General features: G+C 47.0%; 1 protein-coding gene across 1 annotated transcript; it reads right to left on the bottom strand.

Moving 5' to 3' along the window:
- Window positions 1-35,604: 35,604 nt before the first annotated feature.
- On the bottom strand, window positions 35,605-67,762 carry LOC139232748 (dentin sialophosphoprotein-like). Its single transcript, XM_070863253.1, has 5 exons — window positions 67,751-67,762; window positions 51,224-53,005; window positions 50,814-51,142; window positions 47,402-47,514; window positions 35,605-35,795 (listed from the first exon to the last, which is right to left on the bottom strand). Exons 1-5 carry the CDS (start codon window positions 67,760-67,762, stop codon window positions 35,605-35,607), a joined length of 2,427 nt encoding a protein of 808 aa, XP_070719354.1.
- Between the last annotated feature and the right edge of the window lie 4,327 nt (window positions 67,763-72,089).

Raw genomic sequence — 72,089 nt, 5'->3', positions numbered from 1 at the left:
GGGTCTTTCTTTCTTTATTTCTCTCTTTCTCTCTTTATTTCTTTCTTTCTCTCTTTCTTTCTTTCTTTCTTTCTTTCTTTCTCTCTTTCTTTCTTTCTCTCTTTCTTTCCTTTCTTTTCTTTCTTTTTCTTTCATTCTTCTCTTTAATTCTTATTGAATAGACCCAGTCCAGCCAATGCACAGGATGCAGAGTGTCCTTCTCTTTCTTCCTCACTCTGTCATTGTTTGTCTTTTCCTTGCCCACTTCTCTCTGTCGATTCCTTTAACTATGTCTTCTCTGTCTGTAGATGTAATGACATGTTACTCTGTGAAGGGTATATCTGCAGGCCTGAAGAAGCTATTGCAGGAATCTAATCAATTGGAGCATCCATGATGTGAGAAGATTGTCAGGCAGCTAGAGAGGGTCATGTCACAAAAGTAAAGTCATCCTTTCCAAAATGCCCATTGGAGGAGGCCTAGATAATGAAGTAGTCCAATCAGTTTCTCAACACAGGGTCACGGTGTCACAATACTAGGCGGAGAATTCTGTCTTGTTTAAATTATGTACTTCTATTACGTGGAGAAACTAGAGAAACTGAGATTGTTCTCCTTAGATAAAGTAGATAGAGAGAAACTGTTTCCACTGGCAAGAGGGTCGGTAACCAGAGGACAGATTTAAGGTCATTGACAACAGAACCAGGGAGAAATGTGGATGAATTGTTTTATGCAGCGAGCTGTTATGTTCTGGAATGCACGGCCTGAAAGGGTGATGGAAGCAGATTGAACAGTAACTTTCAAAAGGGAACTGGATAAATACTTGAAAGAGAGAAATTTGCCGGGCTACGGGGAAAGTGCTGGGGAGTGAGACTAATTGGACAGCTCTTTCAAAGAACTGGCACTCACATGATGGGCTGAATGGCCTCCTTCTGAGCTGTATCATTCCATGATTAACTTTTCTATAAATTTCTTAATTAGTAAAATTGGTGTTTATCATTCAGACATTTTGACGATTATCCGTTCTCCTTGAACCTGTGATTGTCTGGCATTGTGAGAGTATTTTGATCACAAGTACTGACGCAGTTCGAATTTTATTGACAACAAAAAAATACTCTTTTATCCAGTGAATATATCTTCAGTATTATGTTACACTAAATGTCATCTTTTAATAGTTATTTGCCATTTGCAAAGGCAGCTACGTTGTCACAATACGGGAGAGAAATCTTAATTGTCTGCTATATATATATAACAAAATATGCAGTGTTAGCGAAGTGTCAGTTATCCCAAAATAACAGTGCTGTAGCCAAGCTGGTTGGACAAGTCACGCGCGCTAGTAAAATGCTGCATTCAGAGATTGCAGAAAGCATGAGAAACATTCATTACCAGTTGACACCAATTAATTTGAAATTGTGGTTTGATGAATTGTGCGGGAATTTTCCTGGTTAGTCCTGGGTAGGGGTCCAGAGCCATAAACAGCATTTGGGATTATTTTATTGATTATGGGCGCCAATCGTCTCCATAGTTAATGGTGGTCATTGTCCTCAAGTTCAAGTGCGGCCGCCATTTTGGTGATGGTGGGAGCCATTTTGTGATCAAACCACCTCACAGTCCCTATGTGGGCTTTTTGACTTCTTACATGTGGGAGCATTATACTGAGATTAAATAATAGCTGGCAATGTATTGCAGAATTCAGTATATGATGAGTATTCTACAGAGGATAATATCCCCTCAGGAAGCCCATAATTCTATCTCTCTCTCTCTCTCTCTCTCCCTCCCTCTCTACAGCCCAATCCCCTTCTTTCTCCTGTTTTAATATGAATTCAAAGACGTCCCCTTCTGGCAAGATCCTCTTTTAAAATGCTCCTTCAACCCTACCTCTTTGACCAAGCTTTTGATCAGCTGTCCTAACAGCTTAGCTCAGTGTCAAACTTTGTTTTGATTATGCTCCTGTGAAGCGCCTTGGGACTACGTTAAAGGCGCTATATAAATGCAAGCTGTTGTTTCAGAATAAAACACATAAAACTCTGAAGCTATATCAGAAATGCACCAAATGAAACCAACTTTTTAGTGACACTCTCCTCTGATCCTGCTAATTTCTCTGCACAGTTACAAGCTGCCTTCAAGTTAATGCCTGTGTTAAACATTTTTTGCCCAGCATTAAACTGCAGAGACAGCGTCGACATGATGTGTCGATTCACGTTTGTCCTCTTTTGGTTCTTCACCCGAAGGTAAGTCATTCCAGGGGAAGAAATATAGTACAATGAACACACTGATTGGCAGAAATCCCCAATTGATGAGTGGAATCATTATTGGCAATTCATAATCTGTAAGAGTTTCTAGAATGTTGTCTTTATGTGTTGGAAGCACCATTAAATAGTTACAATCTCAAATTAAGCCTGGATCACTTATGCTGAATTTGGCAGTAGGGTGTATGATTGTATAACTTACGACACCAATGGGGGTTCCTTAATCTGTCTAAGAGGATACATTGAGCAGTAAGTGGAGAGGGACACAGTAAGGAGCTGGAGTCTAGCCATCACACAGATGCCGTGCTTGGGTATAATCATCTTTTATGCTAGCTCATTCAGCAATGGCAGAAAGAAAATCAAAGTCACAAGTAAATCACTTCAGACTTCATTTGTTATTAAACATTTTGTTAATGTTTCAGCTGCTTTGACTCCGAATTATTCCAAAGGCTCTTATATTTCTTGTGTTGTTTCTTTTAAACTTTTATTTTTCGGTGAAAGATGTTAATTCTAAGGAATGGAACACTTTCCATGTCAGGTACTCATTGTCAGCATCAAGCAATACCAGCTAATTCTTCAACAATGAGCCTTGGACCCAATGTCAAAAAAGAATTTCCTACTGCACCAATGGGACATTCCCCCCATGTTTCCAGTAAAGTGGACAAAGGAGAACCAGTTGATGTGGTATATTTCAGAAGGCTTTCGACATGGTCCCACACAAGAGATTAATGTGCAAAGTTAAAGCACATGGGATTGGGGGTAGTGTGCTGACGTGGATTGAGAACTGGTTGTCAGACAGGAAGCAAAGAGTAGGAGTAAATGGGTACTTTTCAGAATGGCAGGCAGTGACTAGTGGGGTACCGCAAGGTTCTGTGCTGGGGCCCCAGCTGTTTACATTGTACATTAATGATTTAGACGAGGGGATTAAATGTAGTATCTCCAAATTTGCGGATGACACTAAGTTGGGTGGCAGTGTGAGCTGCGAGGAGGATGCTATGAGGCTGCAGAGCGACTTGGATAGGTTAGGTGAGTGGGCAAATGCATGGCAGATGAAGTATAATGTGGATAAATGTGAGGTTATCCAATTTGGTGGTAAAAACAGAGAGACAGACTATTATCTGAATTGTGACAGATTAGGAAAAGGGAAGGTGCAACGAGACCTGGGTGTCATGGTACATCAGTCATTGAAGGTTGGCATGCAGGTACAGCAGGCGGTTAAGAAAGCAAATGGCATGTTGGCCTTCATAGCGAGGGGATTTGAGTACAGGGGCAGGGAGGTGTTGCTACAGTTGTACAGGGCCTTGGTGAGGCCACACCTGGAGTATTGTGTACAATTTTGGTCTCCTAACTTGAGGAAGGACATTCTTGCTATTGAGGGAGTGCAGCGAAGATTCACCAGACTGATTCCTGGGATGGTGGGACTGACCTATCAAGAAAGACTGGATCAACTGGGCTTGTATTCACTGGAGTTCAGAAGAATGAGAGGGGACCTCATAGAAACGTTTAAAATTCTGACGGGTTTAGACAGGTTAGATGCAGGAAGAATGTTCCCAATGTTGGGGAAGTCCAGAACCAGGGGTCACAGTCTAAGGATAAGGGGTAAGCCATTTAGAACCGAGATGAGGAGAGACTTCTTCACCCAGAGAGTGGTGAACCTGTGGAATTCTCTGCCACAGAAAGTGGTTGGGGCTAATTCACTAAATATATTCAAAAGGGAGTTAGATGAAGTCCTTACTACTCGGGATCAAGGGGTATGGCGAGAAAGCAGGAAGGGGGTACTGAAGTTTCATGTTTAGCCATGAACTCATTGAATGGCGGTGCAGGCTAGTAGGGCTGAATGGCCTGCTCCTGCACCTATTTTCTATGTTTCTATGTTTCGATGTTTCTATGTAAGAGTTTACACATTTTGTGATCAGGGCACAGCAAGAGGCCACAGACTGAAATGGTTTAAAACAAAAACCTGTGGGACTGTTGAGAGGGAGAAAGAGCACAAGCCTGGGGCAGGTGGTGATTCATAACTGATTCATGCAATTTCTGCAGTCAGGAGCGAGGCCCGATTAACATCGAGACAAAGGGTTTTAATACACTCAAGCAGAGAAGCCCATGGATTAATTGGCCGGAGGAGAAAAACCAGTTCCCTATGGAGACTACAAGCCTGTGAAAATCCAAGACCACAAAGGATCCCACAAGGCGTGCACTTTTGAATAGCAAGGCATAAAAGATAAGGAGTTATCTTTGGCCCTGCTGATTCCATGCACAGATGAGTGGTGGAAGCAACAGTTAATGAGGTGCGAATTGTGGCCATCCCAATAGATCCAGACTCATCATTGCAGCCATCGAGAATCATCCAGACACATTCATTGGAAGTAGCCCAGCTGGAGGCTTGTATAATCGAATGGATATATATGAAGGAGCTCACAGAAGTAAAACGCCACAGAACAACAGGTCAAAGGAACAATGACCATGAACGAGAACAATGGAAAGAAGAACAAGAAGAGAGAAGACGAGAAGGAAACACAAGCAGGAGGAGAGACAAGCGGAGAAACAAGCAGCTGGGACCCACCATCTTCCCTCGCTCCACGAGCCTACAATCGACAACAGCAGCAACTAGCTGGATGAGTGGTTGTATGTCTTCGATCAATCTCTTTGTGCAATAAACTAACAGTTGGGTTTAAGCCTAAATTTTGCGTTACGTGTAGTCCTTCCTGTAATTCCCAAGGTCTATGAATCAAAGTACAGTGGGAAATGAACACCCTACACCCCCTCCCCAGCCATTCCCGGCTTCTGTAAATTGTTATAACTGATCTGACCTGCCTCTGTCCAAACTGGCATCAAGGCCATCTCTCAGCCAATGGCCTGTTGGGATATAGGCAAGTCCTGTTGGTGTAAACTTTCAGACTGGCTGCTGCATAAACCTCACAGCTCCCAACCATCCACTGGCTGGCCAATCCCTCACCAGCCATGTCTTCTTTTTTTACCAACGGTAACCTCAAATTAAAAGAAAGATAAAGGACATGAAAAACGCAAAATGATACCTTTACGAGTGGGAGTTGCCCATGGATCTAATGCATTCCCTCAGAAAACCTGAATGAAAACTTACTGAACCTGTCTCTCCTACTAGGTTGTCCATTGTTAAATGGGGTGGAGATAGTCATCCTGCTCATCTGAGACGTCAGACTTGACACTAAAACCCAACTCAGGTTGACTACCAATTGGTACAAAAGGGTGAATATTTCCAGTCAGTGAAGAGATGTTCTGAGAAGATTTGCCCCCCAATCTTTGTGCAGTTCCCCTCCTGGAGTCCTGATGCAGGGTTGCACCTAAAGTGGCACGCTGGCTTTCTGTTTCAGATGCTGACTTGCCGGAATGTTTTTATTTTAGATTTTGAGCATTTGCAGTTTTTCTTTCTTCCAAGATTATTGCTTCCCTTAACAACTGAATGGAAGTTAAGAAACAGAGATGACCAATTAGAACTAAATTAATGAGTTTTGGAGGATGTTTTTTTTTATGTAAACGTGGGACAATAGGTGGAGGCCAGTTGCTTCACCACAGGGAAGGAGAGCAATTGTCATCATTGGCTAGTCTTGTCAACCTGGCAACATCTGGCTACAGAGCCGTGCAGTCAGATACCTGAATGTAGTTCTCATTCTTGGCCGAGGAGATTGGGTCTTGAGTGGAAAAGAGCAAAGAAAGCATCTAACCGTCAGTTTCCCCAACAAATAACACAGCTAATATATATAATATAGTGAAATACTTACCTCAAAAAGGATAAAATAAAGAAGGACTCCTGAAAAAAAGATTTTAAACAGCAGTGCCCTGGATAGATGACAATTGGAGGAGGAAAAAGGTCAACTTTTAAACACAGATCTGGGAGATGAAAGTAAACAATCTGTGAGAGATTGCAAGAAAGGGGAGAAGACCAATGAGGATACAACTCCAACACCGACACTGAAGGAATCGCCAAGTGTATCAAATACAGAAAGTATGTATTTTAAACCTTTGTTTTTATTAAAGGTGTATTACTTTTTCTGCTTTATTAAGCCTGTTGGGTGTCCAGTGATGGAAGTGTTTATTACATCATGGCTGGATTTCAGGTGCCTTGTGGCACTAGGATGTCATGGATGAGATCTGGTCAAAATGTCCACCCTAGGTAACCAGTTCATTTGGTTTATAGAATTATTTAAGGCAATCTGTAACCTGTTATACCTATCAGGAAAGGATGAACAGGCTGGTCTCTTTTCTCTTGAAAAGCGAAGGCTGAGGAGTGACCTAATAGAGGTCTTTAAAATTATGAAAGGTTTTGATAGAGTAGACACAGAGAGAATATTTCCACTTGTGGGTAAGACCAAAACGAGAGGCCATCAATATAAGATAGTCACCAAGAAATCAAATAGGGAATTCAGAAGAAACTTCTTCACCCAAAGAGAATGTGGAACTTGCTACCACAGGGAGTAGTATAGATGCGTTTAAGTGCAGGCTAAATAAGCATATGAGAAAGAAGTGAATAGAGGGTTATGCTGATAGAGTTAGATGAGGAAAGACAGGAGGAGGCTCGAGTGGAACATAAACGCCAGCATGAACTGGTTGGACCGAACGGCCTGTTTCTGTGCCGTATATCCTATGTAACCATTGAGCTGAGTTACTCCGTGATTATGTTGGGTTATTGCATGCTGGTGACTGAGTTACTGCAGACTGTTGGACAGCGTTCTGTGCAGTGACTGGCCCTGTGGTTCTTGTGGAATGTGATCTCACATCTGATTGGTCTCTGCTAACCACATTATGTGATTATTTTGGACCAATCAAAAAGCAAGCAGACAAACTACATTGATAGAGACATAAAACTTTTTATTAGTTTACGTCGATACAAGTAGATAAATCATTGCGAGGGATAAATATTGGCCGGGGCACCAAGGAGAGTACACTTGAAATATCTGCTTTGAAATAGTGTCATGGGGATTTTTTTACATCCACCTGAGAGGACAGGTGGGCTTCAGTTTAACATCTCACCTTAAAGACTGCACCTCCACTGTAGTGTTCGGCCTAGATTTTGTGCTTAAGTTGCTGGACTGGGACTTGAACCCACACCCTTCTGACTTAGAGGTTGTAATGCATGCACCTGTGAGTATGCTCACAGCTATTGCCACACTCCTGATCTTTGGACATCTTGTGCAGAGGGCAGCGGACAGGTCGGAAGGCCTCCTTGTAGGACTGCTCCTGGGCATGGCAAAGGGTGCCATCAGCCGGTCCAGGCAGCGGGCGGTCGAGGGGGTCGTTGAGCCCGATTGCCTGCCTCTCTTCCGCGGTTACATCCGAGCCAGGGTGTCCCTGGAGATGGAGCACGCGGTGTCCACCGGTACGCTCGCGGCCTTCCGCGAGAGGTGGGCGCTGGAGGGACTGGAGTGCATCATCACCCCCGGCAACCAAATTTTAATTTGAACCACGGCAAAAGTTTAATTTGTTTAAGTTTGTCGGTTTTAGTGCCTCCCCCCCTTTTAACCAGGGGGCACTTGTATAATTTGTGTTTTTGGTGCCCTCAAAAAAAAAGAAAACAAACAAGGGGGCACTTGAAAAGTTTTTGGAGTGTGCCGCCCTCCTTTAATCAGGGGGCACTTGATTGGTTGCAACAAAATAGTTGTAGAGCTATTGCAAGCCAGGGTGTCCCTAGAGATGGAGCACCCGGTGTCCACCGGTATGCTCGTGGCCTTCCGCGAGAGGTGGGCACCGGAGGGACTGGAGTGCATCATCACCCCTGGCAACCAAATTTTAATTTGATTAAAGGTTTTCGTTATAGTTTTAAATTGTTAATTTTTGGATTCTAATGCCAAAAGGGGGCACTTGATTTAAAGTTTTCTACTAAAATAGTTATAGAGCTATTGCATTGTAAGTGGCTTAGCCAGTCACGTGTTGTTCACAACTCAATAAAACCCCAGTCAGTTGAGTCTAGGTCATCTGCGATGAGGTATGCAGTTGTGAGCCTATTGGATGAACTGGTAACGTGTAGTGTGATTGTTAAACCTTTGCTGATAAACCAACTAGTTCTTAATAGCAATGTGTTGCAATGAATTCTTAAGCAAAGAACCCATGAAGCAAATACATTACAGAGATGACAGTGATGTCACTGAACCACAGCTGATCCCTCTGCCAACACACCCTCTCTCCTCTCTCTCCAGGGCTGGCTAGTTTGGTAGTTTGGAAGTTTGAAATGGCTGTGGATAGGTCTGTGTGAATCAGTATTTATTTCCTAGACGCAGTTAAGGGAAGCTAGATAAGTACTTGAGGGAGAAAGGAATAGCAGGTAATGCTGATAGGGTGAGATCAAGTGTGGGAGGAGACTCCTGTGGAGAATAAACACCAGCATAGATCTCTTAGGCTGAATGGCCTGTTTTTGTGCTGAACGTTCCATGTAACAGCGAGTAAAACCCAATAATGGTTAGCAAGGGGGGCACAGGGGGAGGGTGATGAATCTCCTTGGGGAATCTCCTGCCCCGCCACTGGAACTTTTGGCAGACGTATGGAGTAAGACCCATTGATGCGAATCATGGGCTTTCCGCCCAAGTGAGGGAAGGCCTAAGGAGATGCACCCCCTCATTATTCTAATAATAAAACAGCCCCTCCCAATGGTTCAGAGAATGGCTGATTATTATAGAGCAGGTAGGGCAGTCTGTGCTGGATTAGCTGCTCTCAGCTAGGGGAAGCAGTGACGGTCTCAGTTTGCCCCAGTTTACAGAGAGGTGGGGAGATGAAATCAATTACAATCTTTGCTGCCGATTGCTACCCAAGACACACAGCAGACAGTAGGTGAGGACATGTGCGATCTTGGCTATCATGGCACCAATGGTTGATTGACTCGTCAGACACTCGTTATCAAGGCCCTCATGTGAATAGTGACTACTTGGAGCCCATAACAAGGGCGAAGGACTAAACAGAGTCAATGGCCTAAAAAATAAGCAAAGCAGGCAGAAACATCGGTGGGGAGAATACTAAGGACAAAAAAAGCACAACAGCTTGTGAAGTGAGGTTATCCACTTTGGTGGCAAAAACAGGAAGGCAGAATATTATCTGAATGGTGACAGATTAGGAAAAGGGGAGGTGCAACGAGACCTGGGTGTCATGGTACATCAGTCATTGAAAGTTGGCATGCAGGTACAGCAGGCGGTGAAGAAGGCAAATGGCGTGTTGGCCTTCATGGCGAGAGGATTTGAGTATAGGAGCAGAGAGGTTTTACTGCAGTTGTACAGAGTCTTGGTGAGGCCACACCTGGAATATTGTGTACAGTTTTGGTCTCCTAATCTGAGGAAGGACATTCTTGCTATTGAGGGAGTGCAGCGAAGGTTCACCAGGCTGATTCCCGGGATGGCAGGACTGACATATGAAGAAAGACTGGATCGACTAGGCTTATATTCACTGAAATTTAGAAGATTGAGAGGGGATCTCATAGAAACATATAAAATTCTGACGGGATTGGACAGGTTAGATGCAGGAAGAATGTTCCCGATGCTGGGGAAGTTCAGAACCGGGGTCACAGTCTAATGATAAGGGGTAGGCCATTTAAGACCGAGATGAGGAGAAACTTCTTCACTCAGAGAATTGTGAACCTGTGGAATTCTCTACCACAGAAAGTTGTTGAGGCCAGTTCGTTAGATATATTCAAAACAGAGTTAGATGTGGCCCTTATGGCTAAAGGGATCAAGGGGTATGGAGAGAAAGCAGGAATGGGGTACTGAAGTTGCAAAAATGATCAGCCATGATCATATTGAATGGTGGTGCAGGCTCGAAGAGCTGAATGGCCTACTCCTGCACCTATTTTCTATGTTTCTATGTTTCTAATTACAAAGGATATACAGCACAGAAACAGGCCATTCGGCCCAATCAGTCCATGCTGGCATTTATGCTCCTCTCGAGCCCCTTCCCTTCTTCCCTCAACTAACTATATCAGCATAACCCTCTATTCCCTTCTCCCTCCTATGCATATCTAGCCTCCCCTTAAATGCATCTATACTATTCACACTGCTGGTGTTGGGGCTGATCGTGGTGGGATTCTGAGGCACCAATGTTGATGGAATAGGTGGCAGCTGAAGTTGAGATGACAGAAGCGATCTGTCACTAGTGAGAGAGGTTGTTCCAAGGAGGTGACACTGGATAAAGAGTTCACTGCAAACATTTCAAGCCTCCATAAAGCTGAAAAGTGTATTCCAAATCTTGACGGCTCCAGTTTCTTTGATTGGAAATTAAACGGCTGTGAAATGGTAGCTTTTATACCACTACCGCAGCTGTCAACTAGTCAAACCAATCCAGAGTTGTTGAGAATCTGACACACGTACCTGACGAGATACCTGAGGGATGTGAACCTTGTAAAAAACTTGGAAATATCCTTTAGACCTGGTAAAATGCTGCTTAAATAACTTTGAGCAGCTTCTTAACTATCACAATTGTCTGACACGACGCTTAGTGCCGGGTCTGCAAATCACAGCCAGCGCCGACACTTTGGAAATTCACAAGGAGGCGGGTTCAGAGCGGACTTCTGTCCCGCTGTCAATCACAGCCATTTTGACAGTGGGACTGCCTCCAAACATGCACTCGCAGGGCTGATAAGATTCCGGTCCCTAAAGACCTGAGAAAGCAGACTGGCCTCAGAGTTTTGACTCTGTGTCAAAACCTTTCATAATTTTAAAGACCTCTATTAGGTCACACCTCAAACTTTGCTTTTCAAGAGAAAAGAGACCCAGCCTGTTCATACTTTCCTGATAGCTATAACCTCTCATTTCTGCTTTCATCCTTGTAAATCTTTTTTGCAACCTCTCCAGTGCCTCTATATCCTTTTTTTAATATGGCGACCAGAATTGTACGCAGTATTACAAGTGTGGTCTAACCAAGGTTTGATACAGGTTTAACATAACGTCACTACTTTACAATTCTATCCTAGAAATAAACCCTAGTTCTTGGTTTGCTTTTTTTAATGGCCTTGTTAACCTGTGCCGTTACTTTTAGTGATTTGTGTATTTTTTACTCCGAGATCCCTTTGCTCTTCCACCTTATTTAGATGCTTATTTTTCAAGTAATATGTGACCTCTTTATTTTTCTTACCAAAATGTAATACCTCACGTTTATGTTGAAATTCATTTGTCAATTATAATGATGAAAAAATACTGTTTAATAACATTGGGGAAGACAGCCTAGGATTTTTTTTAAAAACACTTGAACGTGATAGTCACAAGCATCACGGTTAAAGAAGTCCAGTCATTCTCCTGCCACACATCCTGTCACTGTTGTAATGTAGGAAAGGCAGCAGCAAATTTGCGCACAGCAAGCTCCCACAAACAGCAATGTGATAATGACCAGATAACTTGTTTTTTTGTTATGTTGATTGAGGTATAAATATTACCCAGGACATCTCCCCTGCTCTGCTTCAAAATAGTGCCTTGGGATTTTTTATGTCAACTTGAGAAAGCAGATTGGCCTCAGTTTAACGTCTCATCTGAAAGATGGCACCTCTGACAGCACAGCACTCCCTCAGCACTGCACTGGAGTGCCAGCCTAGAGTGGGACTTGAACCCACAACCTTCTGACTCAGAGGCAAGAGTGCTACCCACTGAGGCACAGATGACACTGATGTCATGTGAGAGATTGGCTACTTATTCCAATTTGACCAATGTCCATTGAGCTAATATAATTGTGAGAGATGCAGGTGTGTATTGCCTTTTGTTTCTGTATAACTTCAAAGGGGTTGGGATTGTATAACTGTGTTATCCATCATCATCATCATAGGCAGTCCCTTGAAATCGAGGAAGACTTGCTTCCACTCTAAAAATGAGTTCTCAGGTGACAGTACAGTCCAATACAAGAATTACAGTCTCTGTCACAGGTGGGACAGACAGTCGTTGAAGGAAAGGGTGGATGAGACTAGTTTGCCACACGCTCCTTCCGCTGCCTGCGCTTGGTTTCTGCATGCTCTCGGCGATGAGACTCGAAATGCTCAGTGCCCTCCCGGATGTACTTCATCCACTTAGGGCGGTCTTTGGCCAGGGACTCCCAGGTGTCGGTGGGGATGTTGCATTTTATGAAGGAAACTTTGAGGGCGTCCTTGAAACGTTTCCTCTGCCCACCTTGGGCTCGCTTGCCATGAAGGAGTTCCGAGTAGAGCGCTTGCTTTGGGAGTCTTGTGTCAGGCATGTGAACAATGTGGCCCACCCGGCGGAGCTGGTCGAGTGTGGTCAATGCTTTGATGCTGGGGATGTTGGCCTGGTCGAGGATACTAACGTTGGTGTGTCTGTCCTCCCAGGGGATTTGTAGGATCTTGCGGAGACGTCGTTGGTGGTATTTCTCCAGTGATTTGAAGTGTCTACTGTATATGGTCCACGTCTCTGAGCCATACATGAGGGCGGGTATCACTACAGCCCTATAGACCATGAGCTTGGTGGTAGATTTGAGGGTCTGATCTTCGAACACTCTTTTCCTCAGATGGCCGAAGGCTGCGCTGGCGCACTGGAGGCAGTGTTGAACTTGTCGTCGATGTCTGCACTTGTTGATAATAGGTTCCTGAGGTATGGAAAGTGGTCCATGTTGTCCAGAGCCACGCCGTGGATCTTGATGACTGGGGGGCAGTGCTGTGTGGCGGGGTCAGGTTGGTGGAGGACCTTTGTCTTACGGATGTTTAGTGTAAGGCCCATATTTTCGTACTCCTCAGTGAAGGTGTTGACTATGACCTGGAGTTCAGTCTCTGAATGTGCGCAGGCATGTACTGTAGTTTGATGACAGAGGTTGGGGTGGTCTTGGACCTGGCCTGGAGATGGCGAAGGTTGAACATGTTCCCACTGGTTCTGTAGCTTAGTTCCACTCCAGCGGGGAGCTTGTTGAGTGTCAGGTGGAGCATTGCAGCGAGGAAGATGAAGAAAAGGATTGGGGCCATGATGCAGCCCTGTTTGAACCCCGTCTGGATGTGGATTGGGTCTGTAATGGATCCGTTGGTCAGGATTGCTCCATTGCTCCATATTTTAAGTTCTGTGCTTACTGACAGGCGGGCTGGACTTATTCTCAGAGGCCGTGATTTGTTGTCACAGCCCAAGCAGTGAGTTTATGTTTTAAAGTCGAGGGAGACAAAATTTATCAGCCTCGATCCAGCGATGTAAGAGTGCGGAGCAGGTGCTGGTGGCCTCCATTCCTTATCCCACCATAGCGACCAGGGTTAGATGAAGTCACACCATTACCATATGTAGGGTGGGTGCCCATGTTCCTTCTCCCTGGGAAACAATGTTTGGGACCCAAACCGAGTTCCTGTGTAAATTGGGACGTGGCGGGATTCAGAGTGGATAACCTGGGCTCCTGAGTCCTGCCAAAAGCCTGTCTCCATAGGCCCTCAGGTGCCCTTGTCAGCCCCATGTTTATCAAGGAAGTGAGTGGCATCTTTATTATTCTATGTAATGAGAAAATGAATGTCTGATTCACTATTCATACCACATATTTTTTTTAAATTAAATAAAACCATTCAAAGCCTGAGTCTTGATCTGGTACATTGTATACTTAGTACCTCCTTTCAAAAAGAGAACAGATTGGGGGCCCATTATACATTCCATTGGTAGTGTGCAGTGTAAGATTTCTCTGCTGCGATCCTTGCTGGATACTGGGGCAGGTCAGGGCACACTCCAGATAACAGGGAGATGAGGTCCGCTTATGGGAACGGAGGAAATACCTCGTGCAAAAACATCAAACACATGACAAACTTTAACATTATCCAACTGTTCTTTGAGGGGGTTCTGCTAATATCAGGAAAATTAACAACTGAACTTTGGAAAGGTCCCAAGTGGAATTTTTTTAAACTTTGCGTCACACCGGTTTGCAGTTATACTGTGAAGCTGAGGTGTTGTGAAACCATGTCCTCAAGGTGGACACGCGCCCGTTTACCTGAATGCGATTCAGGTGACTTCATGCCAGAACCACACCAGGAAGTCTGTGTCAATATGAAGCCAAAACGACATCACACTATGATTGGTGTGAGCAGCCTGCGTGTTTCGAGCGGTCCCACTCCAAGGCCATCAGATCTCTTGCCTGATGCATCCCAACTTCACAATGCAGCTTGACTTGCAGGTGGATCCTGGTGCAAAATATTTTGCAAAAAAATAAAGGATAATTTCCGTAGAATTACATAAACCTTACAGCACAGAAACAGGCCATTCGGCTCAACTGGTCTGTGCTGGTGTTTATGCTCCACAAGAGACTCCTCCCACCCCTCTTCATCTCACCCTATCAAGATATCTTTCTATTCTTTTCTCCCTTGAGCTTCCCCTTAAATGCATCTGTACTAGCTGCCTCAACTACTCCATGTGGTAGCGAGTGTCACACTCTAACCACTCTCTGGATAAAGACATTTCTTCTGAATTCCCTATTGGATTTATTAGCCACTGTCTTATATTTATGGCCCTTGTTCTGGTCTCCCCCGTAAGTGGAAACACCTTCTCTGCGTCTACCCTATCAAACCTGTAAGGTCCTTACTCTTCGGCATGAAACCACACAAGGCACGTTCCAGGGACAAGGCCACTCTGTAATCTGCTCTTTATTACAGGACTCCAGAAGTGATGACCCTGCGTGGGACCTCCCTTTATATACCTGTGTGATCAGGTAAGGAGTGTCTTCCACAAGTTCACCCCCTGTGGTCAAGGTGTGCATCTGAGTTGAGTGTATACAGTAATACAGTGGTGTTACATTGTAGTTTCAAACACGACATCACCTTCTCCCCCCCAAAGTCTTACTGAGATCATAGGTTCAGTCTTTCAGGTGGTCTACGCTCCCTTGTGGAGCGCCGCAGTTGGGGCTCTGGTTGTTGAACACTAATGTGAGTGTCTGTCACCTGTGGTGATTCCGGACTGTCTGGGCTGACCTCAGGGACTGTGCATTCTTCTGATTGCTCTTGTTGCATGTTTGCTGGCGGTAGTGTGAGCTCCATCTCATGGTCTTCTTCAGGTTCCTCCATGTCCATGCTGAACTTTTTTTTTACTTGGTCCAGATGCTTGTTGAGTTTTACCACGATGATCCGATTCCCCTCTTTGCCAATTACAGTACCCTCAAGTCACTTGGGCCCCATGGCGTGATTGAGGACGAATATAGGATCATTTATTTCTATACATCTCCCCCTTGAATTATGGTCATGGTACTCATTTTGTGACTTGCGCTTGCCCTCAACTATATCGGTCAGGACTGGGTGAATGAGGGACAACCGAGTTTTGAATGTCCGTTTCACGAGTAGCTGTGCGGGCGGGACCCCTGTGAGCGATTGCGGGCGGGATCTATAGGCCAGCAGGAGGCACGATAGGCGGCATTGTAGGGAGGATCCTTGAATCCTGAGCATACCTTGCTTAATGATTTGGACTGCCCGTTCCGCCTGACCATTGGAGGCCGCCTTGAACGGTGCAGTCCTGACGTGGTTGATGCCATTGCCCGACATAAACTCCCGGAATTCATAACTCTTGAAACACGGGCCATTGTCACTAACCAGGATGTCCGGCAAGCCATGGGTCGCAAAGATCGCATGTAGACTTTCTATGGTGGTGGATGACGTGCATGAATTCAGGATGATGCAATCAATCCATTTCGAGTAAGCATCTACCACAATGAGGAACATCTTCCCCATGAAAGGGCCCGCGTAGTCAACATGAATGCATGACCATGGCTTGGTGGGCCAGAGCCACGGGCTGAGCGGGCCTCCCTGGGGGCATTACCCAGCTGGGCACAGGTCGTGCACCTGCGAACACAGTGTTCCAGGTCTGAATCAATACCAGGCCACCAAACGTGTGACCGGGCAATGGCCTTCACATCACAATGCCTGGGTGCTCACTGTAGAGTTCCCTGATGAATGCCACCCTGCCCTTCTGGGGCATGACTACCCAGCTGCCCCCATAGTAGGCAGTCGGCTTGGATAGAGAGCTCATCCATCCGCCTGTGGAACGGTCTGACCTCCTCAGGGCATGCTCCGTGTGCGGACGCCCAATCCCCAGCCAGGACACATTTCTTAATCAAGGATAGGAGGGGATCTCTGTTTGTCCAGATTTTGATCTGGCGGGCTGTGGTGGGGGAGCCTGCACTGTCAAAGGCATCGACAGCCATGACCATCTCAGCGCTTTGCTCAGCTGCCCCCTTGATGATGGCCAGTGGGAGTCTGCTGAGTGCATCAGCGCAGTTTTCAGTGCCGGGCCGGTGCCGGATAGAGTAGTCATAAGCAGCTAGCGTGAGGGCCCACCGCTGTATGCGAGCTGATGCGTCGGCATTGACAGCCTTGCTGTCTGACAACAGGGATGTGAGTGGCTTGTGGTCTGTCTCTAATTCGAACTTCCTACCGAAGAGGTACTGATGCATTTTTTTTACACCATAGACACATGCAAGCGCTTCCTTCTCGACCATCCCATATCCCCGTTCTGCTTGAGAGAGCGACCTGGAGGCATAAGCCACAGGTTGTAGCTGACCCTCAGCATTACCCTGTTGCAACACGCACCCAACCCCATAGGATGATGCATCACATGTCAGAATTAAACGTTTACGGGGGTCGTACAGGGTTAACAACTTGTTTGAACACAGTAGGTTTTGCGCCCGATCAAAAGCCCGTTCCTGACAGTCCCCCCAAAACCAATCGCAACCCTTACGCAGAAGCACATGTAGTGGCTCCAACAACGTGCTCAAGTTCGGCAGAAAGTTTCCGAAATAGTTCAACAGTCCCAGGAATGAATGCAGCTCCGATGCGTTGCAGGGCCTGGGTGCTCGTCGAATCGCCTCTGTTTTGGATTCGGTGGGCCGAATCCCATCTGCAGCAACCCTCCTGCCCAGAAACTCAACCTCGGGAGCTAAAAACACACATTTAGACTTCTTGAGTCGCAGGCCTACCCGGTCCAGTCGGCGTAGCACCTCCTCCAGGTTGTGGAGGTGTTCCTCGATATCTCGACCTGTGATGAGGATGTCGTCCTAGAATACGATCATTCCCGGAATGGATTTAAGTAGGCTTTCCATGTTACGTTGAAAAATCGCGGCCGCTGATCGAATGCCAAACGGGCACCTGTTATATGCAAACAGTCCCTTGTGCGTGGTGATGGTGGTCAGTAGTTTGGATTCATCGGCCAGTTCCTGGGTCACATAGGCTGAAGTGAGGTCCAACTTGGTGAACAGCTTGCCGCCTGCGAGCGTGGCGAAGAGGTCCTCCGCTCTCGGGAGCGGATATTGGTCTTGTAGGGACACCTGATTGATGTTGGCCTTGTAGTCGCCACAGATCTTGACAGAGCCATCCGCTTTTAGAACGGGAACGATGGGGCTCGCCCAGTCGCTGAATTCAACAGGCGAGATGATGCCCTCTCGCAACAGCCGGTCCAATTCGCTCTCGATTTTTTCCTGCATCACATATGGCACCGCTCTGGCTTTGTGGTGCACTGGCCTGGTGTCCGGGGTGATGTGTATCACAACTTTGAAAGTTCCGATATCCGGTTGAAATAATGACTCGAATTGTTGTAGGACTTGTGAGCACGAACTTCGCTACACCGAGGACATTGCGTGAACATCCCCCCATTTCCAGTTCATCTCGGCTAACCAGCTCCTCCCCAACAGTGCGGGACCATTGCCCAGGATAATCCAGATTGGCAGCCGGTTCACTGATCCATTGTGTGTGACAGCCATCATTGCACTGTCTAGTACCGGAATAATTTCCTTGGTGTAAGTCCGTAATTGTGTCTCAATACGTTCTAATTTGAATCTACTGGCTTTGAGTGGCCATAGATTCACGAATTGCTGAACGCCCATGAGTGACTGGCTGGTCCCAGTGTCCAGCTCCATGTGTACTGGGATGTCGTTCAACAAAACCCTCATCACCATTGGTGGCGTTTTAGTGTATGAACTGTGAATATTCGCCGCATGGACCCGCTGAACCTCGGCGTCCATCGATTTGCCTCAAAAGTCATCCTGCCTCACAGAACCCTCTTCTGGTCCATCTGTCTCATAAATCAGTCTGGTTGCAGTTTTTCTACTCATTCGAGCTAAATGGCCACTGAGATTGCATTTCTGCAGACAAAATGTTGGAATCTGCAAGATCTGGCTTTGTGTTTTCCCCCACACCTCCAACATGAGTTAAAGTTTCCATTGTTGGGGACAAAGGGACTATGGGCAGAAATTCCACGTTGACTGTCCCTATGACTGCTTTTAAGTACCCTATTAGTGGATGTCAATGGCCCCATCCCGGACGCATTGTCCACTGTGATGGTGTGAACGACCGTTCAGCCTGCCATTGTCTCTGTTGAGATCCTGCTCTGGGGTCTATTGCTGCCTGGTAAATGTCGGACTGCCCCTGCCTGCCTCCGGGGCTCTGAGTAGCATTTATGATGTTGACTCCCTGATCCATCACCACGTTAGAGGCAGAATTGCGCGCGTAAATCATTTTCGTCTCTTCCTCCCCTGCCATGAAAGTTTGAGCTCACAACGCTGTCGCTTCCAAGGTCAAGTCCTTGGTCTCAATTAACTTGCAAAAAATTCCCGCATGACCAATACCCTCGATGAAGAAGTCCCTTACCATCTGCCCCCTGCAAGCGTCTGTGAACTTACAGAAGCTGGCCAAACGCCGGAGGTCCGCTACAAAGTCCGGTATGCTCTGTCCTTCACGGCGTTGGTGGGTGTAGAATCTGTGTCGAGCCATGTGTATGCTGCTCGCTGGTTTGAGGTGCTCCCCGATTAATTTGCTGAGCTCTTCAAAGGTTTTGACGGATGGCTTTTCAGGTGTCAGTAAGTCTTTCATGAGCGCATAAGTCTTTGGCCCACAGCTGCTCAGGAGATGAGCCCGTCACTTGTCAGCCGCTGCATCCCCCAGCCAGTCTTTAGTTACGAAGCTTTGCTGAAGCCTCTCGACAAAATCGTCCCAGTCTTCCCCAACACAGTATCGTTCATCTGTGCTACCGGTGGCCATTCTCGTGGGTCATGAATTCCTGTTTCTCGTCACTACTATAAAGTCCTTACTCTACAGCATGAAACCACACGAGGCACATTCTGGGGACAAGGCCACTCTGTGACCTTAGCTCTTTATTACAGGACTCCAGAAGTGATGACCCTGCGTGGGACCTCCCTTTATATACCTGTGTGATCAGGTAAGGAGTGTCTCCCACAAGTTCACCCCCTGTGGTCAAGGTATGCATCTAAGTTGAGTGTATACAGTAATACAGTGGTGTTACATTGTAGTTACAAACATGACAAAACCTGTTCATAATCTTAAAGATCTCTATCAGGTTACCCCTCAGCCTCCTCTTTTCTAGAGAAAAGATTCCCCCAGCCTGCTCAATCTTTCTTGATCGGTATAACCTCTCAGTTCTGGTATCATTCTCGGAAATCTATTTTGCACCTTCTCCACTGCCTCTGTATCCTTTCTATAATATGGAGACCGGAACTGTTCTCAGTACTCCAAGTGTGGTCTAACCAAGTTTCTATACACGGATCTCTCTAGAAATGGACTCCAGTGTACTGTTTACTTGCCTTCGCCCAATCTGTTGAGCCTCTCCTGATTGGATTAACCTGTCAGTAAATTTTAGCACACCTTTGCAGTGCCTCTATATCTATTTTATAATGTGGAGGCCAGAACTATCGACATCAATCAATCTCTGCATTTTATTCTATTATTTTAGCCGACAGCTTGCCGCCCTCCTGCCTGATCTGATTATATTGACTCTCAGTACTGCCCAGGGAGCGAGAACAGATGTTGCAAGGCAACATAATCCTTGTGGCTTCGAGTTAAAGCAACATCCTTCAGGAATTTTACTGCCCAGTCAGGACGCTGCAACAAACGATCAAAATCATCAGCAGGGACGAGGCACTGAGCTTATCTTTAAAAATAGGCAGAGGAATGCAGACTGATTGGGAATCCAATACACCCTCACAACAGGAATGATTCACTCATCAATACCCGTCGCCGAGGGGCTTGAGCAGCTGTTTAATTGCAAAAGGATGTGTGGGGGGGGAGGTATGGGGGGAGGGTGCAGGGGGGTGAGGGTGCGGGGGGGGGTTGGGGGGAGGGTGTGGAAGGGAGGGCGCGTGGGGATGTGGGGGGGAGAGGGGAGGGTGCGGAAGGGTGTGGGGGGGAGGGTGCGGGAGGGTGTGGGGGGGAAGAGTGTGGGGGGGAGGGTGCGGGGGGGAGGGTGTGCGGGGGCAGAGTGTGGGGGGGAGGGTGTGGGGGGGAGGGTGTGGGGGGGAGGGTGCGGGGGGAGTGTGTGGGTGCGGGGGGAGTGTGTGGAGGGGGCAGAGTGTGGGGGAGGGTGTGAGGGGGAGGGTGTGGGGGGGGAGGGTGCGGGGGTGTGTGGGGGGGGAAGAGTGTGGGGGAGTGTGTGGAGGGGGGGAGGGTGCGGGGGGGTGTGGGGGGGGGAGAGTGTGGGGGGAGTGTGTGGAGGGGGGGAGGGTGCGGGGGGGGTGTGGGGGGGAAGAGTGTGGGGGGAGTGTGTGGAGGAGGGAAGGGTGTGGGGGGAGGGTGCGGGGGGGTGTGGGGTGGGTATGGGGGGAGTGTGTGGAGGAGGGGAGGGTGTGGGGGGAGGGTGCGGGGGGGTGTGGGGGGTATGGGAGGGAGAGTGTGGGGGGAGTGTGGGGGAGGAAGGTGCGGTGGGGGTGTGGGGGGGTATGGGGAGGAGAGTGTGGGGGGAGTGTGGGGGGGGAGGGTGCGGGGGGGTGTGGGAGGGGGGAGAGTGTGGGGGGAGGTTGCGGGGGGGGAGTGTGTGGAGGGGGCAGAGTGTGGGGAGAGGGTGGGTATGAGGGTGTGGTGGAGGGAGAGTGTCGGGGGGGAGGGTGTGTCGTGTCCTTAGATGCTCTAGTAATGACTCCACGAGGCAGTGTGTTGTACTTGAACTGTTGTGACCTTAGTCCTTTATTCGTTAACTCCAGAGTGAGGATCACACCTGGTGGCCTGCCTTTTATACTAGGCCAGGCACACCTGTACAGGTAACCTACGAGTCCCCCACTGCTGTGCCCTCTGGTGGCACACCTTGTGATAGTACCAACAGTAGCCATGTAGGATACATGACAGAGGGTGTGGGGGAAGGGTGTTGGGCGACGTGCAGGGGGAGGGTGCGAGGGGGAGGGTGTGAGGGGGAGGTGCTGGGGGAATAACCAGGGGGGGAGGGGAGAGAGAGTCCGGGGGAAGGGTATGGGGGGAGGGTGTTGCGGAGGGTGCGGTGTGAGGGTGTTGGGTGTGGTGCGGGAGGAGGGTAAAGGGGGGGGTTGTATAGGGGGAGGGTGTAGGGGAGGGTATAGCGGAGGGTGCAGGTGAGGTTGCGGTGGACGGGTGTTGGGTGAGGTGCGGGGGAGGGTGCAGGGGGGAGGGTACACAGGGGAGGCTGTGGGAAGAGTTTGTTGGTGGAGAGTGGGTGGGGGTTAGGTTGTGGGGTGCACTGAGAGGGGTGGTGGGGGTCTGTAACTGGATGGCATCAGAGTTAAAACGTCCAACAAAGCAGAACGTTGTGATATTCTACTCTGACCCTGAAGGATCCGACCACAGTCAGCGTCATGAGATTGCCTGCTCCTGGCAGTGCGTGATCGGGTTTGTAGTGCTCAGTAAAGCATCTGATCATCGTTATCCCTGTAACAAAACAACGGTTGCAGCACTTCATAAGTCATTCATTGTGTAAAATGCCATGGATGTTTCCACATGATAAAGTGCTTTATAAATTCAGGCTTTATTATTGCTGCCTCCAATCCTGCTCTGAAGCAGATATTTACCTCCTGCTTTATTACACATAATCAAAAGAGCTTCATTTACTTTTGTTGGGAGACAATCTCACGTTTCTGCTCCTGTAAGGGGAAGACGTGTTTGTGGACCAAATGGCTGCTATGTGTCTACATAGCAACAGGAGAAGGCCATTTCACCCCTCGGGCTTGTTCTGCCATTCAAGGAGATCATGGCTGATCTGTGACCAAACTGCATGTACCCACCTTTGCCCCATATCCCTGAATACCTTTGGTTAACAAAAATCTATCATTCGCCGATGTAAAATGAACAATTGACGTAGCATGAATTGCCGTTTGCGGAAGAGAGTTCCAAACTTCCACCATCCTTTGCGTGTGGAATTTTTCCTCACTTGACTCCTGAAAGACCTGGCTCTTAACTTTTAGACAATGCCCCCTACACAACGGAAGTGCACAGCAATCACTCACGGCAATCATCAGTGACTGACACTGACGGTCAGCATTGTGGAGTGCTAGTCGATATGTCAGCATCTGCTCACAGAAATCATTGAAGCTTGCCCCCCCCAGCCTCCCCCAACCACACCCACGTCCAGCGGTTCATCCACCGGATAGGCCCGACTCGTCCTCTCCTTGCACTGCCAGAGCTAATGGCCTGAATTGCCACCTCCGTATAACTGGGGCAGGAACTCTCAGGAAAATGGTCGGGGATGGGGGTTGCAGAGAAAATGGAAGGCAGGGAGGACAAATACAAGGGGTCGGCAAGTGGAGGATAGAACACAAAGTGAGGCAAGGGGAGAGAGGATATAATGTGAGGATAAAACACAAGCTGAGACAAGGGGAGGACAGAACACAAGGGGAGGCAAGGGGAGAGAGGATATAATGTGAGGATAAAACACAAGCTGAGACAAGGGGAGGACAGAACACAAGGGGAGGCAAGGGGAGAGATGATATAATGTGAGGACAGATTACAAGGGGCGGGCAAAGAGTGCTGACATCAAATCGGAGAAGAGTAGCAGGGGAGAATGAAAGGGGAGTTCGAACCAACTGAAGTAGGTCAGGGGGGCTAAAAAGTTAACGTATGGACTGGGAGGGTTGGAGAAGTGAGTGTCTCTGTGAAAGGGTGTGGATTGGATTGGGTCTCTGTGATCAGGGATGGAGAAAGGGGGCTGGTTTTTCCTTTTCATAAATTAGAAATCTATTCATTGTGAAATATAAAAATGCTTAAAATTAACCAGATATTTTAATTTATAATCTATAAATTCATATTATTTTCTGGGGAAGCATACCCATTCAATTTCCCATTCGGGCTTTCATGTAGAAACATGGAAACATAGAAAATAGGAGCAGTAGTAGGCCATTCGGCTCTTCAAGTCTGCACCCCCATTCAATATGATCATGGCTGATCCTCTATCTCAACACCATATTCCTGCTTTCCCCCATACCCCTTGATGTCTTTTGTTTCTAGAAATCTATCTATCTCCCTCTTAAATATATTCAGTGACTTGGCCTCCACAGCCTTCTGTGGTAGAGAATTCCACAGGTTCACCACCCTCTGAGTGAAAAGATTTCTCCTCATCTCAGTCCTAAATTTCCTACCCTGTATCCTGAGACTGTGACCCCTTGTTCTAGACTTCCCAGCCAGGAGAAATATCCTCCCTGCATTCAGTCTGTCCAACCCAGTCATAATTTTATACTTTTCAATGAGACCCCCTCTCATTCTTCTAAACTGTAATGAATACAGGCCTAGTCATATCTCTCCTCATATGATAGTCCTGCCATCCCAGGAATCAGTCTGATGAACCTTCGCTGCACTCCCTCTATGGCAAGTATATCCTTTCTTAGGTAAGGAGACCAAAACTGCACACAATACTCCAGGTGCGGTCTCACCAAGGCCCTTGGTTCAAGTACCACTCCAATGATTTGTGTACATAATCTAGGTTGACACGCCAGTGTAGTGCTGAGGGAGCGCTGCCCTGCCGGAGGTGCCGTGATTTCGCAGGCAATGTTAAACCGAGGCCTCGCCTCCCCTCTCAGATCAACGTTAAAGATTCCATGGCATTATCTCGAAGATGAGCCAGGCAGTTCTCACCAGTGTCCTGGATAATAGTCAACCCTCAACCAACATCATTAAAACAGATGATCAGGTCATTTATCTTATGGCTGTTTGTGGGATCTTGCTGTGCAAACATTGTCTGCCGCGTTTCCTACATTAAAACAGTGACTGCATTTCAAAAGTATTTCATTGGCTGTAAAGCACTTTGGGACTTTCTGAGGTTTTGAAATGGTCTACATACATCTAAGTCTATCTTTCTTTCAGTACTTATATTTTATCTTCCAATACTAGGTCTTATGGGAGAAATTCAACTTGTGCCCAAAATGGGCGCGGAATAGGCAGAGCGGCTTGAACCCCGAGCTTGATTTGGCTTCGGTCCTCATTTAATTGCAATGGCGTGATATAGATGCCCCTGCAGCACGCCGGTTGGGGAGAGCTGGAAATCAGCCGGCTCTTACCCAGAGCCAGGCCGACAGGTCGAGCCAGGGGGTATAATCCTGTTTGCAGGGGGAGGGTGAACCTGCAGGCAGTGGGCTGGAGCTTCTTGCTTCTCTTTGGCCCACAAAAATAAAACCTGAACATTTCTTGGACTTTTTATTGCGTGTCCTCCAAGGACTGCTGATTCGGCCGCTGAGGACCTGGTACAACTAGGGTCAGAGTGCGATCCGCAAGCTCTGCCCATTTGAACCCGAAGTTTGCATTTGAGCCTTGCAACCCGGACCCTGATTTACATATTCAAGGAGCCTGATGCCTGTTTCATGTGGGTGCCCTGGACAGTTGCTCTAACCATGACGGCAATTGGTCCAGAGTGGGCACGAAATTCAGAGGCCCAGTGCCAATTTTACAGGGCCCAAAACTGGTGGTCGTTAGTTAAATTTCTCCCTCCTGTTTTCACCCCGGTGGTGTCCTCACCTCAGGCCTCAGACCTCTGTCTAGATTTGGCAATAATAAGAAACTTGTTTCCGTTGGAGAAAAGAAACGGTTGCGAGAAGACATGGTGCCAAAATTGCCCTTCTCAGAAAGGCCCGTTAGCGGCTCCGGGATAAAGTGTTTTTACCCAGGCCCGGTGGCCAGAGCGCTCACCCCCAGAATTGCCCCCAGGGCTCAGAGCACAAAAAGTGATTGGCGCACCAGCGGGCGCACGCACGCTGATGATGTCATCGCCATGCACGCCGACCCCTTTGAGCCCCGCGGGATGCGAGTTCGGCATGGGGCAATGCCACCGACAGATTCGCGGGGTGAGAAGCCTGGGGCTCCCCAACATGCAGGCCGACACCTCCCACTTGGGTGACGGGCTGCTGGCCCATCTGACACCCTCCCTGGTGGTCCAGTGGGTGCCACTAAAGCGGCTGCAGAGTTCGCAATGGCCCTCCCCTTTGGAAGATGGCGAAGGATGTTGTGACGAGGCATGTCCATGTCACGCTGACGTCACCATCGCCACTCTGCCGTCGGCAGTACGGCAGCGAGGTGTTGCACGCGGCACTGAACGACACGCCCCGTGAACACCCCATTACCGGCACGCAACATTATTTGGTTCTAAGGACTCAATTCCGGAACATTCAGCGGCCTGTCTCGTGGGCGCTAAATTTCCGTTTAATTCGAACTGTGCGCCCAAAACCAGGCGCGGGAAAATTTCGCCCCCATGGTTCGGACTTTAGAATGCACGGGGGCATACAGAATGTTTTAAGTATAAAATTAACAAGCCTCGACTTGAACTCAAGGTTAGAAAGAAAGACTTGAATTTATAGAGCACCTTATTACATCTCTCAAAACATCTTAAAGTACTTCCCATATAAAGAATGACTTTGAAGTGCACCTCCATTGTGAACAGTGGAGGAGAGCAGACCGGGCAAATCAGGAAGCAGTGATTAGCTGACACCAAACATGGGTAGATAGTAGGAGGAAGATTGAGGGAGGGGAGGAGTTGTAGAGCTTTGAGATCCTTGAGCCTGGGCGCAGATGTTGGGTGGGGGAGAGCGGAATTTAGAGTAGGAGACAATTAATCCTGATTTCAACACAATGAAAATGCAGGAAAGGGAAGAGCTTGTTGGATAGCATTATGGGAATTTAGGGAACAAAAAAGTAAAGTCAGGCCAGTAATGACCACGGTAACATTGGATAAAACAGGGACAAGAGGGTTTATGACAGAGAAAGACTGGCTGTTAGCCCTTCTTCATAAGAAGACCTATTTATCATGTCTCACCACTTCTCTCTAATGTGATAATGACTTTACTGTACCACAAAATCATCACGATCGGGCGGGGGGAGGCGGGGGCAGTAAGACACTAATTTACATTTTCACATAGGATTTACTAGACCACAAAAGACCAAGATCCATCTAGTTCGCCTTCTACAATACTGGTCGTTGCAAGCTAAATGATAATGGAGTTGTTGATGGCAATCAATCTCTATCAATTAGTCTGCAACAGACCCAGACATGAGGCGACAAAAACCCAAGTGGTGGAGAGCTTGAGGGCCGATAGGTCCAAAGTCAATTTTTTCCTCCCAAGCATGTTGTCCCACCGACCATCATGCCTCCAATGACTTGTAAACTGCATCCCAAAATTTTGTTTTCTGAAAGAGACCTATCTACTTGGTATTTGAATGAATTAATACTAACTAGCTGCTTCTCACCTAACTATCGAGAGCTAAAGGGAGATTGTCGGGTGGCATTTGATGCCAGTGAGGCACTGTGCAGCAACAAGAACAAACTGTAGTGGCCCATGACTCATTATTGTTCCTGTTCAGGGGTGTTCTATCCTCTGAGCTTTCTAGTAAAATAGGATGAGGATCGAATAAATAAACAGTGTAATATCTAACCAGCAATCAGCCCAGATATTTGTATTTCTTACCGTTGGGCAGAGATAGAGATTAACAACAGCAATTTAGCTGTCTGGTATCCTCTCTGAACAAATGAGTCATTTGTTTCTAATTAAGATCCTGGAAACAAAATAAGAGAGAGAAAATATGATCAGCGTCAGAGTGCAAGGAGAGCTGCAGCACCAATTAACGTTCCTTGCACTGGCTCGAGGGGCGTGTTAGCTCGTTTGTGAACAGAACACTTCGCGACAACTAGGTCAGGAACACAACAGCATTACTGATTACATTTTGGGAAAATTAGGCTAAAATTAACATAAGCCTCGTAGGTATGTGCCACAAACGTTCACACTGTGGTGGGAAGGATTCTTCGGCACATTTCTGGGGAAAGGGGTTTACTGCAATGTGAGCAATCAAAGTGGCTGACATTGAGTGGGGCCAACTGAAAATGGCCCTCTAACCAATGAATGAGATGAGTTTTATCAAACAACCCCCACCTTAATTGAAACAGTCAACAATAATAACTTGCATTTATATTGTGCCTTTAACATAGAATAATGCCCCAAGGCCAAGGCACTTCACAGGAGCGTTATCAGACAAAGTTTGACCGAGCCACATAAGGAGGTATTAGGACAGGCTTGGTCAAAGAGGTAGGTTTTAAGAATGGTCTTAAAGGAAGAGAGGGAGAGATGGAAAGGTTTAGGGAAGGCACGGTCACCAATGGTGGAGCGATGGAAATCAGGGCTGTGCGAGAGGCCAGAATTGGAGGAGAATAGAGGGTTGTAGGGGTAGAAGAGGTTACAGAGATAGGGAGGGTCAAGGGCTTGGAGGGAGTTGAACACAAGGATGAGAATTTTAAATTTGATGTGTTGCCGGACCAAGAGCTAAATAAGATCAACGAGCACAGGGGCGATGGCTGAACGGGACTTGGTGCAAGATAGGATACAGACAGCAGAGTTTTAGATGAGCTCAAGTTTATGGAAACTGGAAAATGGGAGGCCGGCCAGGAGAGCATTGGAATAGTCAAGTCTGGAGGTAACGAAAGCATGGATGAGGGTTTCAGCAGCAAATGAGCTGAGGCAGGGGCAGAGACGGGCGATGTCATGCAGGCTGAAGTAGGCGGTGTTGGCGAGGGAAAGGTTACGGGGTCAGAAGCTCAGCTCAGCTCAGGATCAAATAGTAAGTCACTTTAAGAATGTACAGTCGCAAACTTGCAATTCATTAGTTTTGCTCGTTTCTCATGACTTTGTAAAGTTTATCGTTTTATTGAAAAAGAGGGAGTGACACATGTGACTTTCATGAGTTACGTGAAGAAGAAAAGGACAGTGGAGTTGTAAAGAATGCTATAAATCTGAAATAAAAAGAATGACAGAAAATGTTGGAGGTACACAGCTAGTCTGTCAGTATCGGAAAAGGTGGTTTAATGTTTCGATAGAGAGCCTGGACAAGATTTACACTGATGGAGCTCAAGTCAGCAACAAAAACATCAACAGTAGCAACAACAACATTAGTAACACCAACTTGCATTTATATAGTACCCTTAATGAAGAAACATGTCCCAAGGCGCTTCACATGAGCGTATTCAACCATAAAATGCCGATTGGCAAAAAAGGTGACCAACAGCTTGGTTAAGGAGGTAGGCCTTAAGGAGGGTCTTAAAGAGAGATGAAGAGGCGGCGAGGTTTAGGGAGCAAATTCCAGAGGTCAGGGCCCAGACTGCTGAAGGCATGGCCATCAGTGATGGGGCGGAGGAAGTTGGGGATGCTCAAAATGCCAGAGTTGGATGAATGCAGAGTAAGCAGCGGTGGGGTGGGGTGCGGGGTGGGGAGGTTGTAAGGCTATAGGAGCTTATAGAGGTAGGGCAGAACAAGGTCATGGAGGGATTGATCATGAGGATGAGAATTTTAATTTGGAGGCATTGGGACATTGGAAGCCAATGCAGGTCAGCGAGCACTGGGGTGATTTGTGAATGGGACTTGGTGCAGGACAGCAGAGTTTTAGATAAGCTTGTATTCCCCTTGAGTATAAAAGATTAAAAGATGATATAATTTGAGCTGTTTAAGATGATTAAGGGATTTGATAGGGTAGATAGAGAGAAACTGTTTCCTCTGGTGGGGAAGTCCAGAACAAGGGGGCAACATCTTAAGATTAGAGCTAAGGCCATTCAGGGGGGATGTCACAAAGGGTAGTGGAAATCTGAAACTCTCTACCCAAAAAGCTGTTGAGGCTGGGGGTCAATTGAAAATTGCAAAACTGAGAGTGACAGATTTTTGTTAGAACAGTGTACTAAGGGTTACGGACCAAGGCTGCTGAATGGAGTTAAGGCACAGATAAGTCATTATTGAATTGAATGGTGGAACAGGCTTGAGGGGCTGAATGGCCTACTCCTGTTCCTATGTTCCACCAAATCCCCTACTATCAGAAGCCACTTCCAGTCAAGGTGGATTATAATAAGGCACAAGTGCCTTGTCCAATCATTGTGCACCTTAACAGTGCTGGGTGAAAGGAACAGAGAATGACCAACTGCAATAGAGGAAACGGGAGCGTTTAAATTAAAAAAGGAACTCTTCAGCCAACTGGGGAGAGGCACTGCAGCAATTTCCCTCTCCCAACCCTTCCCTCTCCAACCCACCACCCACCAGATCTGGCACTGTGAGGTGTCAGCCATGGCTCAGTGGGTAGCACTCTCACCTCTAAGTCAAGAAGGTTGTGGGTTCAAGTTCCACTCCAGAGACTTGAGCACAAAATCCAGGCTGACATTCCCAGTACAGTACTGAGTGAGCTGAGATGTTAAACTGAGGCTTCTTCTGCCCCCTCAAGTGGATGTAAAAGATCCTGTGGCGACTATTTCGAAGAAGAGCCGGGGAGTTCTTGTTCCCTCAACCAACATCACGAAAAACAGATTATCTGCTCATTATCTCATTGCTGTTTGTGCGACCTTGCTGTGCGCAAATTGGCTGCTGCGTTTCCTACATTACAACAGTGACTACACTGTTGGCTGTAACGTGCTTTGGGACTTCCTGAGGTTGTGAAAGGCGCTATATAAATGCCAGTCTTTTTTTTTCTTTTACTGGTGGAAACTGCGATGGTTTGAGCCTCAGAAGCTGGTCGGGACCAGGGGGCACGGTCATGGGAAGATGCAGAATGGCGGGAAAGCTGGTCGATGAAAGTACAGCAGATGACAACCTCCATCAGAAGGTTTCAGGTCGAGCTCTTCCAGTGAAACCATCCGAAACATTATCCGGATTTTCTTTTCCGGTCAGATCCTGGCTGGCCCGCTGTTTATTTTAAGTGTCTTCTGGATTTACTGAAGTCGGTGCATTCGCTCAACCTGGGCCAGATTGACCGAAGGCAGCAGAATTCCTGTCCATGCAAGGTCGCGCCCATATCCTTACACGTCCGAGATTGAGCTTGAAGTTAGTGGGTTCGATTCTCGCTTCCCTTGTTTGGCATTAACGTTGTCAAAATGTGGTCGGCAGCCTCACTGCCCCGTCCATTTTGATGTGACCGGAATTCATTTTGAAAGGGGCCTACCACCAGGTGTCCAAAGCGCCTGCCTGATTCATAAGAACATAAGAACATAAGAACATAAGAATTAGGAACAGAAGTAGGCCATCTAGTCCCTCGAGCCTGCTCCGCCATTCAAACAGATCATGGCTGACCTGGCCGTGGACTCAGCTCCACTTACACGCCCTCTCCCCGTAACCCTTAATTCCCTTATTGGTTATAAATCTATCTATCTGTGACTTGAATACATTCAATGAGCTAGCCTCAACTGCTTCCTTGGGCAGAGAATTCCACAGATTCACAACCCTCTGGAAGAAGAAATTCCTTCTCAACTCGGTTTTAAATTGGCTCCTCCGTATTTTGAGGCTGTGCCCCCTAGTTCTAGCCTCCCCGACCAGTGGATACAACCTCTCTGCCTCTATCTTGTCTATCGCTTTCATGATTTTAAATGTTTCTATAAGATCACCCCTCATCCTTCTGAACTCCAACAAGTAAAGACCCAGTCTACTCAATCTATCATCATAAGGTAACCCCCTCATCTCCGGAATCAGCCTAGTGAATCGTCTCTGTACCCCCTCCAAAGCCAGTATATCCTTCCTTAAGTAAGGTGACCAAAACTGCACGCAGTACTCCAGGTGCGGCCTTACCAATACCCTATACAGTTGCAGCAGGACCTCCCTGCTTTTGTACTCCATCCCTCTCGCAATGAAGGCCAACATTCCATTTGCCTTCCTGATTACCTGCTGCACCTACAAACTAACTTTTTGGGATTCATAGAACCCCCAGGTCCCTCTGCATCTCAGCATGTTGTAATTTCTCCCCATTCAAATAATATTCCCTTTTACTGTTTTTTTCCCCAAGGTGGATGACCTCACACTTTCCGACATTGTATTCCATCTGCCAAACCTTCGCCCATTTGCTCAACCTATCCAAATCTCTTTGCAGCCTCTCTGTGTCCTCTACACAACCCGCTTTCCCACTAATCTTTGTGTCATCTGCAAATTTTATTACACTACACTCTGTCCCCTCTTCCAGGTCATCTATGTATATTGTAAACAGTTGTGGTCCCAGCACCGATCCCTGTGGCACACCACTAACCACTGATTTCCAACCGGAAAAGGACCCATTTATCCCAACTCTCTGCTTTCTGTTCGCCAGCCAATTCTCTATCCATGCTAATACATTTCCTCTGACTCCGCGTACCTCTATCTTCTGCAGTAACCTTTTGTGTGGCACCTTATCGAATGCCTTTTGGAAATCTAAATACACCACATCCATCGGTACACCTCTATCCACCATGCTCGTTATATCCTCAAAGAATTCCAGTAAATTAGTTAAACATGATTTCCCCTTCATGAATCCATGCTGCGTCTGCTTGATTGCACTATACCTATCTAGATGTCCCGTTATTTCTTCCTTAATGATAGTTTCAAGTATTTTCCCCACTACAGATGTTAAACTAACCGGCCTATAGTTACCTGCCTTTTGTCTGCCCCCTTTTTTAAACAGAGGCGTTACATTAGCTGCTTTCCAATCCACTGGTACCTCCCCAGAGTCCAGAGAATTTTGGGAGATTATAACGAATGCATCTGCTATAACTTCCGCCATCTCTTTTAATACCCTGGGATGCATTTCATCAGGACTAGGGGACTTGTCTACCTTGAGTCCCATTAGCCTGTCCAGCACTACCCCCCTCGTGATAGTGATTGTCTCAAGGTCCTCCCTTCCCACATTCCCGTGACCAGCAATTTTTGGCATGGTTTTTGTGTCTTCCACTGTGAAGACCGAAGCAAAATAATTGTTTCAGGCAATAGACCCCTTTTATTATAGAAAGTGGGGTCCTATGACATAAATAGCACCCCAATTACCATTTTCATCATCACAGGCAGTCCCTCGAAATCAAGGAAGACTTGCTTCCACTCTAAAAGTGAGTTCTTAGGTGACTGAACAGTCCAATATGGGAATTACAATCTCTGTCACAGGTAGGATAGATAGTCATTCAAGGAAAGGGTGGGCGAGGAGTCTGGTTTGCCGCACGCTCCTTCCGCTGCCTGTGCTTCTTTTCTGCATGCTCTTGGCGACGAGGCTCGAGGTGCTCAGCACCCTCCCGGATGCTCTTCCTTCACTTAGGGCGATCTTTGGCCAGGGACTCCCAGGTGTCGGTGGGGATGTTGCATTTTATCAAGGAGGCTTTGAGGGTGTCCTTGAAATGTTTCCTCTGCCCACCTTGTGCTCGCTTGCCATGTAGGAGTTCCGAGTAGAGCACTTGCTTTGGGAGTGTTGTGTCAGGCATGCGAACAATGTGGCCCGCCCAACGGAGCTGGTTGAGTGTGGTCAGTGCTTCGATGCTGGGGATGTTGGCCTGATCGAGGACACTAACGTTTGGTGCGTTTGTCCTCCCAGGGGATTTGCAGGATCCTGTGGAAACAATGCTGGTGGTATTTCTCCAGTGATTTGAGGTGTCTACTGTATATGGTCCACGTCTCTGAGGTTTACAAGAGGGCGGGTACCACTACAGCCTTGTAGACCATAAGATTAGTGCCAGATTTGAGGGCCTGATCTTCGAACACTCTCTTCCTCAGGCGGCCGAAGGTTGCGCTGGCGCACTGGAGGCAGTGTTGAACCTCATCGCGATGTCTGTTCTTGTTGATAATAGGCTCCCAAGGTATGGAAAGTGGTCCACGTTGTCCAGGGCTGCACCGTGGATCTTGATGACTGGGACTGGTCGTTGGCTGCGCAGTGCACACTCCGACCAGTACCACGGGCCATGAAGCAGCAGAGGCCGCCAAAGGTAAGTCTTGATTTATTTCTGTGGGCCTGGGAGGAGCAGGGGGTGCACCACAGAAATAATCTGGGTGACCGCACCCTTCCCAATCGTGACCCTGCCTCCTCCTATCCCACCCCGCGACTTACCTTCCTGGCGGGAGCTCTGGCCCGTTTCCCTTTGCCGAATCCAGCAAGCTGCATCGGGGAGCCTGCGTGGGGCCCCGTAGAATATAAATAAGGCCGGGGGGGAGGGTGTCTCAGAATCACAGTGGAGCCCCTTCACCACCGGAATGGGCAGCCGACCAAAAGTCAAAACGGACCTCATTGCGTCAAAAACAAAACCTCAATCAAGAGACCCACAACGAACAAAACCCCATCAAATCAAATCCAAATCACTTCTGCTCATTTATCTTCTCGGCACATCACATTAATTGTCAGTGCTAAAGGTAATTTAACTCCCCTACAGGAGCATCTCCACTGTGCTGAGATACGCCAGCATTCCACTTCGTGACACAGCACAGCAATAAACTCCAATTGTTCCGTTGCCTTTGCTTTTTTTTCTCTCTTTAATTATGCAGATTCATTCGAGCCGAACAGTTTCAAATCCTACTAGGGGCCTTAAAAGAGAATTTGAGTTTGAGCCTGTGGCCTGGAAGCGAGGGACTGACGGAATAACCCAACTGCATTAACTCGTGGGGGGGGGGGGGCGCGGAGTGCTAGTCCAAAACTAGGGGCCATAAACATAAAATAGTCACTAATAAATCCGATAAGGAATTCAGAAGCAAATCCTTTACTCAGAGAATGGTTAGAACATAAGAAACAGGAGCAGGAGTAGGCCATTCAGCCCCTCGAGCCTGCTCCGCCATTCAATGAGATCATGGCTGATCTTCTACCTCAATTAGTTCCCTGTTTTCTCTCTCTCTCCTTTCTTAAATAGTGGGGTTATGCATGCCACCTTGCAATCCGTGGGAACCATTCTAACATCTAGGGAATGATTGTGATCATTCTTTCCCAAATGATCCCTCACTGAAATATGAACCACTTGCCCTTCATTCCCCAGAACAAGATTGCGCACTGCTTCCCTTTCTCGTTGGGCCAGAAAGGTACTGATCAAGAAAGTTCCCTTGTACATGTTTCAGATATTCCTCCCCCTTTTTTGCCCTTTACACTGTTACTTTCTCAGGGGGAGACAGTTCATCTGTGGAAGAGGTTCTAATGATGAGAGCTCGCTTTGGAATCAGGTTCTGATGATGACACTCCCTCTCCGTGTGACAGCTGTTGAGTTCTGTATGTGTTAATGATGTGACAGGGAGAGGGATGACGTCTGTATTGAGTTGGAAATCCTCAGCTGTTTTACTGCCACATAACAAGATTGATAGGCAGGGTCATGGTGCCACGCTGCTTCATGTATGTTATGAGACGCTTTGAGTTACAACCAAATGCCAATGCATGTCATGTCTGTCTCATTAAATTGGAAACATGATGTAGGATTGAACTTGCATTTTTGGTTTCCTCCAGTCCAGGCTCCACTTGACAAGCCAATCCCTTTACATATCAGTTACTACTGAATTCTTTCAGCATGTGGTACAGCTACTGATGCAATCCTGGGGTTAATCAGGCTGAACTCTAAAAATAGGACACTACACATGAACCAGTGAACAGGGTATAATCATTACATAGTGCTGAGCAGGTCCTTCTCTTTAATGACGGATTTTCAACCCCTGCCACCCACAGAGGGAGGCACTAGGCATCAGCTTAAATATACCAGCAAGAGGCACCTGGTGTCTTTTCAAAGCTGCTGTGACCCATTTATCGCTGCGTTTGTTGGGGAAATCCTCATATTTCCATGTCACCAGAAACCAGCTGTAAAACTTCTTTTTGAAGAGATGCCCAGACATTGAGACTATTGGGGAAGATTTTTCTCTTCAAGGATGGAGGCCCAGTAGGACAATCCCAGCCCCCACCTCCAACACTCACTCCCTCCACCACCGGCACACTGTGGCTGCAGTGTGTACCATCTACAGGATGATACACACTGCAGTCACGCCAAGGCTTCTCCGGCAGCACCTCCCAAACCCGCGACCTCCACCACCTGGAGACGCATGGGAACAACATCACCTGCAAGTTCCCCTCCAAATTACACATTATCCTGACTTAGGCATACATCGCCATTCCTTCAGCGTCACTGGGACAAAATCCTGCAACTCCCTCCCCAACAACACTGTGGGAGCACTTTCGCCACATGGACTGCAGCGGTTGAAGAAGGCCGTTCACTACCACCTTCTCAAAGGCAATTACAGTTGGGCAATAAATGCCGGCCTTGCCAGCGATGCCCGTGTCCCGTGATTGAATAAATAAATAAAAACTTCCACTTGTACCTCTGTATCAGTTATCTTGGGACAAGGGCTTGTTAAGCATGCATGCCGTCAGGAGGGAGCCCGGCATGCGGAGAGATGAAACTCCGGGATCATCTCAATTAGATTACCCGCCGCTGCCGGTTGGGTCGGCTCCGCCATGAAAGACGCGCCTGGGGGAAAGGCATGTGAAAGTGAGATGACAGCGGGTTCACAATCCGCTGTCAAAAATAACCACTTTCCCACCCGACCTGCCTCCGATTGCACCCATTAACTGCCCAGAAAATTCCGGCCAATATATTTGGATTTTCCAAAGGCCTTCGATAAAGTACCGCCGAGTAGACTTGCGACTAAGCTTAGAACTTGCGGAATCAGGGGACAAGTAGCAGAAAGGATCGTAAGCTGGGAAACAGAGAGTAGGGGTAAAAGGTAGTTACTCAGACTGGCAAAAGGTGGGAAGTGCATTTCTACAAGGATCGGTGCTGGGATCACTGTTGTTCACCATTTACTTAAACGATTGGGACTTGGGGATCAGAAGTAAAATTTCAAAATTTGCAGAAGACACCAAATTGTGTGTGTTGGGGGGGGGGAGGTGTGGGGGTGGGGGGCGGTAGTTAATACAGAGGAGGACTGTGACAAAATGCAGGAAGACATTAATTAACTTGCAGAATAGACGTGTAATTGACAAATTAATTTTAATATAGATAAGTGTGAGGTGATACATTTTAGTACAAAGATTAAGGAGATCACCCACTCCTTGGAAAATAAGTGTCTAAATGGGGTAGAGGAACAGGGGATCTTGGATGCAGATTCACATATCACATAAAAATAGCAACACTGGATAAGGCCTTAAAAACGCAAACAACGCACTGGGGTTCATTGCTATAGGGATAGAATTGTAGAATTGTTAAACTTGTATTGAACTTTGGTTAGACCACACTTGGAGTGCTGTGAACAGTTCCGGTCTCCATATTATAAAGAGGAAATTAGTTTTTGAAGACCAGGCCCTCAAAATTGCCACCAAGCTCATGGTCTACAGGGTTGTAGTAATAGCCGCCCTCCTGTATGGCTCAGAGACATGGACCATGTACAGTAGACACCTCAAGTCGCTGGAGAAATACCACCAACGATGCCTCTGCAAGATCCTACAAATCCCCTGGGAGGACAGACGCACCAACATTAGTGTCCTCGACCAGGCCAACATCCGCATCATTGAAGCACTGACCACACTTGATCAGCTCCGCTGGGCAGGCCACATTGTTCGTATGCCAGTCACGAGACTCCCAAATCAAGCGCTCTACTCGGAACTCCTTCACGGCAAATGAGCCAAAGATGGGCAGAGGAAACGTTATAAGGACACCCTCAAAGCCTCCCTGAAAAAGTGCACCATCCCCACTGACACCTGGGAGTCCCTGGCCAAAGACCGCCCTAAGTGGAGGAAGTGCATCCGGGAGGGTGTTGAGCACCTCGAGTCTCATCGCAGAGAGCGTGCAGAAATCAAGCGCAGGCAGCAAAAAGAGTGTGCGGCAAACCTGTCCCACCCACCCCTTCCCTCAACGACTATCTGTCCCATCTGTGACAGGGATTGTGGTTCTCGTATTGTGCTGCTCAGCCACCTAAGGAGTCATTTTAAGAGTGGAAGCAAGTCTTCCTCGATTCCAAGGGACTGCCTATGATGATGTTAATTATAAAAAGGATACAGAGGCACTGGAGAAAGTGCAAAACGGATTTACGAGCATGATACCAGAACTGAGAGATTATACGCATCAGGAAAGATTGAACAGGCTGGGGATCTTTAAACTCTAGAAAAGAGGAGACTGAGGGGTGACCTGATAGCGGTCTTTGAAATTATGAAAGGGTTTGATAGGGTAGAGATAGAGAAGATATTTCCAATTGTGGAGGAGACCAGAACTAGAGCATAAATATAAGATAGTCACTAATAAATTCAATAAGCAATTCAGGAGAAGCAGCTTCACCCAGAGAGTTGTGAGAATGTGGAACTCACTACCACAAGGAGTGGTCGAGGCGACTAGCATAGATGCATTTAAGGGAAGCTAGATAAACATATAAGGGAGAAAAGAATAGAAGGATATGTTGATGGGGTTAGATGAAGAAGAGTTGGAGGAGACTCATGTAGGGCATAAATGCTAGCATGGAATAAAAACAGAAAATGCTGGAAATCTCAGCAGGTCAGGCAGCATCAGTGGAGAGGAAGCAGAGTTAATGTTTTGAATCGGTGACCCTTTGGGTCTAATGAACAAGCAACTGGTTCGAACCAGTTGGCGGGCTCTGAGCAGCGGCAGGTTTTGCGAAAGCAGCTCTGCCCGAAGACGACGCCATCTTGCTTACAGTACTTGCCGTGGAACTCCGACTTGTCGATGGTATCGGCCTCAAATTATCATTCATCGTCATGCATGCCTGGGCAGTCGTGATGGCCTTTTTCAAATCCAGTGTCTCCGCAGCCAACAGCTTCCTGAGGATCGCATCATGGTTGATGCCGATCACGAAGTCATCACGCAGCATGTCTTCCAGCATGTTCCCGAACTTACATGGCTCAGCAAGACGTCGCAGGACGGTGACAAATCCCGACACATCCTGGCCGTCAGCACAAGCATGCGTGTAGAGATGGTAGCGTGAAAAGCTGATCCCCTCTTTTGGCTTCAGATGGTTACCCACCAATGTACACCAGAACTGCCCTGTGCTTAACTGTGTAGGCCTCTACCTCCATGCCGTTGGCCACAAAATACTGATCCAGGCGGTCGACAAAATCTGTCCAATCCTCGCCATCCACGAATCTCTCCAGGATTCCAACAGTGCCCATTGTGCTTGCAAAGGTTCTTAAATTACCTCGTCGCCAATTGTAATGACTCAAGAGTCTGGTTACTGTAAACTCACTCAGGTGCAACCTCATCCAGCTTTAGTCCAGCCCAAGAGTGCCAGCCTGACAAAGGCACACAGCTTATATACAGATGACCAAGCACACATGCCACATGTGTACAGCCTGATGACCTCCAACCGTGGCACCCTCTGGTGTCTGGTGACCCCCAAGCATTAATACATAACATTTTGTATTAATGCTAGCATGGACCTGTTGGGACGAATGCACTGTTTCTGTGCTGTAAATACTGTGTAAAACTATATAACGTAACCAGTTAGACTTCTAAGTAAAATGATGGGACAGCTGCTATCCGTTGGCTGCATTTCCTGTGGCATGTGGGAACTCCAGGAGGCTTTATGTGTCCTGGATAACCACGTGTGCAGTGAGTTCCTCCAGCCGCTCGAGCTTGAGCTCAGGGTTTCTGAGCTTGAGGAGTGGCTGGAGTCACTGTAGGGCAGACGGGGGGGCTGAGAATTTCCTGGAGCGCACGTTCCAGGAGGTGGTCACCCCACCACTACAGTCAGTTCAGGAGGATAGTCAGTGGGTGGCCGTCCAGCAGGGTAGGAAGAGGCAGGCAGTGCAGGAATCCCCTGGGGTGTGCATTCTCAGATCAGTTTTCAGCACTGAATACCAGTGAGGGTGGCGACACCTTGGGGGAGTGCAGTCTAGACCAGGGGCTAACACCCTTTCTGCTTCTGAGGCCTCTTTCCCATGTTATACAAATTCCACACACCCCCTGCAGGTGGTTTTTCAGTATAAAAATTAGTTATACAATTAAACGTTTATATTTTGTATTATTATTATTGTTTTACTTACTTAAAATGGAACTGGTTGCTGGTACTGAGCAACAATTGTCAAGACGTGGAGGTATCTTCAACAAGTTATCTTCATCACCGGTGAGGCCTGACAAGGAGAAAGAAAGACATGCCTTTATATAGCACCTTTCACGACAACCGGACGTCCCAAAGCGTTTTGCAGCCAATTAATTACTTTTTAGAAGCGTGGTCACTGTTGTAATGTAGGAAACACGGCAGCCAATTTGTGCACAGCAAGCTCCCACAAACAACAATGCGATGATAATCAGATAATCTGTTTTAGTGATGTTGGTTGAGGGATAAATATTGGCCAGAACACCGGGGATAACTCCCCAGCTCTTCTTCGAAAAATAGTGCCTTGGGATTTTTTATGCCCACCTGAGAGCAGACGGGACCTCAGTTTAATGTCTCATCCGAAAGACAAGGGAGGTGTTGCCCAGTCCATTTCCAGCACAGATTCTGCAGCTGTTTCCAGCAAAGTCTCCATCCAGTGTCACCTCATTGGAAGAACTCTCTCACCATTGACAGATCGCTTTTGTCATCTGTATTTCACCTGCCATCTATTCCATCAGTATGGGTGCTGTTTATACTGTCTCACTGTCTCACATTGGCCCTCAGAATCCCACCACGATCAGCCCCAACACCAGCATCGCCAGGCACACCAGCAGTACCAACAATAACACCAACCTTCTTCGCAATCACCTGATGCTGCACAGGACACAGGGCATCAGCGCCCGACCACATTGCTGCTTGGGAGGCCAGGGATGGGCTTATCACGGCCATATTTAGTCAACTTTACGCTGTCACATGCTGTGCCAGGTTGGCGTCACCCCACACCAACAATATAAAGCATCCCCACAATGACCAAGCCGTTCCTTTCACACTCACCACCATTGCGGGGGGTACCGTTATGTCTCACCATTCACTGCAATTTACTAAGCCACTTCGGAAGGTGCACACAAATCTGTCCAAGGTCGGACAGTGTTGAAAATAAAGAATTTTATGTTTGCCACCACATTAACAGAAACTTTACATAAACAGTGCATAAAACACCCAAATTGCTACCCTCATGTGTTGTTAGTTGGTATGATTGCACTAAGATGAGGGTGATTGTGAGGGGTGGCTAGTGAGATGGGGATGTGATAATATTGATTGAGAGAGAGGGATGGGTAGACGTGCAAGATATGTTGGTGTGAGTAAGGATGTGCAGGAGTAGGGTAAGGAAGGCAGAGTCATGGGGATGTGATGAGAGGCACAGCAGGATGAGGTTGAATGTGACTTTGTACTAATGTTTCCTGATCTAATGAGATACTTGAAATGTTTGTGGCACTGCACCCAGGTCCTTCTGACCACATCCCTGCTTGTGACCTCCTCTGCAATCTGTCTTGGTCTCCTGGGGAGATCTCTTCTGCATATCGGAAGGGAAGAGGACCTCCCCGCGTGTTGTAACTCCCTCCATAAGCATATGGAGGGAATCATCGGAGAGCCTGAGTGCAGCCTTCTGCCTCTGTGCAGTCATTGTCTGTGTTTGCAGCACTCCAATACTGCAGTGCACTGACAGCACTATGTTAGATTAAACTTCAAATGTAATGTGGCCATGGTGCCTTTAAAAATTCCAGCTAAAAACGCGTCATGAATGATGTCACCAGACCCGTTCTATCTCATTGGCCTGGGCAACGCGCTGGGTGGGCTTAATAGGCCCCATTAAGGTAATTTCATTTTCAACAGTGGGGTGGAGCCAACAGCGGGGTCGTGACCTGCCATGGACACTGTCCACACCGGATCCGTCCAGGTAGGCAAAATTATGTCCACTTCATTACCCTTACCTACCCTTTCTGTTTCATCCTCAAAGAATCCGATAAGGTTGGCCAAGCGTGACCTTTCCTTTTGGAATCCATGCTGACTACTCTATTATATTTTCAGTTTCGAGATGTTTTTCTATTATATCTTTGAGTAAGCATACCATTATCTCCCTACCCCCAAGGTGAAACTAATTGGTCTATAGTTCCTTATCTCCCTTTTAAAATATGAATCATATTAGCTAACTGCCAGTCATCTGGCACTACTCCCTTTTCTAATGAATTTATATATCTGTAACAGTGCCTCTGTTATCTCTTGCCTAACTTCTTTTAATACGCGTGGATGCAATCCATTCAGACCAGGGCTTTTATCCTGTCTAAATTTGATTAGTTTATCAATTATCTCCCCCCTTTCTATCTTAAATGTCTTTATATATTTTTTGATCACTTCTTCTACTGTCTTGCTCAGCTTGTAGTCTCCCTAATAAATGCCAAGGCAAAGTAATTATTTAATTTTCTGCCATTTCGCTGTCATTGCCTGTGAGTTTGTCGTGCGTATCCCTTAATGGCCCTATCTCTATCCAGATTTTTCTTTTGTTATTCATGTGTCTGTACAATACTTTATTATTTCTTTTTATATTCCTTGATCATTTAATTTTGCAGTCTCTCTTTTCCTTCCTAATTGTTTTTCTGACTTTTTTCCCCTAATCTTTTCATATTCGCTTTTGTCATCCTCTGTGTACTTAGTGTAGTCATCCTCGACTCCGAGAGACTGCCTAAGAGAAAAGAGAGACTTAGTGTGAGCTTCTTTCCTTTCACATTTGTCTTTATTTCTTTATTCATCCATGGTGTGTCATTACCATTACATATATGTTCTTAGTTTAGTATCCCCGATGTATTATTCAATTATATATGTATACTAGATTTTTATTTGATGCAATTTGGATCCCTTTCGTGTTGGTAACCTCTGCTTCGTTAATTTTAATATTATCGTCTTAGTTCATTTTAGTTTTATCGCCTTAGTTAAAATTGCCTTTTAATCTGATTATTCATATATTTATTATTTACAGTTGCCTCTTGGTTTAAAGTGCTCAGCACCTCCTACCTCCTCTGCACCAAATTCCCACTCTCACCAAATCCTGTCGCCACTTCATTTAGAAGGTTCAACCAGCTCTGTGTGTTCAGTTGTTGTGATCTGGAATGCACAGCCTGAAAGGAAGGTGGGAGATTCAATAGTAACTTTCAGAAGGGAACTGGATATATACTTGAAAAGGAAAAATTTGCAGGGCGATGGGGAAAGAGCAGAAGAGTGTGACAAATTGGACAGCTCTTTCAAAGAGCCGACACAGACATGATGGGCTGAATGGTCTCTATCGGTGCTGTACCTTCACCACATGGACCGCAGCGGTTCAAGAAGGCGGCTCACCACCACCTTCTCAAGGGGCAATTAGGGATGGGCAATAAATGCTGGCCTTGCCAGCGCCGTCCACATCTTATGAACGAATAATAAAAAAAAATACTTCCATATGAGATGATGAAAACCAGGAGAGGTGCAGATGTTTGGAGAACTCCAAAGAGTTTAAAAAACAGAGTGGAAGGACCCAGTTAGCTGAAAGTGAGACAGCGAGAGGGAGAGGGAAAGAGTTAAAATGGCTCAGTTGATGTGTTCACTTCCCTACACACAGGAGCTCGTTTTTCAATCTGTGCAATTGGAGCATGCTGTAAACCGGGTTACCTATCTGAAGACGCTCCATTTCCCAAATTACAGGTTGCATTGTTGCTGCCTTAGTCCTGTATCAGAAACTGCTTCATCGAGCGCACACTAAAGGGCATGGCACTTCACTCTGAAGCATACCCCCTATTGAACAGGCTCAATGGTGCACTAGGCCCCCTTGCTGTTCAGTCACATCTCACTCCAGGAGGCCGCCACACAACATTAAAGTCAACAAGTGCATCTGTAGTGATTTTATTGAAGCAGCCTCTCTCTTTACTTTTAGCCACTGTTTGAGCTACAAAAGGATTGCATTTGGCACTCTTCCCATTTGAGGAGAATAATGGGAACAAAATGCGAAAAAACATTTCTTATCAAAGAAGATCATAAACCTCAGCAATCTGTCTCTCTCGGTCTGCTGATACATGCCCAAGCATCTGATTCATGGGGAAGCCTACAAGAATTTTTGAGACTAAGTCGAGGCTGTGTAAGACAAGACTGGGTACAGTAATGTAGTGATTATATTACTAGATCAGTACTTCAGAGGCTTAAATTAATAATCCAGTTAAAATTAGTTCAAATCCCTCCGTGCTGTTTGAGAATTTCAAGTCAGTTTTTTAAAAATCTTGGAAATAAGAAGCTGGTATCAGTAAAATGACTGTGAGCTGTTGGATTGTCCTAAATACCCAACTGATTTACTAATGTCCTTTAGGGAAGGAAGCTTGCCATCCTTACATAGTCTCTCTATCAGTCTGATTTTTGCAGCGCGACAGCTGCAGGAAAAATGCAGGGAACAGCGCCAGCCCTTATACATGGCCTTATTCGACCTTACAAAGGCCTTTGACACTGTCAATCGCGAGGGTCTATCGAGCGTCCTCCTCCGTTTTGGATGCCCCCAAAAGTACATCACCATCATCTGCCTGCTCCACGGCGACATGCAGGCCGTGATCCTTACCAACGGATCCATCACAGACCCATTCCATGTCTCGACCGGGGTCAAACAGGGCTGCGTCATCGCCCCAACCCTCTTCTCAATCTTCCTCGCTGCCATGCTCCACCTCACAGTCAACAAGCTCCCCGCTGGAGTGGAACTAAACTACAGAACCAGTGGGAACCTGTTCAACCTTCACCGTCTCCAGGCCAGGTCCAAGACCACTCCAACCTCTGTTGTTGAGCTACAGTATGCGGACGACACCTGCGTCTGAGCACATACAGAGGCTGACTTCCAGGACATAGCTGACGTATTTACTGAGGCGTATGAAAGCAGGGGCCTTACGCTAAACATCCGTAAGACAAAGATCCTCCACCAGCCTGTCCTCATCGCACAGCACTGCCTCGCAGTCATCAAGATCCACGCGCAGCCCTGGATACCGTGGACCATTTCCTATACCTCGGGAGCCTCTTATCAACAAGAGCAGACATTGACGACGAGATTCAACACCGCCTCCAGTGCACCAGTGCAATCTTCAGCCACCTGAGGAAAATAGTGTTTGAAGACCAGGCCCTCAAATCTGCCACCAAGCTCATGGTCTACAGGGCTGTAGTAATACCTGCCCTCCTGTATGGCTCAGAGACATGGACCATGTACAGTAGACACCTCAAGTCGCTGGAGAAATACCACCAATGATGCCTCTGCAAGATCCTACAAATCCCCTGGGAGGACAGATGCACCAACATTAGCGTCCTCGACCAGGCCAACATCCCCAGCATTGAAGCACTGACCACATTTGATCAGTTCCGCTGGCCAGGCCACAATGTTCGCATGCCAGACACGAGACTCCAAAAGCAAGCGCTCTACTCGGAACTCCTTCACGGCAAACGAGCCAAAGGTGAGCAGAGGAAACATTAAAAGGACACCCTCAAAGCCTCCCTGAAAAAGTGCCACATCTCCACTGACACCTGGAGTCCCTGGCCAAAGACCGCCCTAAGTGGAGGAAGTGCATCCGGGAGGGTACTGAGCACCTCGCGTTTCATCGCCGAAAACATGCAGAAATCAAGCACAGGCAGCGGAAAGAGCGTGCGACAAACCTGTCCCACCCACCCTTTCCCTCAACGACTATCTGTCTGACCTGTGACAGGAACTGTGGTTCTCGTATTGTGCTGTTCAGCCACCTAAGGATTAAGTTTAAGAGTGGAAGCAAGTCTTCCTCGATTCCAAGGGACTGCCTATGATGATGATGATTAGTGAAGGAAGCTTACATAGTCTGGCTCATTTGTGACTCCAGTCCCACACCTACGTGGTTGACTCTTAATTGTCCTCTGATGTGGGCTTAGGAAACCACTCAGTTGTAACAACAGAGGGATGTGCAATAAACATTGGCCTTGCTAATGATGCCCATATCTCAAGAATGAATTTTTAAAAAGGTGATGAAACCCCATAATGATTCCCTTGTTATCTGATATGTAATTTCCATGTTTAGGATATTGCTATACCATACAGCTCCAATTGTACAATTTGGCCCCTATTAAATGTTTCCTTTAATTTGCCTTTAACAAATCCATGCTGCATGTCTTTGATTAACCCATGCATTTCTGAATGCTCATTAATTTGATGTCAACACATTGAGAGATTGTCTGACCAATCTTGGGTATGCTGCAATATTCTAAACATTCGGGAGATTGAAGCCATTGGTCTTTGGCCCTCATTACAAACTCTGTACCTTTGCCACTGATTTCATCTCCCTCTCCAGCTACTGTTTCAGGCTGAACCAGATTGTTCAGAGCCTCTGTATCCTATTGAATCACAAGCTTGGCTTCCGATATTACTCCATCAGCCATGGTCTCATTTAATGGTGGAGCAGACTCAAGGGGCTGAATGGCCTACTTCTGTTCCTATGTTCCTATCACAAAAATAGCCTACTTCCACTTCTGTACCATCACCTGCCACTCCCCAAGCTCAGCCCATCTGTCACTGAACCCTTTATCGATGCATTTATCACCTGTAGCTTTGACTATTCCTGCCCAGTCTCGTATCCTCTGTTAATTGCAGATCATCAAGAACTCTGCTGCCTGTATTCTACCCAACATTCCTGTCTTCGTTGACCTATATTGGCCCCACACACCTCGAATTTACAACTTGCATCCTTGTGTTTAAATCTGTCCACAGTCTCATTCGTCTCTCTATCGCCAACACCCTTCAATGCTACTTCCCCATCAACCCGGAAATCTCTATTTCTCTGATGTTGGCCTCTTTTGCTCTCCCCCTTTCCTTTTGCTCAACCACTCACGGCTGCACCAGCACACTCTGGAAGTACCTCTTTAACTCTTTCTGCCTCCCCACCTTCATCTCCTCCTTAAAGACCCTCCTTAAAAGCTGCCTTTTTTGATCAATCCTTTGATCACCTCTCCTAGTACCTCCTACTTTGGCTTGGCACACAGTTGATCCCTCGTGCTTCTGTGAAGGATGTTTCTCCATGTTATGGATGCTACAAATACAATGTGTGTTGGTTCCTGCTACTTGTTCTGCTAGCATCAACCTATCCATTAATTTGTTGGCTTGCAGGTTTATCTGGAACTGAGTGGAAAGAAGCCGAGTAATGGGTCAACCCTTCCAGGAACAATTGGTGGACCAGGCTAGCTGATCAATCATTGATATTACCTTAGCATGCTGCAGATCTGCCTGATTCTGGTATATATGCCCAAACCAGAACTACTAAAAGAACAAATTGCATTTAGACAGCACTTTTTTTTTAACCTCTGAATGCTCCAAGGTGCTTTACAGCCAATTAAGTTATTTTGAAGTGTAGTCACTGTTGTAATGTAGGAAACATGGCAGCCAATTTGACCACAACAAGGTCCCACAACCAGCAATGTGATCATGACCGGATAATCTATTTTAGTGATGTTGGTTGAGGGATACATATTGGCCAGGACACCGGGGAGAACTCCCTTGCTCTTTTTCAAATAGTGCTATGGAATCTTTTACCTGAGAGAGCAGTCACGGCCTCCGGTTAAGTTCTCATCTGAAAGACAGCACCTCTGACAGTGTAGCACTCCCTCAATACTGTACTGGAGTTCATCCCGGATTATGTACACAAGTCACGGGAGTGGGACTTGAACCCATGTACATGAAATCCCGAAGATGATAATTGAAATGTTGAAGGCAAACATTGGTGGTACATTTGTACATAGTGTTGCCACTGAGCCAACAGATATATTTGTATTTCCAGCCAAGGAGCTGTGGTATTAATATTCAGCTGGGCTGGAAATTTAGAGCCTCTTGTGAAACCTCACACTAGGAGTGGAGAGCAGTTTAATTACAGGCACAGTTAGGCAGGACCAAGGATATTAGTGCAGGCTCGAGCAAAGCCCTATGTTGCAGCACCTTGGAGAGCTCCCTTGCAAATCACTAATGAAGAGTCCAATGGGCTAGAAATTGTGGCCTCGCTGGGTCTGTATGAAGTGCGCACGGACCCGTCGAGGCCTCACAAAAGCCGGTTTTCAGGGCGCGATGCGCATGAGCCAAAAAACAGCTTTTCCAATCTGTCAAGATTTCTCCGTACAGCTCCTCTGCATCCCTGGGAGAAGGACATCCGCGCGGGAGAGATTGGGCTATTTGCCCAACTCATGCCCAGCAAATGTCCTTCAAACTTTTACGCCTGGTGAAAGCAGGCACATAGTCTATTATTATCAGCATGACACTTTTAAAACATATAAAAATTAAATTTAAACACTCATTTTTATATTAAAAACCCTGTCCATTAAGGTAAGTTTATTTTTAACCCTATTATAACACATTGGCCTAGAAATGCCGCTCGGCTACTTGCCGTGGGCGAACAACTAAAAAAGGTAAAAAAGATGCGCACCTGCTGCGCCCACGAGAGTTCCCAGTCCTAAGGCCTCCACTGACTGCGTGTCGCAGCGCGTGCACGTCAGGACGGCTGCAGGGCTGGAGCTGCAGCCACATGGCTTTGGGCAGCTAAAGGTAAAGTATTTTCTCATTCATAATAATAGGAACTCCGTAAGTTAGAGTGACGGAGATGCGGCGAATGTTTTGTGGCGGAGGAGCAGTGAAACATCTTGACGGAGGCTCGGCAAGTGTTTGTGGTGGAGGAGCGGCGGGAGATCGTGGCAGAGATGTGGCAGATGAGGGTACGGGGCCCAGAGGAGCAAAGGGGCCAGGGGCAGCATGGGCCAGCCCACACTGCGATATGTGTGCACATTAGTTCCGTGCAGCAGAGCAGGTCTCCAGTCGTCCTGGTTTACCCTTGCCTCTGGATAAAGGCCTAGCTCTGTCAAGCCTGTGTGGTGGCTGATGTGCAACGGTCACCACACGTTAAAAAAAAATCCACACGCAGGCATCTTCCTCCTCCGGAGTTCAGGACTGGAATATCGGGACCTTCATTGAAACATCTGTGAACTCATCTCTTTTGGTGTAGAAGTAAGTCACCCTCGTTCGAGGGATCGCCTATGACCTGGGTCCGTACACACTCCGTACGGACCTGGGGAGGCAGCGATTTCTGGGCCATTAAAAAAATTCTAAAAGATTTTTTTTTTCTAAAACATTTAATACAATTAATCTCAATTCATTTTAAATATGTGAGGTATTTTATTTACTTATTATGCTGTTTTTGATGTTTTGGGCTTTTTTCTCATTTTCTCATCGTACAAACGGAGTTCCCATTTTTACCAATGAGAATACTGCATATGATTGGTGGTTCAGGCCCACGTGACTCCAGCATGTACGTACCTACGTGAAAGACATCTCCCCGTGCACTGTGCAGCGAATCTAGGCCTCAGACCGGAATCCTACGTTCCTCCAGGACCACCAGATACTTTCGTAGATTTTTTTCGGGTTGGAGGCGTTTGTACGAAGGAAGCCTCCGACCGTACTTTTCCCCCCCATCATGTTTCCACTGCAGATTTTATAACAGTTATGGTGTGAGCCTTGGCTCAGTGTTAGCACTCTCACCTCTGAGTCAGATAGCTGTGGGTTCAAATCCAACACCAGAGTCGTGAGCATATAATTTGGGCTGGCATTTCTGTGCTGCACTGACGGAGGTCCGACGCCCTGTCTTCCCTCTCAGGAGGATGTAACAGATCCCACAGCACTTTTCAAAGAAGAGCAGTCTGTGACAGCCCAAGCAAGTTTGGGGAGGGACATTCCTGTCAGGCAGTGTGGGCCTGACTGCCCAAACTCATTGCCCACAAGCAATCCCACCCAAAATTCTATGGACTCTGGGGAGGTACCAGCGGATTGGAAAGCAGCTAATGTAATGCCTCTGTTTAAAAAAGGGGGCAGACAAAAGGCAGGTAACTATAGGCCGGTTAGTTTAACATCTGTAGTGGGGAAAATGCTTGAAGCTATCATTAAGGAAGAAATAGCGGGACATCTAGATGGGAATAGTGCAATCAAGCAGACGCAACATGGATTCATGAAAGGGAAATCATGTTTTACTAATTTACTGGAATTCTTTGAGGATATATCGAGCATGGTGGATAGAGGTGTACCGATGGATGTGGTGTATTTAGATTTCCAAAAGGCATTCGATAAGGTGCCACACAAAAGGTTACTGCAGAAGATAAAGGTACGCGGAGTCAGAGGAAATGTATTAGCATGGATAGAGAATTGGCTGGCTAACAGAAAGCAGAGAGTCGGGATAAATGGGTCCTTTTCAGGTTGGCAATCGGTGGTTAGTGGTGTGCCACAGGGATCGGTGCTGGGACCACAACTGTTTACAATATACATAGATGACCTGGAAGAGGGAACAGGGTGTAGTGTAACAAAATTTGCAGATGACACAAAGATTAGTGGGAGAGCGGGTTGTGTAGAGGACACAGAGAGGCTGCAAAGAGATTTAGATAGGTTAAGCGAATGGGCGAAGGTTTGGCAGATGGAATACAATGTCGGAAAATGTGAGGTCATCCACCTTGGAAAAAAAAACAGTAAAAGGGAATATTATTTGAATGGGGAGAAATTACAACATGCTGCGGTGCAGAGGGACCTGGGGGGTCCTTGTGCATGAATCCCAAAAAGTTAGTTTGCAGGTGCAGCAGGTAATCAGGAAGGCGAATGGAATGTTGGCCTTCATTGCGAGAGGGATGGAGTACAAAAGCAGGGAGGTCCTGCTGCAACTGTATAGGGTATTGGTGAGGCCGCACCTGGAGTACTGTGTGCAGTTTTGGTTACCTTACTTAAGGAAGGATATACTAGCTTTGGAGGGGGTACAGAGACGATTCACTAGGCTGATTCCGGAGATGATACCTTATGATGATAGATTGAGTAGACGGGGTCTTTACTCGTTGGAGTTCAGAAGGATGAGGGGTGATCTTATAGAAACATTTAAAATAATGAAAGGGATAGACAAGATAGAGGCAGAGAGGTTATTTCCACTGGTCGGGGAGACTAGAACTAGGGGGCACAGCCTCAAAATACGGGGGAGCCAATTTAAAACCGAGTTGAGAAGTAATTTCTTCACCCAGAGGGTTGTGAATCTGTGGAATTCTCTGCCCAAGGAAGCAGTTGAGACTAGCTCATTGAATGTATTCAAATCACAGATTGATAGATTTTTAACCAATAAGGGAATGGGGTTATGGGGAGCAGGCGGGTAAGTGGAGCTGAGTCCACGGCCAGATCAGCCATGATCTTGTTGAATGGCGGAGCAGGCTCGAGGGGCTAGATGGCCGACTCCTGTTCCTAATTCTTATGTTCTTATGTTCAATGGCAGGCAGGATCGTGAAGGAGAATTGCAGCCTATGTGTCTTTTATTAGAGTGATTGTATGGTGTGTAATAAACGAAAGAAAGACTTGGATTTATATAGCACCTTTCACAATCACTGAACATCTGAAAGTGCTTTACAGTCAATGAAGTATGTTTTGTTATGTTGATTGAGGGATAGATATTAGCTAGGACACCAGGGATAACTTCCCGCTCTTCTTCGAAATAGTGCGATACGATGTTTTATGTTCTCTTGGTTTAACGTCTCATCGGAAAGATGGCACCTCCAACAGTGCAGCACTCCCTCAGCAATGCACTGGAGTGTCAGCCTAGATTTTTTTAGTGCTGAAGTCCCTGGTGTGGGACTTGAACCCACAACCTTCTGATTCAGAGGTGAGATTGCTACCCACTGAGCCATGGCTGACATTGCCACTTTGTTGGGATTGTCTTCTGCCACTGGTTGCTCTTGTCTGTCCTGTCTGCCTGGTCACTGCTGATATCTTCCCTTGCCTGGTCACTGTTGATATCTTCCCCTGCCTGGCCACTGCTGATATCTTACCTTGCCTGGTCACTGCTGATATCTTCCCTTGCCTGGTCACTGCTGATATCTTCCCTTGCCTGGTCACTGTTGATATCTTCCCTTGCCTGGTCACTGCTGATATCTTCCCTTGCCTGGTCACTGCTGATATCTTCCCTTGCCTGGTCACTGTTGATATCTTCCCTTGCCTGGTCACTGCTGATATCTTCCCTTGCCTGGTCACTGCTGATATCTTCCCTTGCCTGGTCACTGCTGATATCTTCCCCTGCCTGGTCACTGTTGATATCTTCCCTTGCCTGGTCACTGTTGATATCTTCCCTTGCCTGGTCACTGCTGATATCTTCCCTTGCCTGGTCACTGCTGATATCTTCCCTTGCTTGGTCACTGTTGATATCTTCCCTTGCCTAGTCACTGCTGATATCTTCCCTTGCCTGGTCACTGCTGATATCTTCCCTTGCCTGGTCACTGTTGATATCTTCCCTTGCCTGGTCACTGCTGATATCTTCCCTTGCCTGGTCACTGCTGATATCTTCCCTTGCCTGGTCACTGCTGATATCTTCCCTTACCTGGTCACTGTTGATATCTTCCCTTGCCTGGTCACTGCTGATATCTTCCCTTGTCTGGTCACTGTTGATATCTTCCCTTGCCTGGTCACTGCTGATAACTTCCCTTGCCTGGTCACTGCTGATATCTTCCCTTGCCTGGTCACTGCTGATATCTTCCCTTGCCTGGTCACTGCTGATATCTTCCCTTGCCTGGTCACTGTTGATATCTTCCCTTGCCTGGTCACTGCTGATATCTTCCCTTGTCTGGTCACTGTTGATATCTTCCCTTGCCTCGTCACTGCTGATATCTTCCCTTGCCTGGTCACTGTTGATATCTTCCCTTGCCTGGTCACTGCTGATATCTTCCCTTGCCTGGTCACTGCTGATATCTTCCTTTGCCTGGTCACTGTTGATATCTTCCCTTGCCTGGTCACTGCTGATATCTTCCCCTGCCTGGTCACTGCTGATATCTTCCCTTGCCTGGTCACTGTTGATATCTTCCCTTGCCTGGTCACTGCTGATATCTTCCCTTGCCTGGTCACTGTTGATATCTTCCCTTGCCTGGTCACTGTTGATATCTTCCCTTGCCTGGTCACTGCTGATATCTTCCCTTGCCTGGTCACTGCTGATATTTTCCCTTGCCTGGTCACTGTTGATATCTTCCCCTGCCTGGTCACTGCTGATATCTTCCCTTGCCTGGTCACTGCTGATATCTTCCCCTGCATGGTCACTGTTGATATCTTCCCTTGCCTGGTCACTGCTGATATCTTCCCTTGCCTGGTCACTGCTGATATCTTCCCTTGCCTGGTCACTGTTGATATCTTCCCTTGCCTGGTCACTGTTGATATCTTCCCTTGCCTGGTCACTGCTGATATCTTCCCTTGCCTGGTCACTGTTGATATCTTCCCCTGCCTGGTCACTGTTGATATCTTCCCTTGCCTGGTCACTGTTGATATCTTCCCTTGCCTGGTCACTGCTGATATCTTCCCTTGCCTGGTCACTGTTGATATCTTCCCCTGCCTGGTCACTGTTGATATCTTCCCTTGCCTGGTCACTGCTGATATCTTCCCTTGCCTGGTCACTGTTGATATCTTCCCTTGCCTGGTCACTGCTGATATCTTCCCTTGCCTGGTCACTGTTGATATCGTTCCTTGCCTGGTCACTGCTGATATCTTCCGCTGCCTGGTCACTGTTGATATCTTCCCTTGCCTGGTCACTGCTGATATCTTCCCTTGCCTGGTCACTGCTGATATCTTCCCTTGCCTGGTCACTGTTGATATCTTCCCTTGCCTGGTCACTGCTGATATCTTCCCCTGCCTGGTCACTGCTGATATCTTCCCTTGCCTGGTCACTGTTGATATCTTCCCTTGCCTGGTCACTGCTGATATCTTCCCTTGCCTGGTCACTGCTGATATCTTCCCCTGCCTGGTCACTGTTGATATCTTCCCCTGCCTGATCACTGCTGATATCTTCCCTTGCCTGGTCACTGCTGATATCTTCCCCTGCATGGTCACTGTTGATATCTTCCCCTGCCTGGTCACTGTTGATATCTTCCCCTGCATGGTCACTGTTGATATCTTTCCTTGCCTGGTCACTGTTGATATCTTCCCCTGCCTGGTCACTGCTGATATCTTCCCTTGCCTGGTCACTGCTGATATCTTCCCTTGTCTGGCCAATGGCAAGGTCATTTAATGGGGAAAAGTTATGTTACAGTGTGTTTTCCAAGGGGAAATAGGCTGGTCCGGGCAAGCAAATTATCTGAGAGCTGCATGACGCAACTGTGCGCTACAGGTTGGGAGATTTGTTGGTTATCGCTTGCTGTTGCTTGGGCACTGAAATGGCATCAAAGATGAAAGTATCAGTTCCGTTGCTGATTGCTGATAGTGTTGTCGCTGCACTGCAAGTGGTTTCCAGGCCAGGCTGCAGGGTAAGGCACAGTTTCTGACGATCATGTTAAGAGAACTGTAGTCTGCGTGCCATTTTTTTGCACATGTCTGCTAACGCCTCAGATTTAAAATTCTCATATTTGAGTTCCAATCCCTCCGTGGCCTCGCCCCCTCCCTATCTCTGTAACCTACTCCAGCCCAGCAACCCTATGTGTTCTCTGTGCTCCTCGATTCTGATCTCTTGTGCATCCCCGATTTTCATTGTCCACCTTTGGAGGCTGTGCCTTCAGCAGCCATGGCCTAAGCTCTGGAATTCCCTAACTAATCCCCTCTAACTCCCTCTCCTCCTTTAAGACGCTCTTTAAAACCTATCTCTTTGAGCAAGGTTTTGGTCACCTGTCCTAATATCTCCTTATGTGGCTCGGTGATAAGTTTTGTCTGAATATGCTCCTGTGAAGTGCCATGAGACGTTTTTACTACATTAAAGGCACTATATAAATGCAAGTTGCTGTTGTTGCTACAATCGCATGGTCCATAAATGCAGGTGTTGCCTTGAGGCAGGGTCCGAAGCGATCTTAAGCGCCCGGCTTGTCTGCTGCAATCCTCCAATCCTCATTGCCTCCCAATCTACAACCAGCAAATACAAAGGACGAGCCCAAAGGACAGCCAAATTTACTGGATAGAAAGCACACGATAAAATGTCCCTGGGGAAACAGGAGCAGGTGGTAGATGGGGTCCAGTTTAAGAAGCTAAGTTCATTTGTTGGAAAAACATCGAAGCACCTGAACAGGTAAACACCCAAAACAACAGCGAAAACCCTGAACCAGATGGAAACAAGCAAAGCAGGTACTGGTAGCAAGGTAAAGGACCCTCCCTCCCAGGGGCAGATTAACTATGGGGTGGATGGCGCTGCAGCCCCAGGCCCACTAAAGAGCATAGGCCCACCAAATAAATGTAGGGAAAAAAATATAAGCCCTCCCAAATAGGCTGAATAGAATAGAACAGGCTACGGTTGAAACGGGAGACATCATTGAGAAACTCGCATATAGGGAGTCTCGTAATGTTATCTTGTAAAGTATCTACAGGATATATACTTGCTTATACAGGTTCAGGCTAGATTCACTTGTTTATACCTATATACAGAAGTACCTATATACACAAATGTACCTATATACAGAACAGAATATGTACTAACCTGTTTTATTTCACATGTTATTGAGAGAAATTTGCATATTTGTATAGGAATATAGTATGGAAATGTTACCAGAATCAGAATATATACCTACCTGATACAGAATATATACTTTCATTGCTGAATATACTGGCCTATGTTTTCATACTCAGAATCAGAATCATATATTTGATGTAATGACCATGAAAAAACATAACTATTGGCCCATTTGGATCAGTTTGCCCCAGGCCCATCAGACTCTTGATCCGGCCCTGCTCCCTTCCCTGAACACCCATTCCATACAGATCCTGGAGTGCTTTCTCAGACATTCCAAACATACCATGATGTCATTGCCCAATTTAAATTTTAAAAATCAGGCACTCACTAAGCCTACTGGTTGGCACGCGAGCAGGACCTCAGCGCCACAGCACCTCACAATCACGTGACTGTGTGCCCTTACGGTGTCCGGAGGGATCTGCAGCAGCCCAGTGGGTCACGTGATCGACCCAGGAATGTTTTACTCACAAACAATACTCAGGAACCACTGCAGCAGATTGAGGCTTAAAAAAAAAATCAATACACTGGTGGAACCCTAACCACATAGCGAGCCAAGTCACAAGCGCAGTCCCACTCAAAGGGACCATCCCACAATTGCCCAAGTAGAACATGGATCCCATTCATTCAGCATCCCAGAATGGAACGCCAATGGTACTGATCCCATTTCCTCCCAGGTTAGTCAAGGCTGGAACCAGGTGCAATTTACCATGTTACTGGAGCATGTTTGAATAAAGGAATCTGAGGAACGAAAAACTGGTTGGATGAAAACCTAATGATTTGCTCACTGTAAACTCACTCCCTCCTCACCCTACTGGCATTCCAGCATCAGTGTCAATGGAATGGGGAGGCCTAGGCACTGTGAAATGAATTAACAGGTTATAACCACAGAGAGAAAGGGAAAAGAGGCAAGTCAGCTCTGGGAGGCGACCCTGAACATGGCAACTAATCAACAAGTAACAGAATCTAATAACAGAGTTATTTAACCATTCTATCATCAGGCTAATAATCTTCTTATCATTATTTTAGGTGTCAGCTGCAGCTCAGTGATAGTGCTTCTGAGTCAGAAGGTCACAAATTCAAGCCCCACTCAAGAGACTGAGCACAAAATCTAGGCTGACACTCCAGTACTAAGGGAATGCCGCACTGTCGGTGTTGTATATGCTGACTATGGATGTACTGTATGTGTAGTCACTGTGAGGTTGTATAAGATGGAGACTTATTTACCTGATGTACTGTCAATAAGGTTCACACCATGTACATACATTCTGGCACCACTAGAGGGTGCAACTGGTGGAGACTGGGGGTTTCCCGCCCTGGTGGTAGGGCCCTGTATAAAAGGCTGCACACCATGCTTGCACAGCACTTGGAGTTTGGAATAAAGGACCAAGGTCACTACAGCTCAAGTACAACACATTGCCTTGTGGAGTCATTCATAAGTACACTATAGACATAACAACTGGCGACGAGAATAAGGACTTTTACGTGATCATGGCTGCCTTTGGCACACTAAAAGACTTTGCAGAGGGTGATGATTGGGATGCCTTCATGGAAAGGCTCGAGCAATATTTTGTGGCAAACGACCTGGCAGGGGAGATGGACACATTGGTGGAAAAACGCAATGCTATACTGCTGACCAGTTGTGGGCCCAAGGTCTATTGCCTCGTCAGGGACTTGCTGGCACCCATGAAGGCCAAGGATAAGACATATGATGAGCTGGCTGAACTAATTCGCAACCAACTTAAACCAGGCACAGATTCTGCACACACTGCAGACCTGAGGGCCAAGAGATTGCAAAATATGCTGCCGACCTCAGGAGACTTGCGGCACCGTGTGATTTTGGCACAGACCTCAACGAAGCATTGCGAGACATCTTGGGCCTCCTTCACAAGCTACTCTCTGCTGACACCACAGTCAATTTGCAGAAAGCCATTGGCATCAGTCAGGCATTCATGACCTCGACCTGCAGCACCAAGCAAATCATTCAGCCTGTGGACTCAAACCCGGCAAGTACTGTACACAGAATGGTGCCTTTCACAGGCAAGACTGTAGAACTTGGCTCTGTCCAGGGCAGAGAGCACAGACCTCAGGGTTCCAGAACTCAGAGTTGACCGAGGGGTACTAATCGAGTAGCACCATGCTGGCGTTGCGGAGGAAACCATAGTGCTCACCAGTGTCGGTTTGCGAAGTACGTATGCAAAGCCTGTAACACGAAGGGCCACCTCCAGCGCATGTGTAAAAGAAATATGGCTCACTGTCTAGCAGAGGAGGCGGGGAGTATGATGATTTGGCCAGAGAGGCAGCTCAGCCCCAAGAAGAAGTGAATGGAGTGTATACCTGCACCACCGATTTTCCTCCAGTGAAGATGGAAGTTGAGATAAACAGCGTTCCAGTCCTCATGGAAGTGGACACGGGAGCGAGCCAGTCAGTGATGAGCCAGGATGCCTTCGAGAGGCTATGGAACGAAAAACGACCCGAGCTGGTTCCAGTACAGGAAAAGTTGCGCACCTACACCAAGGAGCTGATCCCAGTCCTTGGTAGTGCGGATGCAAGTATAATCCATAATGGCATGGTGCACAAGTTATCTCTGTGGATTGTTGCAGGTGATGATCCAACGCTACTCGGAAGAAGGTGGATGGGGAAGATCCAGTGGAAATGGGAAGACCTCTTCACTCCAGCAATCGATGTCCCCCGTGTTCAGAGGCAGAGCAAAACCTCACCTTCTGAGGCACAGACCATTCATCACGACTGCGTGGCAATGATCCGGCCGGAACGATCTAAAAATACCTTCCCAGTTCCAGTGGCAGGACTCCTGGGGAGGAAGATCGAAATCACAGGTACCCTTCCAGCGTTTGTGGCAGAATCGCGGGAGAGAAAGATCAAGCCAGTCGACCTCAAGGACCGAGGCAAGATGGTGTTCCTGCTGCAGCGAGGTGCAACGTGGCTGAAAAGAAAGATGGCCGCGGCTTTGCATACGTACTCCGCAAACCGACACTGGTGAGCCCTATGGTTTCCTCCGCAACGCCAGCATGGTGCAACGCTGAGGGATCGACACGTGGGGTCCAACAAAGGATCTGATTAGGGTAAAGCCAGCAGGGTTCTCCTAAAAGAGACCTGCAACCAACTGAACTTAAAGAGACATTGTATGCGTGGCAATCAATGTAACGAACCGATTAAGATTGTGAACAAAATGTTGTTGCGAGATGTTGGGAATAGAGTGTCCCCTAGAGCGGCAAGCGAGCGAATTCGGGAGGGTAAAGGCACGGAGCCTGATACCATGCCCCAGGTCTATCCCGGGTGGAGACGGCGCAGCCACCAGACCCAGTCGCTACCTCGGCCATGTCCGGGAGCGAAAGATCAGAACCAACGAGTTCCCCAAACAGGACATGGAACAGCCAGGTTCCCGACACTGTGAGAAAGCAGGCAGAAGACTCTGCAGCCCTCAAAGGAGAACAAGGAGGCCACACACATCTGTGGCTCTGCCCACCACTAGGCAACAGCAAAGGCCCTGAGTCCTGGCTCGGTGAGCGAACCAAACCCATCCCGCTAGCAGAGGGCGCAGCACCGCCATCAGACGACTAGGACCCCGTCCAGTTGCTCTAGAACTAGCGTCCTCGCATACCTGTACTGCTACCTCAGTACTGACCATGACTAAACCATGAATGCAATCTACCCAATCCTGGCGCATGACCGTAAAACGTAATGAATGTAAGTCATTGAACCAAGGTGTCACGATACAAACTGAAATTTTTTTTTTCTCCCTTTCTTTGTATTTGCACTGTGTCTGATCCTGTAAGTTAATGTAATGGACTAACTGCATGATCTCGCTGTAAGGGGGGGGGGAAATGGATGTATGTAGTCATGGCCACACACATGGATCACCGCCAGAATTCACTGGAACCTCCACCTCATCATCGAACCATCCAATCTGATAACCACTACCCAACGTTATGGCAAAAGGGGATTAACAGGGAGAGGGCCAAGCCAAAACACAGCCAAGGTACAAGGGCTATTGGCACTTAAGTCTGGGGAGAGCTAAGCCAGAGCACATAGTGCAAAGGTAATTGGCACAAAGGACTTGGGGGAGAGTGATGTTGTATATGCTGACTATTGATGTACTCTATGTGTAGTCACATTGAGATTGTATAAGATGGAGACTTGTTTACCTGATGTACTATCAATAAGGTTCACACTGTGTACATTCATGCTGGCACCACTAGAGGGTGCAACTGGTGGAGACTGGAGGTTTCCTGCCCTGGTGGCAGGGCCCTGTATAAAAGGCTACACATCATGCTTGCACAGCACTCTGAAGTTTGGAATAAAGGACCAAGCTTACTACAATTCAAGTACAACACATTGCCTTCTGGAGTCATTCATAAGTACACTATAGACATAAAAGTCGAAGGTGCCCTCTTTCAGATGAGATGTCAAACCGAAGCTCCGTCTGCTCTCAAGTGGACATAAAAGATCCCATGGCACTGTTTCAAAGAAGAGCAGGGGAGTTCTCCCTCGTGTCCTAGTCAATATGGCAGGAATGTCCTCAAGGCTTCTCCCGCCCCGCTGCTATAACTTCAGCACAAATGCCGTGGAAACCAAAGAAGAGGTTCTCCCTGGGTTTCCAAAACCCTTCCACCAAAGATACAGCAGCGGAATGGGAGAGGCCCAGAGCAAATCTCTGGCAATATAGAAACACATACAGATACACATGCACTCAGGTACAGACTAATAGAGGGATATACACATTTTCTTCTTCTTCTTAGGCAGTCCCCCGGAGTCGATGATGACTTGCTTCCACACAATATGAATTCTAAGGTGATTAATAAGTCCAATGTGGGATCTATAGACTGTCACAGGTGGGGCAGGTGGTGGGTGGATAGCGTGTTTGGTTTGTCGTACGCTTCTTCCGCTGTTTGTACTTGGCTTCCGCGTGCTCTCGACGGAGTAACTCAAAGTGTTTGGCGCTTTCTCGGATGATTCTCCTCCACTTTGAGCGGTCTTGGGCTAAGGATTCCCAAGAGTCAGTGGGGATGTTACATTTTTTCAAGGAGGCTTTGAGGGTGTCCTTGAGCATTTGCTCTGCCTTCCTGGGACTCGCTTGCCGGGATGGAGCTCAGAGTAGAGTGCGATACACATGCACTCAGATACAGACTAATGGAGAGGTGCACCCATACAGATACACACACACTCAGTACAGAGTAAGAGACTTACACAGACACAGATACACACCACACACACAGGTACAATGCCAAAGAAACACACACAAAGAGAAAGATACACATACAAATGCAGAGACAGGTTACACAGAGGGACACATGTAGGTACAGACAGGAAGAGACAGACACACACACCCGTACACACACACCCGTACACACACACACATTGAAGAGCAATGTGAGAGGCAGGAGAACAGAAAGAGATTCACAGAGACACAGAAGGAAAGGCAGAGTGAGGGAGACATGCAGAGACAGTGAGAGAGAGCTCTGTACCGACTGTCTGATGAAGCTGATTGTAGAGGAACGAGATGAGTATACATTTGGGGAGCTGACATTAACCAGCCTTAAAGATCTCCTCCAGGCTTCAGTGACATAATGTCAACCCAACAATAACCTATTGGAAATCAAACCTTTACCAGGTATGCATTCTCCAAAAAGCTGAGGTCATGAGATGCTCGCTATCTGCAGCACTGATAACAGCGTCATAAATGCACATCAAAGCAAATATCAGTGGCCTCTTGACTTGGTAAGTGAATGCAGTTTGCAATTCAATGAACAAAGGGACTGTAGGATGATGTCACCCAGCAACACAAAGCAGAACCTATCGCAGAGTGTCAGCTGAGGGCCTGAAGATCTTCATTTGCTGTACTGTGTCAGACTAGGTATACAGCAAAGCCTTCACTTATCTACAGTCAGAGCATATTTGGAATTTAGCAGCTGCTCATTAATATCTGAGCTTTCACGATTACAAAGAGCACTTTAAAGGGCGATATTCCACAGATCACCTTTCATGATGGGGTTCACAAGATCGCAACATCAATACAGATGGACAATTCACCATCTGGAATAAATGACTGCATTCTCCATTACATTATCTAACTGATTTGAATGACTCTCAGGTGTTTCCTCCATTGCCTTACCCATTCCAAGTGTTGCTCAAGGTATATAAACCAGCGAATTGTGATAGGAATTTGGATTTGACCTGGGAAGATTGAGTTCAAAAAGTGTAAGCTCGTGAGACCTCATTTCCTCAGCCAAGTTCACTTGATTGTAAGTACGTTACCGTATTTGGAAGATTACATTTTTAATAAGTGAAACTTAGCTTGTAAGCACATTGTCTTACCATCATTGACTGAACTCATGTAAATATAATTAACTAGTTAACAAGGCCAGGGTAGTATAAATGGAGCTCATGTGGCTAACGGGCTCCACATATCAACCCCAATGCTTCCATAAACATGCAGGTCATTCCAGACCACAGAAATGCCATTCTACACAGTGGTCTATAGTTGGTTGTGGCGGGCCATCTAATGGTGTCTGCTGTTAGTTAGACTTGCACTGTCAACCGTGAGGGTCTATGGAGCGTCCTCCTCCGTTTCGGATGCCCCCAAAAGTTTGTCAACATCCTTCGCCTGCTTCACGATGACATGCAGGCCGTGATCCTTACCAACGGATCCATTACAGACCCAATCCATATCTGGACTGGGGTCAAACATCGCTCCAACCCTCTTCTCAATCTTCCTCGCCACCATGCTCCACCTCACAATCAACAAGCTCCCCGCTGGAGTGGAATTAAACTACAGAACCAGTGGGAAGCTGTTTAACCTACGCTGCCTCCATCCAGATCCAAGATCACCCCAACCTCTGTCGTTGAGCTGCAGTATGCGGACGATGCCTGGGTCTGTGCACATTCTGAGGCTGAACTCCAGGATATAGTCAATGTATTCACTGAGGCATATGAAAGCATGGGCCTTACGCTTAACATCTGTAAAACAAAGGTCCTTCACCAGCCTGTCATTGCCGCACAGCACTGCCCTCCAATCATCAAGATTCACGGTGCGGCCCTGGACAACGTGGACCATTTCCCATATCTCGGAAGCCTCTTATCAACAAAGGCAGACATTGATGCGGAGATTCAGCATCGCCTCCAGTGCGTCAGTGCAGCCTTCGGCCACCTGCGGAAAAGAGTGTTTGAAGACCAAGCCCTCAAATCTACCACCAAACTTACGGTCTACAGGGCTGTTGTAATACCCGCCCTCCTTTATGGGTCTGAGGCATGGACGAAGTACAGAATGCACCTCAAGTCGCTGGAGATATATCACCAATGATGTCTCCGCAAGATTCTGCAAATCTCCTGGGAGGACAGGCGCACCAACATTAGTGTCCTCGACCAAGCCAACATCCCCAGTATTGAAGCACTGACCACATTTCGCTGGGCAGGCCACATAGTAAGCATGCCAGATACGAGACTCCCTAAGCAAATGCTTTATGCGGAGCTCCTTCATGGTAAACAAGCCAAAGGAGGACAGCGGAAACGTTATAAAGACAACCTCAAAGCCTCCCTGGTAAAGTGCGACATCACCACTACACCTGGGAGATCCTGGCTGCAGACCGCCCGAGGTGGAGAAAGTCCATCCGGGAGAGCGTTGAGCTTTTTGAGTCTTGACGCAAGGAGCATGAAGAGGCCAGGCACAGGCAGCGGAAGGAGCATGCGACAAACCAGCCCCACCGACCCCTTCCCCCAAAGAATGTCTGTCCCACCTGTAACAGGGTGTGTGGCTCTCGTATCGGACTGTTCAACCAAAGAACTCACTTTGGGAGTGGAAGCAAGTCCTCCTCGATTCCGAGGGACTGCCTATGATGGTGATGGTTATGACGCTCCAGGAAGAAAGATGAGGAGAGGTAGAAAGATTGGAGTGGAGCTCTGTGATCCAAAGCTACTGTCAGTAATGGACACCTCCTGCCACTGACTGATGTTAGTTTTCTTTATGAACTCCTACACACAGGCCCAAGAAAATACTGTCCATTGCCTTGAGGCAACCGCTGTGAAGTGCCTGGGTCATGGTAACATTTCTCAGGCCTTCTCATCTTGGAAAGAACTGCCATTTTTCATGTTAAGGAATCACCAGTGTGTAACGGTCCAGCTATCTGAGACAATGCGCAACAAGATTATGTTCAATAAAAAACATTTAATACGACCATTGGTCTGAAATCATAAGTATCACGGGCAAAAATACCCCACCCCCGCCTCACCCCACAACACTTTTTAGAACATTGACATTGTTAAGCTCATAATAAAGTAATGCAACTGAGTACTGTAGACAATGAGTAAGTGTGACCTTAGCTCCTTTAATTAAACTCCAGAGTGCCGGTACAGCATGGGAGGCCTGCTTATATACAGTACTCCCAAGAGATGCTGGGATCCCTTGGAACTCTAACAGGTAGGCCCTCTGGTGGCAATGTGATACAGGTTGCCGAGGGCCGCATACATAACATCACTCCCTCCCAAAGTCAATAGTACACTTATTTACAGGGTGAGGCGATCTGGGGCTTTTCGCTCCCTTGTCGATCGTCTCGGTACAAATGCAGGTGTGGGTGAGGTGGTTGGTTCTTCGCTGGGCTGCTGGGCAGCTGGCCTTGCTGGGCTGCTGGGGATGGTGAGTTCAGCTTCGTGGTCAACCATGATGTCGGTTGCCACTTGTGTGTGTGCTGGAGGGTCGAAGTTGGTGGTGCCCTCTTCAGGTTCCTTGTGGCTGTTTGTGAATCGCAGTTTGGTTTGGTCCAAATGCTTTCTGCAAGTTAGTCTATTAGCAAGTTTGACCTGGAACACCCTACTGCCTTCTTTGGCTATGATGGTGCCAGCAAGCCATTTGGGACCATGTCCATAGTTGAGTACAAATACAGGGTCATTGACTTCAATCTCACGTGACAAGTTTGCACAATCATGGTACATGCTTTGTTGATGCCGCCTGCTCTTGACGTGATCATGGAGATCAGGGTGGACAAGAGAGAGCCTGTTTTGAGTGCCCTTTTCATGAACAGCTCGGCTGGGGGAACCCCGGTGAGCGAGTGGGGTATGATGCAGTAGCTGAGCAGGACTCGGGACAGGCAGGGCTGCAGGGCGCCTTCTGACACACATTTCAAGCTTTGCTTGATGGTTTGGACTGCCCGTTCTGCCTGGCTGTTAGACGTGGGCTTGAACGGGGCAGAAGTGATGTGCTTGATCCCATTGCGGCTCATGAATTCCTTAAATTCAGCACTGGTGAAGCACGGCCCATTGTCGCTGACAAGGACATCAGGCAGGCCGTGCGTGGCGGACATGGCTCGTAGTCTTTCGATGGTGGCAGTGGACGTGCTTACAGACATTATTACACATTCAATCCATTTTGAATAAGCATCCATAACAACCAAAAACATTTTGCCTAGAAACGGGCCCGCAAAGTCAACGTGGATCCTAGACCATGGTTTGGAGGGCCATGACCACAAACTTAGCGGTGCCTCTCTGGGTGCATTGCTCAGTTGAGAGCAAGTGTTGCATTGGCACACGCATGACTCCAAATCTGAGTCGATGGCAGGCCACCACACATGGGATCTGACGATGGTTTTCATCATTACTATGCCTGGGTGGGTACTGTGTAGGTCACGTATGAACGTTTCCCTGCCTTTCTTAGGCAAAACCACACGATTGCCCCACAAAAGACAGTCCGCCTGTATGGACATTTCGTCTTTGCACCCTTGATCTCTTCATGCATCTCTGCTGGGACGCTGGACTAGCTCCCATGGAGGACATGGTTTTTTACAAGGGACAGTAAAGGATCCTGGCTGGTCCAGGTCCTGATCTGGCAGGCCGTAACAAGTGACTTTTCATTTTCAAATGCATCCATCACCAAGAGCAAGTCTGTAGGCTGTGCCATTTCCACCCCGGTGGTGGGCAATTGTAGCCAACTGAGAGCATCAGCGCAGTTCTCTGTGCCTGGTCTGTGGCGGATTACATAGTTGTATGCCGACAGCATGAGTGCCCATCTTTGGAGGCGGACAGAGGCATTGGTATTAATCCCTTTGCTCTCTGAGAATAATGATATGAGCGGCTTATGGTCAGTTTCTAACTCAAACTTAAGACCAAACAGATACTGGTGCATTTTTTTCACCCCGTAAACGCATGCCAGAGCTTCTTTTTCAATCATATGTAGGCCCTTTCGGCCTTGGACAAACTCTTGGACGCATAAGCAACCGGTTGCAATGTTCCCGATTCGTTTGCTTGTTGTAAAACACACCTGACTCCGTACGAAGACGCATCGCAAGCTAGCACTAAACGTTTACATGGGTTATACGAAACAAACAGTTTGTTGGAACATAGCAGATGCTTTCTCAAAAGCAGCCTCTTGTGATTTCCCCATACCCAGTCGTCTCCCTTGCGTAGTAGCTCATGTAGGGGTTCTAGCAGGGTGCTTAACCCGGGTAGGAAATTACCGAAATAGTTAAAGAGTCCCAGGAATGACTGCAGCTCCATCACATTCTGTGGTCTCGGCACGTTCTTGATCGCCTCCGTCTTGGTGTCAGTGGGTCTGATGCCATCTGCCACAATTCTTCTCCCTAAGAACTCAACCTCTGGTGCCAGGAAAACACACTTCAAGCGTTTCAACCCGAGTCCCACATGATCTAGCAAACTTAGAACCTCCTCCAGGTTCTTCAAGTGTTCGATGGTGTCCCGACCTGTGACCAGTATGTTGTCCTGGAAAACCATGGTGCACAGAACCAACTTTAGCAGGCTCTCCATGTTCCTTTGGAAAATTGCCGCGGCCGATCGAATCCCAAACAGGCATCTATTGTAGATGAACAAACCTTTGTGCGTGTTGATGCAGATCCCTGCACCTTCGGATCTGCACCTTCGCCCCTGAGAAACTTCCGATGCCTGGCTCAAACAACGATGGGAACTTGCTCAGAATCTGGACACATGAGGCATCGTCGACGGACAAGAGCACTCGGATGTCGTCCCAGTTCCAGCGGATTTTTCCCAGCCAGCTCCTGCCGAACAGTGTGGGGCCATCTCCTGGTACAATCCATAGTGAGAGTTCGTGCAAAGAGCAAGTTATTATTTAAATGGAGAAAGATTGCAAAATGCTGCAGTACAGCGGGACCTGGGGGTACTTGTGCATTTAAACACAAAAGGTTAATATGCAGTTACAGCAAGTGATCAGGAAGGCTGGAGAATAAAAGCAGGGAAGTCTTGCTACAGTTGTACAGGGTATTGGTGAGGCCACACCTGGAATACTGCGTGCAGTTTTGGTTTCCATATTTACAAAAGGATATACTTGCTTTGGAGGCAATTCAGAGAAGGTTCACAAGGTTGATTCCAGAGATGAGGGAGTTGACATATGAGGAAGGGTTGAGTAGGTTGGGCCTCTACTCATTGGAATTCAGAAGAATGAGAGGTGATCTTATCGAAACGTATAAGATTATGAGGGGGCTTAACAAGATGGATGCAGAGAGGATATTTCTACTGATAGGGGAGACTAGAACTAGAGGGCATAATCTTAGAATAAGGGGCCGCCCATTTAAAACTGAGATGAGGAGACATTTCTTCTCTCAGAGGATTGTGGATCTGTGGAATTCGCTGCCTCAGAGAGCTGTGGAAGCTAGGACATTGAATAAATTTAAGACAGAAATAGACAGTGTTATATATGCATTCCAATGATGTAGTGATGTACTGAACACTAGACCTGAATGTACCTTCACCCTGTATATACCTTACCTGTACACCAGAGGGTGCTGCTGCTGGAGACCTAAGGGTCACTTGTACACTGCAAGTTACCCAATATAAAAGGGAGTTCACCTCTTGATGTCCTCAGTCTAAGAGCTGCAATAAAGGACTACAGTCTGTACAGTTCAAGTGCCACACACCTGCCTCGTGGAGTCATTAACAGAGTGCCTACATACACAATAACTGGCGACGAGGTCACGAATTCCACGCACAACATGTCTAATCTCAGCAACTTCCACCAATTCACCAATGGGGAAGATTGGGATGCCTTTGTGGAAAGGTTAGAACACTTCCTCATAGCCAACGACCTGGATGGGGACTCACCAGCCACACTGGCAAACAAGCGCAGGGCCATCCTGCTTAGTAGTTGTGAGCCCACTATCCATGGCCTCGTCAGGGACTTGCTAGCCCCAGCGAAGTCAAGAACCAAGAGCTATGGGGAACTCGTAACCTTAATACAAGAGCAACTAAAACCCAAAGAAAGCATCCTCACAGCCAGGCATCGGTTTTACACTCACCGGCGACACAAAGGCCAAGAAATTGCTAAGTATGCTGAAGATTTAAGAAGGTTGGCTGCACCGTGTGATTTTTGGCGACCACCTCACCGAAGCACATATTCGTTATTGGAATCGGCCACAAGGGCCTCCTCCACAAACTGCTCTCTGCAGACATCACAGTCACCCTGCAGAAGGCAATTGAAGTGAGCCAGGCCTACATGATTTCGGTCGGCGACTCCAAGCGAGTGATGATCCACACCCAGGACTCTAAACTGACGAGTGCAGTGAACAGAATTATGACTTTCAAAGGCAGAAATGCTGCCCCGAGTCCCGCAACCCAGAGTCCATTACATAGGGCCAACCGGCTAGCCCCGTGCTGGCGCTATGGAGGAAACCACAGGGCCCACCAGTGCCGCTACAAAGACTATACCTGCAAAGGCTGCAACACAAAAGGTCACCTTCAGAAAATGTACAGAAAAAGCTTTACTCAACACGTCACTGAAGAGTTGGTTGATCACCTGGGGTCCGACACTGATGAAGACGAAACTGTTCAACCCCTGGAAGAAGAGTATGGAATTTATACCTGCTCCACCGAGAGACCCATGGAAGATGGAAATAGACATCAACGGAGTTCCAGTTTCGATGGAGATCGACAAAGGGGCGAGCCAGTCTTTGATGAGCCAGATGACCTTTGAAAAACTTTGGATCAATCCTGCCAAATGACCAAAACTGTCTCCTGCCCAGGCAAAGCTGCTCATCTACACCAAAGGCAAAATCCCAGTCGTTGGCAGCGTGGACATCCAGGTCTCCCAGGGCAGCGTGTTGAACAAGCCCCCCCTGTGGATTGTTGCCGGCGATGGTCCAACGCTGCTGGGAAGAAGTTGCATGAAGCAAGTCCAAGTCGGTCGAAGCAACAACAGCCTCCGGGCTCCAGCGATCGACATCCCACGCAGCCCCGAACTTGGATCCATCGCTGCACCTAGAAACCCTACTGTCCAGCTCGACTGCACAACACTGGCGAGATCAACCAAACCGAACATCCAGACCTCACCTTCCGAGCCATGGCAGGACTCCGAGGGAAAAAGATTGGCGAAAAAGGTGGATTCCCGATTTCTGTGGCTGAACCTGAGAAGAAAAAGATCACCACAGCCTACCTCAAGGAGAGCGAGAAGATGGCAGCTGTACCACGAGGCGAAGAACCTAAAATCAAAATGGCCGCGACCAGACCACGAGGGGCAGCGGAGTTTGGAGGAGCGACACATGGCACCGTGCGGCGAACCTGATTGGAAGGCCCCCCTTAAAGGAGACCGGTAACCCAAAGAAATTAAAGGGACAGTTTCACTCTAAAGATGCCAAGGACTTTAAAGTTAAAAGTGCAGTTAGAAAATGCAGGTATGCTAATGTAACGTTGAATTGTGATGCTGGAGTAACTGATGAAAAAAATTTAATGCTTGTGAAAGTGATGTTAAGCACAAGTTTGTACTGTTAAATGATGATGATAGAAATTTTAATATGACAAATGTAACCATGTATGGAGACACCGATATACAAGAAAGTGATGTAAGTGCTGAAAGTAATAATGTAAAGAGAGATAACAGTGTAGAATCGACTGTGTATGATCAGAGCCAATGTGTCATGTATGCAAAAAGTAAACTGTTAAAGGACACCGGGTTCTACAGGTACAATGTAAATGCCAGACATATCCCCCCCGTGGGAGACCCCCAGGTCCAGCGGAATACCTGACCATGTAGCCTGGACTTTTGGACAAATGTGATGCCCCAGGAAGGGCTCGCACACACCCAGTGGGAGCAGACCCACTGCAGGGACAGCAGTCAACGGGCAGCACAGCCACCACCACTGGCAACCTGCCCCAGATCAGCCCTACACCCACTGGCCACCAGGGCCAGCATCAGGAGTGAGAGGCCAGTACCGTCCAGCTTTCCTGGCAGACCCTAGGATGACCAGACTTCCACCACCAATGCTGGACAAAGAGCCCACACAGCCCTGTGGCCCTGCCCATCACCAAACACTATCACTTACCCACTCTACAGTACATGTACCCTACCCATTACACTGGCTCCGCCACTGAGGAATCCTCCAACAGTGACACCCACAGGTCTGTGTGTGAAGGGGGGGAAATGTATGAGGACAGCTTCAAGCACAGGGAGCACATCTGTCACCCACACAACCCTCACCACAAATTCCCACAGCCCACTACTGATCACCTCCTCAGGTCATAGCAATAAGGGCTTGAAAAAGGCTTAGCGGGGGGAGTGTTGTTATGCATACATGCTAATTATGTAATGATGTACTGAACACTAGACCTAAATGTACTTTCACCCTGTATATACCTTACCTGTACACCAGAGGGTGCTGCTGCTGGAGACCTAAGGGTCACCTGTACACTGCAGGTAACCCTGTATAAAAAGGAGCTCACCTCTTGTGTCCTCACTATAGGAGCTGCAATAAAGGACTACAGTCTATGCAGTTCAAGTGCCATACCCCTGCCTCATGGAATCATTAACAGAGTGCCTACATACACAAAAGACAGTTTCTTAAACGATACGGGAATAAAGGGTTATGGAGAGCGGGCAGGGAAGTGGACCTGAGTCCATGATCGGATCAGCCATGATTGTATTAAATGGCGGAGCAGGTTCGAGGGGCCATATAGCCTACTCCTGCTCCTATTTCTTATGTTCTTATGTTTTTATACTTTATTGTTATTACATAAGTAGTTATTACATCAGTAGTCCACTAGAGAAAGTAGTCCACTAGTCTACAACACTTCTCCCTCCTTATTGGAGAAGTTAATCATAACAAAAGATATGAACTTATTTTTTCCATATTTACAAATCAAACTTAACCACTGGTTTTCTGTTTTGAAGTGAATACCATCATACTTGAACAGAAATTTCCAAATTTGTTGTAAGACTCGTTCTAGGCTGAGCCTGAGGAGAGTTTTTCTCCAAGGGCAACCCTTGATCTACATTTGGACTCTCTATACCTTCAGACTGTTTGTCTGCCTGACTTGGACTCAGACTTAAATTCTGACTTTCTCTTGGACTTGTTTCTAGTACATCTGATGTAGGATTTGCTACTGGATTCTACTTGTAACCAGACTATCTGACTCATCAGAATAAATTGAATAATTCCAACTTTCAACATCTTCCACATCTGTAGGTAAAATATAATCATTGTGAACAAACCTAACTTTTCCATGATCAAACATCTTGATCAAATATGTGCGAGGGCCACATATCTTCACTACTCTTCCTGGTAACTACTTTAATCATTTATGGTGATGGTTCTTCACTCTAACCTTCTGAATTAATTTCACACTTCTCTCTCTTACTCTACCTCCATCATGACTCTCTTTCTGCTTTGATTGCTTCTCTTCTACTGACTGTGCCAAGTTTGGCTATAACAACAAGAACCTGGTTCTTGGCTGTCATTTGAGAAATAGCTCTGCTGGTGTTCTATCAGTAGTGGTATGAGGAGTATTATGATAAGTAAACAGAAAATTTATTAGGTTGTGCTCCAATAATAATTGCCATTTCTTTGGATTTGGATTCAATATTTTCTTGATGAGAGCACATTTTACAATTTGTACTGTGCACTTTGTTGCACCATTTGAAGCAGAGTGGTATGGTGGATCTTTGGTATTTTTTGCACCATTTCTGCTCATGAACTATGCAAATTCTTCTGAACAAAACTGTGGCCCATTATCAGACATAATTTCTTCTAGGAGGCCATATGAAGAAAACAATCTTTGCAAATTGTCTAGTGTTTTACTTGTTGTTTTACACATCGGAAACACCTCTACCCACTTCGAATGACTGTCTATCATTAGGAACAATTGCTGTCCTTCCAGTTCAGCAAGATCTACATGTAATCTTTGCCACACTTTGGGATGTCATTTTCATGGCTGTAATGGTACTGATGGTGGTTTCTTGCTCACCGATTGACATGTTGTACACTGACTAACGATGTACTCTATATCTTTATCTAAATCTGGCCACCATAAGTAACTGCATGCAAAACTCTTGGCCAAGCACATTCCCAGGTGCTGGTCATGAAAATCTCCTAACAATTTGGACCTGAACCTATTTGGGATAACGACTCTTGCTCCCCACATGATACAATCTTTATTCACTGATAATTCATTCCTATGAACGAAGTATGAATGAATATCCTCCTCTGATACCTGGTTTGGCCATCCAATTGCTATGTCATCATACAACTTTGACATAACTGAGTCATGTTTGGTTGCCCTACCAATCACTTCAGCTGTGACTGGCAGCTCATCGATGTATGAAAAAGAGAACACTTCTTCCCTATTGGGTGTAAATTTTGATGGGGAAGGCAACCTGGACATAGCATCAGCATTACTGTGATCAGCTGATCATCTGTACTCAATGTCATACGTATATGCTGACAAAATCAAAGCCCATCTCTGCATTCGGACTGCAGTTAAGGTTGAAATTGGGGACTTTGGATGGAAGATTGCTGTCGGGGGCTTATGATCAGTAACTATGGTAAATTAATGACCAAACAAATATATGTGAAACATCTTGACCCCAAAAATCGATGCCAAAGCTTCCCTTTCAATCTGCGCATAATTCCGTTCACTGGCACTGAAAGTGCGTGAAACAAAAGCAATTGGTCTCTCCTCCCCACTATCTAGTACATGAGAGATCACTGCCCCAATTCCATACAGAGAGGCGTCACATGCTAGCTTGATCTCCTTAGATACTTCATAGTGAACTAACATGGTACTCTTCACTAACTGGCTTTTACACTCCTTGAATGCTGCGTCGCATTCTTCAGACCACTTCCAATGGACCTGTTTTTTCAACAGCTCATTCAGTGGATGTAACACTGTAGCCAAATTTGGTAGGAACTTCCCATAATAGTTCAAAAGACCCCAAAATGATCGAAGTTCAGAGACATTTCTGATTGCATAGCTTTCCCTTGGTTGGATGTAAATCATCTTTGTCTACTCTGTGCCCTAAGTACTCCACTGAGTTTTGAAATATCTCACACTTATGAGCAGTCACTCGTACTCTGTGCTTCTCTAGCCGTTTGAACACTTCATTCAATACATTATCATGGATTTGCCTGTTTGTGGCAGAAATGAGTATGTCATCTAAATAACACATTACTCCTTCAATCTTTGCAAAATCTGGTTCATCACCCCTTGGAATATGGCGGGGGCAGAAGACACACCAAATGGTAGTCTATTAAACTGATATAGATCTAGATGAGTATTTATAGTCAAGCATGACTTAGACTCTTCATCTAACTCAAGTTGTAGGTAGGCGTTTGTTAGATCTAACTTTGAAACGATTTGGTCACCTGCCAGCATTATGAACAAATCTTTTACATTTGGC

This window comes from Pristiophorus japonicus, chromosome 20, assembly GCF_044704955.1.
Source record: "Pristiophorus japonicus isolate sPriJap1 chromosome 20, sPriJap1.hap1, whole genome shotgun sequence".
In the NCBI taxonomy this organism is placed as follows: Eukaryota; Metazoa; Chordata; class Chondrichthyes; family Pristiophoridae; genus Pristiophorus; species Pristiophorus japonicus.
This window is presented reverse-complemented; position numbering and strand designations above follow the sequence as displayed.

What these genes read in the sequence shown, in the direction of transcription:
- LOC139232748 (XM_070863253.1), bottom strand. An exon ending in AAGATATCAGCAGTGACCAG is followed by an intron (nt 51,143 to 51,223) that starts GCAAGGGAAGAT and finishes AGCAGTGACCAG; the next exon opens with GCAAGGGAAGATATCAGCAG. An exon ending in ATCAGCAGTGACCAGGCAAG is followed by an intron (nt 47,515 to 50,813) that starts GTAAGATATCAG and finishes CTTTACCTTTAG; the next exon opens with CTGCCCAAAGCCATGTGGCT.